Source organism: Phocoena sinus, chromosome 3 (genome assembly GCF_008692025.1).
Source record: "Phocoena sinus isolate mPhoSin1 chromosome 3, mPhoSin1.pri, whole genome shotgun sequence".
Lineage (NCBI taxonomy): Eukaryota > Metazoa > Chordata > Mammalia > Artiodactyla > Phocoenidae > Phocoena > Phocoena sinus.
In genome coordinates, this window is record NC_045765.1 from 134,761,279 (window position 1) to 134,833,367 (window position 72,089).

The 72,089-nt window shown below is 37.0% G+C and overlaps 1 non-coding gene across 1 annotated transcript; it reads left to right on the forward strand.

Moving 5' to 3' along the window:
* Positions 1 to 32,908: 32,908 nt before the first annotated feature.
* LOC116752386 lies at positions 32,909 to 33,015 on the forward strand. Its single transcript, XR_004349468.1, has one exon. It is a non-coding gene; the product is annotated as a U6 spliceosomal RNA (small nuclear RNA).
* The last annotated feature ends 39,074 nt before the right edge of the window (positions 33,016 to 72,089 follow it).

Genomic DNA, 72,089 nt, shown 5'->3' on the forward strand with positions numbered 1-72,089 from the left:
ATTCTGTATGGTTCTGTCAGGAAAGAGGAAGTTCCGGAGGGAGTACAGGATTCTCAGAGGAACCCAGAGACCTGACACCTGGTCTGGAAGCAGCTGGTCCTGTAATAACTACAAGAAGTGAAGTAGGAAGTAGATAATGAATGCATATGTGTACGTGTGTATGCACTTATACATGTGTTGGGGACCAGGAGGCTTGGGAATTGGGTTGAGGTACATGACTATAGGCAAAGTGAAGAGAGAGATGGTATGGAGCTTTAGGAAAAGGTAAACAAGTTTGGTTTGGTTCAAGCTAAGAGTCTGAATTAGCAACTAAAAAGAGAAGAGATTAAAGAAGTAGAAAGAATGCCTATACAGTTTAAGAATTAGAGTTCATCTTCCAGGAGATGGGAAGATATTTAAGGGTTTCAATGGGAAAATAATTGGCTGAGATCTGGTTGAAGAAGACTACCCTGACTGCAAATGTTTTTCTTTCTGTATATTATTTTAGGAAAATAAAGGGTTTTCCTTCTAAATATGTAATTATGTTAAATTTTTTATGTTTTTCAAGTTAATCCTGCCTCATATTCTAATACTCTTCCCTGAGAGCTGGGTTTACTCTCTTAAAGTAGAGCTTGGAATTACTGATTTTTTTTTTTTTTGGCAAGTAATTTGAAATACCATTTATTATATGTTAAATTCACATGCAGTGTAGTCTAGTTTTAATACATGTAAAAAAAATTCAACTTATCCATTTGTTTTCCTCTTACTCTCCCAAACCTTAACTTTATGTTGTAGAATCTGATAGTTCTAATAATCTCATTTCTTTAATTATGAATAAAATCATTTTATGTTTACTATGCTGACACCAATTCTCAGATACCGACTACCCAGAGTTAGTGCAGACCCCACAAGTCCTTCATAAGAATGTCCCCATTTCAGATGTCAGCAGCAAATTTGGGGTTTCCTCAAGCCTCTGACCTGCCTGACCATTTACAAATTGAGGGCTTCCAATACTTTTTTTTTTTTCTTTTAACATCTTTATTGGAGTATAATTGCTTTACAATGTTGTGTCAGTTTCTGCTGTAAAACAGAGTGAATCAGCTATATGTATACATATATCCCCATATCCCCTCCCTCTTGCATCTCCTTCTCACCCTCCCTATCCCACCCCTCTAGGTGGCCACAAAGCACCAAGCTGATCTCTCTATGCTATGCAGCTGCTTCCCACTAGCTATCTATTTTACCTTTGGTAATGTATAGATGTCAATGCTACTCTCTCACTTCGTCCCAGCTTACCCTTCCCCCTCCCCGTGTCATCAAGTCCATTCTCTATGTCTGCGTCTTTATTCCCGTCCTGCCCCTAGGTTCATCAGGACCATCCCTTTCTTTTAGATTCCATATATATGTGTTAGCATATGGTATTTGTTTTTCTCCTTCTGACTTACTTCACTCTATATGACAGACTCTAGGTCCATCCATCTCACTACAAATAACTGAGTTTTGTCTCCTTTCATGGCTGAGTAATATTCCATTGTATATATGTGCCACATCTTCTTTATCCATTCATCTGTCGATGGACACTTAGGTTGCTTCCATGTCCTGGCTATTGTAAATAGTGCTGCAATGAACATTGTGGTACATGTCTCTTTTTGAATTATGGTTTTCTCAGGGTATATGCCCAGTAGTGGGATTACTGGGTCATATGGTAGTTCTATTTTTAAGAATTACTGATCTCAAGTGAGAAAAACTAGAGAAACCTCAAATATTATGCCTAGGCATAGGGATCAGGGTCTGCATTTCTGAATTGATGCATTTCAGCATCTCTGAGCCAGTTGAAAACACTTTCATTTTAAAGAAGAGTTAGAGAAATCTTTTATTCTTGAATAACACAAGAGTGATATAAAGGACTGTTCTCCACACACACACCCTTCCTTTTCCATCTCCCTCCCTTTCTTCCTCTCTCTTTTCCATTTTTCTTTCTTTTTTTCCTTTTTCCCTTCTTGTTTCCCTCCATCCCTTCTTTCCTCCTTTACTTCTTTTAATATTACTAAGTTTATCACTAGAAGAGATTTTTATGATATGGAATTTATAATCTGAGTATTTAACTGGGAAGATAAAAAGATAAATGGAAAAAATTTAATTAAGAAAAAAAGTGAGGCAATACAACATTAAGTACCAAAATGAGTGATATAAATTTTAAGTTCTATAATTTTCTAAGAGGAAAAGATGTTTGTGAGTGACTTGGAATTGCTGGGAAAGGTTAGATTTGACTTGATTTGATTTGACTAGATTTGACTAGACTGGGACTATATTTGAACCTAGAAATTTTTTAATAGATTTGTAATATGAAAAAGCCTTCCCAAGTGAGAAGCAACCATTTACAAAGGCTGTTATTATTGTTAATAATTAGATTTTAATCTTGAAATTAAAAAGCTTGGAGACAGGAGCCACATAAACTTCTCAAATTTGTTACTAGCAATGATTAGAAGGAGAAGCTTTTCTTTTTGGAGTCTATTTTTTGCTAAATAGAAACTTTGAATGAGATTAGATGAGCATTTTGGTTTGAAAATGTTTTCATTAATTGGAAAATAAAATTGAAATTTTTTGTCTCATGCACAATTTTAACTTCAGTCATGTATTCAGTGGAGATACTTATTTCATTAACTTGTGATGTTTTATAATATTTTGCATGAGAAGGTTTACTAACTTTTTTCTTTAAACACTATTCATAATCTTAGCATCATTAAATAAGAAAAAGCTTTTCTTCTGGTACTTAATAATGTTTTTAGATACTCTATGGCCTTAGAAGTCCAAAATATTCAAATTCAAAAGTTGTGCATCTGGAACATTATGAATGAAATTATTGACTAGTCTGTGTTCTATTTTCAGGGCCTCTTAATATCTTGATGCTGTTTTAATGATGACACCCTTTGAGAGTGTTAACAGCTTTCTGCTCACTTTTCCAGTTTTCAGAGTACTTTTTTATCCTTAAGTGGATACTACCACTTTTTGCAATAACTGATCATCAAGCCTTGACATTTATTCATAGATACAATTCTCAACATTAATAAGTTCATTTGAAAACTTCAGATAAAATTATTTAAATGTACTCTACCTAGGGCAGGATTTCTCAACCCCAGCATTACTGACTTTGGGGGCTGGATAATTCTCTATTGTGTGGAGCTATATTGTGCACTGTAGAATATTTATCAGCTGAGCTCTATCCACTAGTAGTCAGTAGCATGCTCCTATTTTGAACAATCAACAGTGTCTCTGGACATTGGAAAATGTCCCCTTGGGGAGCAAAATCGCCCCCAGTTGAGAACCACTGATTTAGCGTTACCCTTGCAGAACCGTTGGAAACTCCAACTTGGCAATTTATGACAGCAGCTTTGATCTAACCTATTGGTTTCATGAGGCATGGTACCTATGGACATTAAAGCCTGATATTAAGTTTCTATTCTTTTGATGGCATGAGCAATAAAAATTCATGAACTTAGGTTTAGTCGGTTTTGCATTTCCTTTCTTTTGTATCATGATTGAACTTAAGAAAATACACGACAATCTAAGCTTTCTAAGTATGAACCTTGAGTGACCAGAGAGGTAAGAATACAGAGTTTTGCAAGCTTCCTTATATTATCCTTTCTATACTGTTATAATAACTTAGTTTTTACAAATATTTTAATTAAGTAACTCTTTATTCATTTAGTCTCAGTGCAAGGTAGAGCTGCTTGATCAGGAGTTTGTTACTCGGTTCTATTTTTTGCTTCCAATTAAAAAGACATTTTTATCCAGAGACTTTTAAAGCAAGTCTACCTAAAAGTTGTGTTTCATATGTTTAACGTAACATATTTAGAAAATATAACTGGGATGGTTCAAATACCACAAAAATAATTAAAGCTGAATGTATTGATATATCTCATAACTGTACTAGATATTTTAGGGAAGGTTCAATTTCACTGTTACAAAGCTTTAAATACTGTGCAGAAATAGCACTATGAAGCTTTTTAATTTTGAGATTCAGATAATATATGGTTCTTTATTTATATACACCAGAAGCAATTTATGTGCTAATATGCTCACTTCTGATCAGACATACTTCAGAATATGTTTAATTGTTTATATATCAGTGACATCTTTTTCTCCCTTAGGCAGAATTTCTCTTTATTCCAGAATTCACTACCACCAGGCAACCTACACATTGATATTTCTTAATGCAATGGGAATACTTTTTGTTTGAAAAAGAATTTTTATGTTCTTTTTGTTCTGTAAGAAATTTCTCTAAGCATATAGTTAAGAGGAAAAAGACATGCTTGCGTAGTTTCCTTTCTATGATGGATACACAGTTTATTCTAATTATGTTCTTCTTAAATGTTTATGTGCAGTTTCTTTCTAATGTAAGGAATTTCAGTATATCCAAATATTCAACACAATATATACATCTATATTTATATGTCAAACATAAACCAAGCTATCAAAAGATAATTAGGTGAGACATGCATGTTTTGTCATAATTAATATTCTGTCAATAGGCTAGATAAGAAAACTCCAAGGGTTAATGTTTTGCTGGGCTGCCAGATACTGTTGCCAGTGAATTTTTCTAGCTCACTCCATTAATCCAGTCAGCACAATGGATCAGGCTAGAGATGTGTCTCCATAAATCACTCTGAAGTGCTGGGGGTAGGAGTATCTAATTAATCAACACTGTCATTATGTTTGACTTGTAGCTGCCTTACTGTGTTTGGGATGGAGATTCAGTGTGTTTAACCCACATGCTCTTAAACAGATCTCCAGTGGTGTGTAAATTTTAACCCATTTTCAGAAAAAAGTCAACCAGTGTGATTAAACCATATTTTTCAACAGCAATATATCTTTTAAAGATATGACCTCTCGTTACTTTCAGTTAGTTCTTCCTGTACTATAGTAGATCTGCATTTGCAGTTTTAAAAACAAGACATATTTGAACATTATTTTGTATGTTAATATCACGGTCAGGACAAAAATATATCTTAAAATATTTTCTTTTTTTTTTTTTTTTTTGTTGTACGCGGTCTCTCACTGTTGTGGCCTCTCCCGTTGTGGAGCACAGGCTCCGGACGCGCAGGCTCAGTAGCTGTGGCTCACGGGCCTAGCCGCTCCGCGGCACGTGGGATCTTCCCAGACCGGGACACGAACCCGTGTCCCCTGCATCGGCAGGCAGACTCTCAACCACTGCACCACCAGGGAAGCCCCACTCTGTTCCTTATAATTAAAGTTGGTGCTGCTACTCCTCATCATGAAAGGATTGATTTACTTTTCTGTTTTCAGTGGTCAGAAAAGACCTACTAATAATTCTCCATCCTACTATGATTAGAAGCACAGGTTTGCACGTTAAATGGGATGACAAGTTTATTTGTGATTCTATGACAGAGGAAGTCTGTCTGATGAATCGGGGGATATTAATCGAGTCCTACACTAACTGACTGCTCTAACTCTCTGGCCTTGCAGGAAGATGTTAGAAACTGAGAAGTAACTTAAAAAATATTCATCTAATAGTGTCACAGTGGCCAGAATAACAAATTCCATAAAATAATTTGCTCAAGTCATGGAAAGAAAGGCTCTATCCCCCGGTGTTCCTGTTTCCGCAAATGTAAGTTTTCTGGTGGCTTTCTACTAAATGATTTGTACTTCTCAGCCCAAATCTGCAAAATGAGCAAGCTTACTTTGGACTTTTAAGAATCATCAAAGGCCTTCCCTGGTGGCGCAGTGGTTGAGAGTCCGCCTGCCAATGCAAGGAACACGAGTTCGTGCCCCGGTTCGGGAGGATCCCACATTCCGCGGAGCGGCCCGTGAGCCATGGCCGCTGAGCCTGCACGTCCGGAGCCTGTGCTCCGCAACGGGAGAGGCCACAACAGTGACAGGTCTGCGTACCGCAAAAAAAAAAAAAAAAAAAGAATCATCAAAAATGTCACGGAAAACAACCTTAAATATATACACTTCATTATGGCTACTAATCTTTGGGTAAAAAGAGCTTTTGGAGATAAAAATTCTTGCAGAGTGTCACACACAGAAGCAAATGTGATATTTAAATTTTAAACTGTGTTATAACATTATGTTAGTGGTGGCTTTTAAAATATTGTTTTGTGGGGGGAAGCTGAATAACTCATCCATTGTGCACTTGGACAAGTTTCTGACTATAATTTGTCGGATCTCAGTCATTAATATTTCACTTTGTTTCCAGATACATGTTATTTTGAACGTACAATATATGCAGGGTACTCTGCTAGTCCCTGAGTAGATAAATGAATAAGACTCACCCAGGTTGCATTTTGTAATAATTTTCATATATATATATAAATGTAATTTTAAAATTTTCTTTGTTTTCAAATAACATGATTACTTATGAGAGACATGTGGGTGTTTCTCAAAGAAAAGGATAAGTTTTGATTAGGATTTAACTTCAGTTTTTACTCATTTTTACTGAGATTTCACATCTTGGCATCAAAGGAAATGTATTTTATATAAAATGTCTGCTTGATATGATCATTTTGATATGATATGATCTAATAGGCTAGGAAATGTTTGGTTCTATCAAGTAAAGTATTTATACAGTTAAAATAGTTTAACCTTTGTGTAGAGTTTCTTATTCTCTCAGTAAGTAGTTTGGAGACATTACCTGTGTGATGCACACAGTGGGGAAAGAGGAAACAGGCTCTGTTAGAGCCATGAGATTAGCTGGTAGGTAAAACATATGTAACCATAAACATGGTAATCATACAATATAATATAGCACAAGGGCTAAGTGATTACTAAAAAGCAGGACATCGGGGATGAGGAAATTAGAAAGGCTGACTGAGGCAGGTTCCTAGGTGGTTTGAAGTGAGAAGGTCATTTTGAGTATGAGAAATAGTGATAGCGTTCACAGAAATAATGAAGCAGGAATATTCAGAGCATTACAGGTAGAACAGTCCAGCTTGAGTGATGAGTGGGAGACAATGACAGAAAGTGAGGTTGAAGGGAAATTATCAAGAGCCCTCAATTCTGGCAAAGCAGTTCAGAATTACCTTATTAGCCATGGGTAGCCATGGGATACTTCTGATGACATTAGTAATAAAATGAACAATTTTTTTTTTTTAAGGGTATCTGAGTGTGGGAGGTATGAACGCAAGGAGATCATTTAGGAGGCTGCTGAAAGAGAATTTTAGAGGGCAAGTGATAAAGACCTGGAATAGAGTAGTGATAGTTGGAACTGGCAAGCATGCAAGGGCTTAAAAGCAGTCGTGTAGGACTTATGTATAGCTCTTCTAACTAATGGACTGTTACCAAGTCCTGTAGCAGTTACAAAGGAAGGAGGGTCCAAAATTAACTATAAGCATTTAGGTGATTGAAAATCTGACAGTGACAATATTGAATAAAATAAGGAATCATAAGAAGAAATTTAAAAAAAAACAGGTTTTATTTTAGGCATGGTGACTTAAAAGTGATATTGGGGAATACATGAATTTTTCTTTACCATAGTCATATGAATACATACACACACAGTGAATGAAGTGAATTTGGGAAAATTACCTCATTATTTTGATCAATGTGGAAATCTAACATGGATTTCAATTTTTAATTAAATTTTTGGAATTAAATGATTTAATTTGCTGTCTATAGCAGAAACCATATTTCTCAGTTATTTATCCACTGTGCTTTCCCATATAGAATCAATCTGTGTGTGTGTATGTAATTTTTGCCTTGAAAATAAAAGTTTAATAGTCATAAGCATATTTTCACTTTTTAAATATGTATTACAATTGAAAATAAACATAGTATATAGTAAATATCATAAAACACCACTTCTGATATATTACATTGTTTTTAACTTTACAGAACATTTATTGGCTCAAGGATTAAACAATTTTAAATTCATGTTTACCAGAAAGGATTATTATATAAGATGTATTATTAGAATATCAAATTTAGATTTATGACCCTAGAAAAATCCTTTCTTCCATGCAGAATAAGACAAACTGGCATTAACCAGTTGTATTGCTTTTTGCAGGAAGATGGCCATGATGGACCTTAATTGCACAAATAAGGGTATTCTAAAGACTTAAACACACACACACACACACACACACACACAGATATCATTAGGATCAAACATTGCTGATTATCTCTCAAAAGCATTATACTGAACTGACTTGTTCAGAAAGATTTTGAAATAATTTTCAAATGATTTACTTCATAACCATCTGAACTGCAGGACAGATGTCCCTTATATTTTATAGGTACTATATGCTTTAGGCAAACAATCCTCTAAAGTCACAGGCTGTTACCATTTGTGACAGGGAAAGCTCTTGGGTGGTCCTCAGGGGAAACCTTAGGCAAACAGTATTTCTGTAATCCAATCTGTATAGCAAATCATCATAGAACCAAGAAAAGAGAGAAATGGTGGAAATCTCCACCTAGGCCAAGATGTGGGAAAGAAATCAAATGCATTACTAGTAATACTCTGTTTAAAATAGAGGAACTGCTGTATAACTCTATTTCACTGTATCCACCTTATGAAAAAATGCCCTGTTTTCTTCCATATTTTGAGAGGATAAATACATTACAAAAACCCAATTCTTAAAAGATATTGCAGGGCTTCCCTGGTGGCGCAGTGGTTGAGAGTCCGCCTGCCGATGCAGGGGACACGGGTTCGTGCCCCGGTCTGGGAGGATCCCACATGCCGCGGAGCGGCTGGGCCCGTGAGCCATGGCCGCTGAGCCTGCGCGTCCGGAGCCTGTCCTCCGCAACGGGAGAGGCCACAACAGTGAGAGGCCCGCGTAACGCATAAAAAAAAAAAAAAAAAAAAAAAAAAAGATATTGCAACTGAAGTGGCATTCCCTAGGTACAATGAAAGAGTAAATTATCAGAATCCCTCCTGAAGATTAAGTTATCCCAGGAATTTTCCTTCTTTGTTCTCCAGTTCTCCAGTTCAAACAGCTTACCTAAAGTGAGTTTCCTCAAGGCTTGGATCTACTTAAAAGTTCAGAGGAGGTGGCAATATGCTATTCCAGGTAGAGGCAGCACAGTGAGCCCCTCAACAGCATTGAGAATTAACCGCATTCATGTCAGGCTGCCTGTTCAATGTTTATTTGAAGTACTAAAAATTTCCTAGTAATTCCAGTAATTTTATGTATTCATCCATCCACTCCTTTATTAATTTGCTCATATAATAATTCATTCAACCAATCTTCACAATGACCCAGATATTTTTTTTATTAGTCACTGTGGATAAAATGATAAGTAAAAAGGGGGACATGATCTCTTCTCTCATGGAGTTTACAGTAGCATAGAAGAAGACATTAGTTGATAAAATAATCTCAATAAGAACTCACAATTGTTAGCTGAAATTATGGAAGTTCAGATAGAGAAAATGTAGATATATCATGACCTGTTTCACAAACACAGTTGTCCTAATTGCTAATATATCTGGCGACGCCAAATATATTTATACCCCATGAGAAGTGAATGCTATTATTTATATCTAATTATTTGTTTACTAAGAGAGATATGTAACAATTACAGAGACAATATAATTTTCCTCAAGTAATGTTTGTGTATATATGTTTACGGATGAACTTTAATCCAAATTTGACCCTTAGGAAGAAATATTAAATATGAATTTATGGGAAAAGAAATGATTTTTTTCTCATTGAGAGAACATTATTAATAAAAATTGTTATTACAAATAGCCACTTGAGAGTAGTTTCTTTCCAAATCCTTATAGATAACTTGTAAATATGAATATGTTTCCATAAATTTTATAAATTGCAAGAACAATGTAGAATATTTAAATATCAAGGAAATCAGTGAGATGAGAGAGGCATTTTCATCTATTTTCTCAAGCATCACAATAACACAGACATATGAATATGCTTAGTGAAAATTCTGGGTTAGGTTCAATAATGTACAAAGCTATCAAGAATAAGAAAGATACTATTTCTTTTACACATCAAGTTTTCTCACATACTGTTGAGTTCATTCCCACCAACCTGAAGCTCTTTCATGAAAATGGCAGCAGAAATGTCATCTCTTCCCTGACATCTGGACACACACACACATCAGTGGCAGGCGCACCAACCATAAGGGCATAAAACTAGCCTAGAGGTCTGGGCGCATCATCTGGTACCTGTTATAAGTCAACATAGATCCTTTGCTAAGTGGTTCCACAGATTGCACCAAGCAAGGAGCAAGCCCCAGGAGAAAAGCCAAAGGCAATATTGCTCTGAAGGGCTGTAAAATTGTGGCAGTAGTCTCAGTTAGTGACATTGATGATACTGATGACAATTAGGAGAGAGGGTTTAGAATGTGAATGGGGAGAATTCAGCTGCTACAATATCCATCAGCAGACTGTTGCCTAAGGCAAAAGGACCCTGTTGTCCTTTGTTTCTCTGTTCTTACTGGAAGACTGAGGGGAGGTGGGGGTAGGAAATGGGAATTTATGAAATTTATAATAAAAATTTTATGCAAAAATTCTTGTCAAACAGTTTAAAATGAGCACTTTAAAAAAATGGAATTGGTTGCTGCTTCTAGCTTTAATAAATGTGAGCTATCCCACTCATAGTTCTTAATTTTAAAAGAATATTGGAAGAAAAAAGGTTCATAGCTGTTCAGAGGAAGTCATCAGATTAATACTGCTAAATGTTCAACTATTTCCTCCTTGCCCTAACTTGCCTTCATAATAATCCCCAACAATGTGATGGTACCTATCCATTGTTTAGACCATTGTTACAATTTTGGTTGTCACTTGAACCACACTGAGCAAACTTCGTTTTAGGTCTGACATACAGCTTATTGTAGTTTAATGTAAATGAATGAGAAGTTCACAGCTCACCAATTTTTTGAAATTCAATGTTTATTTTGTATAGGCTAAGGAAGCTGGTGTCTTTTATTTTCATGGAGAATAATGATTTTATGGAAGGAGCCCTATGATTAGATTTGTTACATAAACAGAGATATATACCCTGAGGTGTATCAAAAAGCTGAAAAATTTCAAACTCTAGGATATATAAAATTCAGAGAGTAGCAAAAGGCAAGATTTCACTTACGTGTTATCTCTGAAAAGGAAAATACAGAATTCAAGTAGCAGGTTGCCTTTCGTCCTAGAAAAAGAAATATGTTTTGTCTTTATGTCCTAGGAAGAAGAAGTACTATGCAAGTCTAATAGTGATTTTTCATCATATACCACATATTTCTTATAATTGTATTCTATAGAAGTGCCATAAGAAATATAATTTCTCATGTTAATTGAGTAATTCTGCTTTGGGTCTCAGAACAAAAGCAAGAATTCCAAAATACATGGAGAATATCGATCAGTGCTAAGTGTTTTTAGAATCGTTTTCCTCGGGTTTCAACAGATATATAATTTTCAAAAACAAAAATTATTTGACATATTCTCTTTAACATATCATACAGATGTTCTGTTAGACTATTTGTAAAGCAAAGCTTAAGCAATTTATTTTAAAATGTTATCCTAGCTTTCATGCCAGATGGCAAGATCTGAATTAGAGGATGACAAGGTTTTCGATTTTGCAGAGAATACATTTTATTTCACACTATTGACTTTATTATATTTTAGTTCTTTATTGTCTGAGCTGATAACCTCATACATGAAGAGCTTAAATATAATGCAATAGAAATAAGATAACTGACCCAATTAAAAATTCTGTTAGATTTGTAATGATTTTTATTATTGTTACTCCATACTTATGGCTAATTATGTTTACAAGGGAAATAACAAAAACAACCTATCACCAAGAATTCTAAAATCATACAAACTTGCACCTGAGAAGAATTTTCAGTGGGGAAACAAAATCAGGCCAACCTCAATCATGCCTTATTAAATTACAGCTGGTCCAAAACTGTTTGGTATTCAAGCAGCTAATTAGCAATGGAGATGGCTAATTCAGACTCTGGGCTTTCATCTCTGGGTTCACCCAATATTTATTAGGTTTATTTAAAAAAGAATGGAGAGGAAAATCATCCTGAAAGCTGGAGGAGACAGTCTGAACAGTAGTTTACTTATAATTTACAGACTTGTGGTACTTAATATATAATGCAATAATCTTCCCTGTGCCATTTGTCATTTGGACGCGGCCACAGATTATAGCTTAGGGCACTGCATCTGTGCACAGATCTGGCAGGAAATGGTCTAAAATCTTGAACAGCTGAGCATGATGTTTCCATATAGTTGGAAAATTCAACCTCTGCTCCAGAGGTCACTGCATGCTTCTGTCCTGACAGCCCAAATTGTTAAGCATGTGACTAATATGCATACAGAACACAGGCTGCCTGACGTCTGCTACAAGCTTGATGGCTGGTTAGCGGCTAGTCTTAATTTTATGTGACAATCCTACGTAGGAAGTGCTGTGTGGGTGACTAAATGGGGCATATTGATGTCCCACTGGGTGTAGCCCCTGTTGTTTTGACAAATTCTCCGTAGCATTTATCAATCAGGCCTTCAATGGGGAGTGTGCTGAATATCTAATTCAGACATGCTAGTCAGGGCTAATAGAGCAAGATAGCATGTTATTCAATTTGTACTTGTTAGCGATGTCCCACTGTCACTGGGCAATTTACCTTCACACTTCACAAATGAAAAGAGAAATTTGCTGGGCTTCAAACACTTACATGAGTTACAAGCAAAATTTTAATTAGCATGTCATTACGGCAATAATTGATTGCTTCTTTGTAGTTTTCCTAGCATACAGATTGTGCTTTTCCTACTTTAGAAGGGATGTCCTCAAGGCTAATGAAGCAGGTAATAATAAGGACAGCTAACAAGCTTTACTCAAAGATGCATATTGATATTTTCTGTTTGTGAAGTTTTAAATAATTATTTATGCATGGAGATTAAATGGATCTTTACAATTTTTCTTTCTGTGATTCTCTCAGTGTTTTTACCAGTTCTGTTTTAATGTTGTGTTTGTTTATGTGAATAGGTTCTTCCATGCTTCGGTTTATTCCGAAATATCACACATGTGGGCAAACTAAAGGAGGCACACTTACCATTGTTAAAAGCACTTGATGTAAGTGAGGGGGACTTCTGGGGTTCTTCCAGTAGGAGCACTTGTGAATACACAAGGTAAACAAAGCAGCATCCATTGTTTTCTACCAACTGTTTATGGAGAGTTGTCTAGAAGCACAATCTTTAATCAGCTGGCAAATAAAACATGTTATGAAAGGAGGGTAAAGGGGAGAAGCTGGGACTGTTCTTCATGTGTGGCCTCAGTCTGGCATCCTTAGAATACAAAAGTGAAAGAGTGACCTATATTATCCAAGGCAGAGAGAAACAAAGGAGATAAGCTGAATATACAAAAATGGCATTTATAAATGGATTAAAATATAAGTGGAATCAAGACTTTGATCACAGTGTTGGTATATTTGGAAGGGTTATCATGGTCAAAACCTCCTTGCTTGAAAGGTGCAGTCAGACCTCTTAGACAATTAATAGTTCCTCAGAGTAGGAAGGTGAGTCAAGGAAAATAAACATAGTCGACTGTTATTTTGCATATATTATCCAATCTAAAAGAGCACGGCTTGATGAGTAAATTTCCCGATTTATTTCCAAATTTATAGAAATATAACTTTATGACTACTGAATTCTGTAATACCAGTTCTACAGAATATGGCTTTAGGACCGTCTTGCACCAAACTTACCGTCAAACAGAATGGGGTCTTGGGCTGCATTTCTTCTCTGCTTAAAATGGCAGGGTTGTGTCTTACCTTGATAGGCCATTGACTAACTAGCATGGGGCATAGCATCTAGCAAGAGCGTAAAAGATCGCTATTGAAAGAATGAACAAATCAGTGACCAAACAAATGAGCCAAAGGAAAGAATGTACGAATAAATTCATAGCTCCAACTTTTTCCTTTATCCAGAAGAATAGTTCAAAGTGTATTTGTAGCTGCAGGAAATCAGAACACTCTTTATGTAAATCTAATATTTTGGGAGGTGGAAAAAATATTTACACCAAAGACGTTTGCTGGCATTTTGAGCAGTGTCTGCATATTCATCTTACATTAATCTTTCCTAGTATGTATTTCAGACATAATCAGCTTTTTTTAAAAAAAAGTTGTTTTCTCGGGCCAAATATACACACAATCTGTAAAAGACTTTGTCGTAATATTGATAGTGAGACTAATCACATGATCACGGTATTTAATATTCTTTAAATATACATTGTATGTTTGGGGGGGAGGTTCTGGAATACTGTTAGCATTGCCCTTCTGATTTCAGATTGTTGCATGAGTGTGTGTGTGTTGTGTATGTGTGTCTTCCACTGGAAAAATCTTGCCCTGCTTAAAAAGAATACTTTTGAATAATGACAACAACATAGTCTTTATTAATACAATTCTTCACAGAGAGAATCTTGAAGTGTTAGAATGAAAACATGACACCTAACATGGATAATTAAATATCAGTAGTTAAGTAACTCTAGTATGTATTCCAGTTTTAGAGATGGAGGCTAAATAAGCATGTCATTTTTTATATATGAAGTAAATTTCATGCAACATGATATAGTAAGAATAATATACATTTTTAAATCAACTGATGACAGTGAATTTCCAGTATTTTTTTAGATTAATAAGTAGGTAGATAGGCTCATACATACATAACACATTCAAAATCACATATGCTCATACTGGAGCAGTATTCAAGACTATATCATCTTCTCTCGACACACTTTTCTACTCCAAATACCTTTGACATCACAAAATTAACATTTAAAAAAAATTTGTTTGGGGGTTCTTTTTCACTTCACTTTCCCTACTGTGTCTTAAAGAAGGCAAAATTGTAGTAGTGTGTTTTTAGAATTTGGGATGTTTTTAGAATTTGAGATGCAGTAGTGTGTTTTTAGAATTTGGGATTCATTGTTTAGAATTTGGCATGAGGGACTTCAGTGGTTCTAGGTTTTAACTAGGAATTCAATATATATTTTTAGATTACTGTAATCATAATACTGCCAGGTGCTACGGTGGTCAGAGACAAATATAACCATGAGATCAGACCTATAAATATATTACGATGCCAAATAAAAGTGTCTTAATGAGGAACTAAGCATGCATTAAGAGTCAGAGGAGAGGAATCTCACATCTAGTTGAGAATATCAGACACAGTTTCATGGAGAAAATGGCTTTTGAGATGGGCCTTTATGAAAAGGTAGAATTTCAAGAGATAGAGATGTGGGTATCAGAGAAGAATATATCAAGCAAAGGGATCAACAATAAAGGCCCACAAACAAAAAAGCAACCAGTAAACCCAAATGCAGGCAATGTAGTGCAAAGTTGTAGCGTAGGAGTCTAGTTTAACTGGTTGTAGAGTATGTAAATAGTGTAACTACAATGTGTAAGGCAGCAAAGATTCTGGGGCCAGGTCGTGAAGGATTTAATTCCTGCTTCTCATGAATGCTCCTAATTTAATATGCAGTAGAGAAACTTTAAAGAATTTTGAGCAGGGGAGTGCAATGACTGAAGATGAACTACAGGAGGTTGGAACCGGGCAGCAATGTGTAGGATGGATTTGGAAAGGAATTGCTAGAGACCTCAGAGCAGTTAGGACTCTATTGAAATATGCGGATGAGAATTTTGTTAAGAATCCAGTGTCAGGAAAGAGATAAGATAAAACTATTTTTGAATAACGAATTCATGAATTTCAGCTACTTCATTGTACTTCAATCCAATTCAATTTATAGTAAACAGTACAGATACAGTGGTTGCATCAGAAATAAGCATGCAGTATATTTGAAAGAAATGATCAGTATTTCTTGGTTGGCAACTCTTTTTTGCAGTCTATTTAAATAAATACATAAGCAATAAAAAATCTGGAAAGTACAGATCTCTGAATATATATACTCAGAGATAAAGATAAAAAGATAAAGGAGGAGGAGAGACAGAGAGACAAAGAGACAGAGAGAGGGAACACTGTACGATTGGGATCAAATTTGATGAAAATATTGAATTCTTTTTTGCCAGAGCAAAAAGCTCAATTTCCTTTTTGGGAAACTGAATTCATCAGCGTGTTCTCTTTGTTGTTTCTGGCCAAAAATTCAGGAATCAGATTTTTAAATTATACTTTCTTTTCTTTATTCAAATCTATTGTAGTTCAGGGGAAGTTTCTCTCAAATCGGAAGAAGTTATCTGTGTCTACAAAGTTTGTATCAAAATTGAGATGACATCCTCCAAGTTCTTGGCTACTGATCCATTACCTTTAAGTTCTTTTGAGTAATAACCAGATAGTATATAAACACAAAGCAAAATGCTGACCTTTTTTATTCTACAGGTATTAAAATCAAACTCTACTAGTGGTTTTTACAATTAAACAGTATTTTTATCTTTTATTCTTGAAATGCAAACTGGCTCTCCAGTTTTCAATGCTTCAGTATACTTTTGTCTACACATTGCCTGAATTTAGAATATGTAAATATTATTTTGTTTAAAAAGACTGAACTATCTAACATCTGAATAATTCCATGAAGAATTATTTTGTTTCTGTTTTTTTTAATAAATGTATGTATTTTATTTATTATTTTTGGCTGTGTTGGATCTTTGTTGCTGCACGCGGGCTTTCTCTAGTTGCAGAGAGCAGGGGCTACTCTTCGTTGCAGTGCATGGGCTTCTCATTGCGGTGGCTTCTCTTGCTGTGGAGCACAGGCTCTAGGCACGCAGGCTTCAGTAGTTGTGGCATGCCGGCTGAGAAGTTGTAGCTTGTGGGCTCTAGAGCGCAAACTCAGTAGTTGTGGCACACGGGCTTAATTGCTCCGTGGCATGTGGGATCTTCCTGGACCAGGGATCAAACCCGTGTCCCCTGCATTGGCAGGCGGATTCTTAACCACTGTGCCACCAGGGAAGTCCCTGTTTCTGTTTTAAATATTTACTGTTTTCTATATAATATTTCATTCTCTTTCTAAGGGACTCAATGTAAATATTGTAATTAGTGCATTCTAATGGAAATTCAGGCATACAACAATGAAATTGTTTTCCGAAAGTCTTAAAATATTAAAAACTGAAATAAAAATGAGTCCAATCTTTATACAAGCCTTTGTTTCAAACTAATTATGTTTTTAATTTTCCTTTTCATTTTGTAATAGACAGATCCTGCTTAAACCAAATTTCAATCAAACTGACAAGTTTTCCTTCCTTAAAAATTGCTAAATGGGGAATTGTAGACATGGTTCTAAAGCAGCTATTGTTGTTTTTAAAATGACCCATTTATTTTTGTAAATCAGTTGAATTGAGATCTTCTAAGGAGTTTGAAGCATCTTCCTTCATATTCTTAAAAAATGCCACTTCTTTTCCTAATAGGTTATGGATTTATTACTCTATCTTCACTCATAGGGAAACCGAGGTAGGTATTCACTAACATGCTGTAAACATAATTTTAATGGGAAGATTAGCAAAAATAAATGCAAAAAACAAGACAGTCATATTTCCAAAGAAAAAGAAGCATAACGATACCAAATTTATTTCACACAGAATCATTACAACATGATAAATAATTTCTTTATGGTGAAATAAATGTTTATCTTACTTCTGAACAGCTAGTTTGATCATGTTGTTGCATTAATATTCTTCACTCATATTTAGATATACGTAATGCTTTGAACTTAAATATTTTTCAAATAAGCAAGAAGTAAGAAAATAGATATAAAAAAATCATATGATAAAGAAACCAAATGGCGATGTAGATCAATTACCTACATCTTCCTAACCTTCATATCTAATCCATTAGGTCCTGTGGATTTTATCTTTTAACGATTTCTTAGTATATCCAAAATGCTCCGTGGCCATCTCTACCACCCAAATCCAAGGTGCTAAACCCCTCTCCTGGGTCACCATGGAATATACTCTTTCAAATTTTAAATATGTTTTCTACAATGTAGCCAGAGTAATCTTTATAAAGTGCATGTCTGGTTGTGTCACAACTCAGTTGAACACTGTTCAATTTCTTATTGCTTTTAGGATACTGACAAGAGAAACTCCTTAATACGATTCCATCTTACTGTTCTGACCCATCCCCACCTCTGTCTTCTGGGCCCCAAGGTTCTTTTTCAGTTTTTATCATTCACTGTGCTTACCCCAGGACATTTGCACATGAAATTTTATCCATTTGGAATGCCTTTTTCTCTCCTATGGTTTAGCCAATTTTTACTTATCCTTCTACAATTTTTATGTATCTTTCCTGAGCTCTCAGCATGGTCCAGTACTCCTTGACATACTCAGAGCACCTCATGTGTAATTTCACGTTTATTTTTGTGGTTATTTGATAAATTAGTCTCTGCCTTCTTGACCAAGTTATAATTTCTACAACAACAGAACTCTTTATATATATGTATATTTAAATTTATTTATTCTTGGCTGCATTGGGTCTTCCTTGCTATGTGCTGGCTTTCTCTAGTTGCGGCCAGCAGGGGCTACTCTTTGTTGCCGAGTGCAGGCTTCTCATTGTGGTGGCTTCTCGTTGCAGAGCACGGGCTCTAGGCACGCAGGCTTCAGTAGGTGTGGCTCGAGAGCTCTAGAGCACAGGCTCAGTAGTTGTGGTGCATGGGCTTAGTTGCTCCACGGCATATGGGATCTTCCTGGACCAGAGATTGAACCCATGTCCCCTGCATTGGCAGGCAGATTCTTAACCACTGTGCCAACAGGGAAGTCCCAAGGCTCTTGTCTGTTTTGTTTGTTTCTGTATAGCCTGGCATATTGCAAGCAGTAAATAAACATTTTCTGAATAAATAAATGAGAGTAAACATACTGTGAATCCAGCACAGAGCCATCTAAAGAGCTAACTATAAAAGTAGTATGAAGCCCTTTAGACCTCTCCTCTATGTGCCTCTCTGGTCTTGGTCATTCCTACCCTCACCCTGTACACTTTATCCCCTAGGAGGTACTTACAGTTCTCAGAAGGGTCTGCCCTTTCCTACTTGCAGGCTTTTGTACGGGTTGTTCACTTTTTCTTGAACATTTCCTTGTGCTCAGTATCCCTATACCTGCCTCCACCCCCATTTTTAATTTAAATCTCTGCTGAGGAAACACTACCTTCCCTGCCCCCCATGAGTGGATTTGGAACCACTTTATATTGTCCCAGTCTGCCCCTACATAAGACCACATACATCACAGAATGTACCTGTCTGTCTAGAGTATAGCATGAGCGGTGAGGGGTAAGGGCTTTTAAGAGTCCATAATCTCTATCAGCTCCTCCCCCAAATTCTGCTAAATAAGTTATATAAAAGCTAGATTCTAGTTATGACATAATCTCAAGACAGATCCACTAAAGCCCGTTCTTCCTCAGACTTCCTTTTCCAGCTCCATCTTCACCAATGGAGAAATGAAGAACTAGGAGAAATGCTCAGGAAAATTAAATGTGTATATACTGTAATTACCAGGATCTTAAAGTTGGATGTGGCCGTAATCATCAAAGGGGCGCTTATCGTTCTCCAAGGTGTTCCATCACACAGATATAAATATAATTTGGTTATGAAGTGTATCTACTGAGTATCTCTTGAATACCAACAAGGTATGAGCCATAACATTTATTACCAATATTTAAACATTGTTAAATTTTGAAAATGAGATATATTTAAGTCAAAATGCAAGCATACTTATAAAAACTATTCAAAGCAGAAGCAAGATGAGCCACTTTTAGAGTCCTGAAGGCGATCATGGTGCTCTTAGATCTGATTTTTATTGCTAAGAAAACAGTGATAAAGCCCTAAAGAAAGAGGTTGATGGTTTTATTCATGTATTTGGTCTTCCAGTCACCAAAATGAATATTTTTACATACAAAGCACTACTCTTGGTGTTCTGGATGATGCAGAGGTTAATAATATATGGTTATTGCCCTCTAGAATCTAATAAACACTTTGGAGAGAAGAGACCTACAGTATGTGAAAGAAGCAACCAGTAGAGTTTTCTGGCAGCAAGCAACACAAACTGACTCAGGCCAACTTAAGCTAAAAAATTCTTTTTGGAAGGAAATTGGAGTAACCTAGAAACCTGAAGGAAAAATCCTACAGCCAGGCCTCATAGTGGACAGAAACAGAGCAACTTCAAAATTCTAACAGCCACGTTATAATATGAATAGATAACACTTATTTAGCCCATTCTCTGTGCCTGACCTTGTCTAAGTGTTCTACACATATGAACACCTTTAATCCACACCGCAGTGCGATAAGGTAGGTACTAGTACTAGTAGTAGTACTAGTAGTAGTAGTAGTACTAGTAGTAGTAGTAGTACTAGTAGTAGTAGTACTAGTAGTAGTAGCATTGGGTTGGCCAAAAAGTTCGTTCGGGTTTTTCCGTAATCCCGAATGAACTTTTGGGCCAACAGATAATTTTTATTATTTTAGTAGATGAAGAAATTGAGGCACAGAGAAGTTAAGCAGCTTACCCAGTCTCACCACTATCTTCAGCGTGCCACTGAAATATTGGCACTGAGTTATGAAAGGTTTTCATTTTTGTGACATTTTCCTCAAGATTCAGATACAGAGCACCTAACTGGGGTCATGTCCTGGATTTTAGACAAGGGATGGATAGTTTCTTAAGGAGGTAATGTTACTAGAAGAAATTACACAGGCAAAAATAACAGATGTCCACTGAATTGTAGAGATAATAAAACTAGGCTACAGTGAGGGTGGACATTTTTACGTACCCGTTGAGTTACAAGCTTTGAAGTTTAAAGATACCACCTCCTGTTGCAACAAAAGGAGAGGCTAGAACTGAAATCCTCGGATGAGAAATTCAGTCTGGGAATGCTAACGGGTACTTAAAGATTTCTGGGAAGTACCTTCTTTGTTAGGGTCTTGGCAGGACTTCTTAAATATCAAGGTTAAAATGGTCCTAAATGGAGCACACATGGATCTACCTTTACCAATGTGGTAGAATTCCTTAATCCAATAGGATCCTTGATCCAATCGTATCTCATCTCCACCCTATCACCATGGTTCTCCCACTCACACCCTTCAATCCTGGCCTCCCTCCTGGAAGAAGAGAGCAGTCAACATCAACAAGCCATTTCTTCTTTTGTTCATTCAGCAAATATCTGTTAAATCCACTTTACGTGAACATGACACACCAAGCAGACAGTCCAGTGAGGAGATACAAAATTGTACAAAGGCCATTATGAAACAGTGTGTCACCTGCTCTCATGGGGGACATAGTGGGTGCTATGGGAGCACATAAGAGGGGCATCTAAGGGAACCCTGGGGGAATTAGAGAGGGCTTACTGAAGGAAGTGATTTTTTAAAAGGAGAGCCTAAAGAAGAAAAAATGGAGCTGGAGGGAAGAAGTGTACCAAGCAGAGGGAATATCTGTGGTGAAAGTCAAAGGATTTGTGACCTGTAGTGAGAGAAAGGGAGATGAGAAAGACACTACCTGATGCTTGGGACAGAAAATAAAACAGGTCCAGAAGTAATCAGAATATCAGCTGGATTAAGATAAGCGCCAGAGAGAATTCAAGGAGGGTGAGACTCAATCTCAGCAGTGAGAATCTCAGACTTTGGGAGAGGGAGGATTTCAGATGAGTCTTGGAGCATGAATAGTTTCAATCAGCAGAAGCAGAGGAAAGTGTACATGTGCAGGAGGAAAGCCTGAGGTAGGCCGGGGAGAACGCTCTTGGCCCTGTTTGCTTTGTGCAGTATTTTTCCTGCCTAGACTGTCTCCCAGCCTCACATTCCCTTGTTTCTCTCTTATTCATTCTTCGAAATTCATATGGTTACATTCTCCATGAAGATATCCAGACCAGCAGAGAAAGAAACAGGTGTTTTTCCTCCGTGCTGTTGCAGCTATTGTTCCATTCATTTTTGTACCCTCCAGGACTTAGCACAGTTCTGAGAACATTTAGTGGTCTTGATGAGTCACTTAGTTTATTAATGAGCAAACCTAGGGGGAGAGTCTGGTACAGTGGTTATGAATGTGGTTCTGGCATCAGACTATTTGGATTCAAATTCCAGTTGGGTTACTTTCCACATGTGTACTTGGATCCATGATTTCCACCTCAGCTGCTTTATTTGTAAGAGGAAGATAATAATAAAATCTCCTCTAGCCTTCTTGGGAGAAAAAAATGTGAGGTATTTAGCAGAGCGCCTGCACCCAGTGACCAAGCAACACGTGTTACATGCTGCTAGTGTTGATATTATAATATCATCTCTCTCACTCTTTGCACATGAATGGCAAAAATATGGGGAAAGTACACAAACATTAGAAATTGGATGAAAAAGCCTTCAGACAAAGGGCAGAATGTTTCTTAACTTAGTCAAGAAGGGATGACAATGAAGGTAGAGTAGTAGAGTCAGGCCTGTATGGCAGTCTGCTGTGTTTATTGACAGCTTGCTTAGACAAGTCTGCTCTTAGTACCAGAAGCTAATGTGCTTCCTGGATGTAGAGGACCACAGTTTTGTTATATACATATATATATAGTATTTGGCAAAGGTTTTATATATATATATTATATATATATATATATATATAAAATATATATATGGTATCTTGCAAAGGTTATGTATATATATAGTATTTTCCAAAGGTTATATATATATACATTATATATATATATTTTATATATATATATAGTGTTTGGCAAAGGTTACATATATATATAGCCTTCCAGAAGGTTAGTTAGAGAGGATGTCTGCAGGCACCTTCCGGCCCAGTCCCTACTGCGCCCCGCGCTTCCTGGGGGTTGTTGCCGCCGCTGCAGTTGAAAAGCGAATGGAGAAAGGAGGCTCCGGCGGCTCCTGGGGCAGCTGGCTGGTCCTGCTCTGCCCTCAGCCTGACCTGGAGAAGGAAGCGCCCCGGCGACGCCACACGCACCACGCCTCTCATTAAAAAGCCCCAAGGACAAGGTCGTCAGCATTTTCTAATACGGTCATGGGAAGAGTCAGAGAAACACACGCAAAGGTTTTATATATATATATATATATATATATATATATATATATATATATATATATATGTAGTATTTTGCAAAGGTTTATGTATATGTAGTATTTTGCAAAGGTTATATATATATAGTATTTTGCAAAGGTTATATATATATAGTATTTTGCAAATGTTCTCTAGCCTTGACTGAGCCAGAGAACCTTTGTGAAATAAAATCCATGCATATATATAAAATCTTTGGCATTCCCCTGTTTTCTTCTAAACTGTGATCTTCTGCAGCCTTCTGCCCCCCTCACTGTGTGTTCACATGTTCCTTCAGGCCATACTGAGTTCTCTATGCTGGCATTCCACTTGGACCACCTTTCCCCAGGTTTCTTACATCTGCTCCTTTCTCTGCTCCCTTCTCCAAAACATCTAATGTAACTCCATTCCCATAGGTGGGCTCATTCACCCCTAAGTAGTAAAGAACAATATAATTAAATGAAATATCTTGTTCATCCATTCAAATATTTATTCAAATATTTATGGAGACTTTATATTTGTTCCAGGCAAGGGAAATTGAGAGCCTTACTCTAACAGACATTTTTATTTCAAAAGATGTAGCCGATTAATCAACTTATATTAGGTAGCATTTCAGAGAGTGTGGGAGAGATGTTGGGAAGCCTCTGTAGCAATGGATAATCATCTACTCTTGCATCCAGGTGTGACCCCAGTGATAATTTCCAGATTTCATGACTACTTCTAATGAGGGTCAGAATAACAGGAAGGGAAAGAGAACTTGCAAATATATTAGTACTGTAGACATATCATACAGCTACTACCTATCATATGTTTAATTCTTGGCCTATAGTGGTTACCAGCACAGGCTCAGGACTCAGACATCTTTGGGTTCAAACCCCAGCTTTCATTCTTATTAGCAATGTGACCTTGGTAAATTACACCATTCTCTAGGTTCTGTTCCCTTATTTGTACAATGAAGCTGCGGGATTGTTAAAGATTAAATGACTTTGTTTAAATCGTTCTCAATATGCAGTGTTTGTTTTGGTAAAATAAGTAAATATGTCATTGAAATCTAGAATTACCCTATCGGTGCTAATTTCTCCTATATCATGTGGATGCATGTGTGTTTCTGACATACATGCCTACACTTAACATCCACACACACTCCCCAGAGTGCCAAAACCAAGAAATGAACCATCTCACAAAACCCTATTCCCCACTCGCATATTCATCTGTACTTACAGACATCTACATTTTATTCTTTTCCCTCTTTCTTAATGCAAAGAAACAACAGTCCATTCCATACTGACTGCCTTCCAGTGTAATCTCAGAACCAAGTGTTACTTGAGAAATTGTTACAGAGCTGAAAGTTGAAGTAATAGACATCTATAATCCATTTTAGGGGTGAATAGGAGGATACCCAGGAGCTTTCTTCCCCTGAAGATGAACATTTGTCATTGACCTACCGTATTTCTCTTTCCGATAGCTAGGGTCACCTGGGTGTCTGAGGTGGTGGAGACATAAGAATAAAAGATAATTATGAGATTATTTCATCAATCTTCTAGCTTTCATTCTAGTATTTTCATCTCCCTTTGGATTAGTGAGAATTTGCTTGTCTTCATTCTTCAGTTTAGCATGAAGCCATATTTTATCTCCTGTTTCTAGCTACCATACCAAACTAAGAAGTGTTGGCCATAGCAACAAAATGTTCATATAACTTTGTCAAACAATGTTTAAATGATGAATTCAAGGAAAAATTCACACCACCCATGATTTGGCATTCTGCACACAGAAAAAAACCAGTTGACTTGATTTTTCACTTTTCCTCTAGACTCATGACATCATGTGAAATTTCTTGATATTAACATTGACTATGGCAAAATGATATGCACAAAAATCTTCTCATGAATTTTCTAGACAAATTTTGGAAACTCAAGATTGATGAATAGTTTCATGCATGTTTAAGAACCAGAAAATCTGGTAAAGAAGTAGTTTATTTGAACTCAAACTACATAATTGGCTTAGAGACATTCACATATGTCCCATCCTGTGTTCATTAAATGCATTTGAAAATCCCATTGAAAGGGAAGGGAGGTCTGCAGGAGCAGGTCCTGGTTGTGAAGTGATAGTTTTCTCCAAAGCATATGTGAATCTCAGGAGGCACCATTGTGTTGGACAGAATCTGTACGCTGCAAAGCTAAAATTGTGTTCCACTGTAGTGTGAAGGTCATCAGTTTCCTTTTATCTGAGCTCTCCTTAAATGAGAGTTTGTAAATAATAAATAACGTTCCTAAAGTATTATAAATTTGATATTATGATCTGTTTTCAAATTTCAGCTTTGAATATTTTTTGAAAATATTAGCTGCTGAATAACAAATATTCAAAACTATTCATTAGTCCGTTGATTTAGTGAGCTATATTAAGTTTGAATTCTCAAATATTATACATATAATATTTATATAAATTTTATAAACTATATTTATATATTTATATAAATATATTTTGTATATAGATATTATATATGCATAAATAGGATAACAGTTATGGCTTTCGTTATTGTTTTGGGTTTTCTACATATTTTTATTTTTTTGTTCAACATTTCCTTAAATAAGTTATTTTCACGAGTTATGTGTATGATTTTTATTGGAAACCGAGAATACAAAATGAATATTGTAAAATTCTATCCTGTTGTATAAAGTGAGCTACCAAAAAAAGTATAACAGACAGTTAAATTTTAAGAGCTATTCCTTTGGTATATAATAATGAATTTATTACTGGGGTTATTACAGATTCCATTATTTCAAAGGCAATATGATATGTTTGAAATTTGGAAAAAAAATTTAGGTAGTAAAATGCTGATAAAAAGATAGTTTCTATAATGAAACTAACCTTCTATAATTCTTTTCTTTTAAAATGCCTTTAAAGCATACATAGTTGGGTTCTCACATTTCATATCAAGGATGCCTTTAGATATTCTAGAATTTCACAATGCCAATGTCCTTACAAAATGAAGTCTGAAATATTTTTGATATTAAAATGTAGAGGTACACAATGCAAGCAGGTTAAGTGAGTCACACAGAAGATTGTGAAACTGGCCGAATTTCATTGCCATTTTTTTTCTTCAGAATCCTATGAAAGGATTTAAAGGTGGCTACAGACATATTCATATACCTATGTAGAGCTTTCTTTTTTTTAATGTAACAAAGTTGGGCCATTTTTCTCATTGTTTGGGTGTAATTCTAGGCTTTTTGTTGTTGTTGTTGAAGTATAGTTGGTTGACAATATTTTGTTAGTTTCAGGTGTACAGCAAAGTGTTCAGTAATACACACACACACACACACACACACACATATATATATACACACACACACATATATTCTTTTTCAGATTCTTTTCCATTATAGGTTATTGCAAGATATTGTAAGATAGTTCCTTGTGCTATATAGTAGATCCTTGTTGTTTATCTATTTTATATATAGTGGTGTGTATCTGCTAATCTCAAGCCTAATGTATCCCTCCTCCTTCCCCTTTCCCCTTTTGTAATCATGTTTGTTTTGTATATCTGTGAGTCTGTTTCTGTTTTGTAATTAAGTTCATTTGTATCGCTTTATTAGATTCCACATATGTGACATCATATTTGTCTTTTCTTTCTCTGTCTGACAGACTTCACTTAGTGTGATAATCTCTAGGTCCATCCATGTTGCTGCAAATGGCAGTATTTCATTCTTTTTATGACTGAGTAATATTCCATTGTATATATGTGTGTGTGCATATGTGTGTGTATATATATATATATATACCACATTTTCTTTATCCAGTCACCTGTCGATGGACATTTAGCTTCCATGGCTTGGCTATTGTAAATAGTGCTGCTATAAACTTTGGTGTGTATGTATCTTTTCAAATTAGAGTTTTCATCTTTTCTGGAGATATGCCCAAGAGTGGGATTGCAGGATCATATGGTCACTCTATTTTTAGTGTTTTAAGGAACCTCCATACTGTTCTCCATAATGACTGCACCAATTTACATTCCCACCAACAGTGTAGGAGGGGTCCTTTTTCTCCACACCCTCTCAAGCATTTATTATTTGTAGACTTTTTGATGACAGCCATTCTGATTGGCATGAGGTAATACCTCATTGTAGTTTGATTTGCATTTCTCTAATAATTATCAATGTTGAGCATCTTTTCATGTGCCTGTTGGCCATCTATATGTCTTCTTTGGAGAAGTGTCTATTTAGGTCTTCTGCCCATTTTTTGATTGGGTTGTTTGTTTTTTTGATATTGAGCTGCATGAGCTGTCTGTATATTTTGGAAATTAATCCCTTGTTGGTCACATCATTTGCAAATATTTTCTCCTGTACCGTAGGTTGTCTTTTTGTTTTGTTTATGGTTTCCTTTGCTGTGCAAAAGCTTATAAGTTCGATTAGGTCCCATTTGTTTATTTTTGCTTTTGTCTAGACTTTTATAAGTTCAGTTGCTATTCACACTTCACAGAATATTGATAAGGTGCTCTAATACATATATGTATAGGGAATTGTGCAGATGGGTCAAAATTGTTAAGTTTATGAAATAATTATATAAAGGTTTTATGATGTAATAGGAAGAGCCCTCAATAAGAAATCACAAGAATTTTGACCTCTTAAGTGAGCTACTTAGTCTCTCTATTAACCCTTAGTTTTTCTTATTTATGAAATGGAAACCTAAAGGAAATGGAAATGGGCAAAGAATTGTTGAGAGAAACATATCCATTAAATTTACTTGTATACAGAAACCAGTTTTTGAAATCCTATTTATTTTGAAGATTATATGCAAATATCTTTATTTTTTTTCTTGCCAACTAGAATGTCTTGGTCTGTTTTGCATGTTTCATATTTGTGGTTTTGATTCAGTAATTTAAAGAGATAGGGCTTCCATACAAAAGACGTGTAAAAGTTGCTACAGTGAGAATTGATACACACAACTTGAGTAACACTGATAACTTAGCACTATTGTTCTTTCTTTGACTTGGGTGAGAAATTGATATGAAATAGCAAAGAAGATTCTTTTCTCCCTCCTTTGAAGTCCCTTCAGTCTCCCATGACAAGTCACTTAATGATTTGGGGGAATGTTGATTTGAAATTACCCATACCCTTCATATGGACACTGAACTCAGGGGGTAGGATTTAGACAGTTATAAGAATGTTAGGTCGAGCATGCTTTAAAGAGACAAACTTTCCTTTTAAGAAAAATTTGGTATGAAAGTAAACATGAGTCCCTGACTTTGAGAAATCTTATTTATGTTTTCATTTCCCATAAATTATTATAAAAATGCCAAGCATTTGACAATGATATGCATTGCTTTGATGCCAAGGAAATTTGGAAGCCCCAGAATACAAACAATATGAACAGATTTAATATATTTAATAATCTCATCTGAAACAAACTTTTCAATAACAGAGCTTCACTAAGCCTCATTCATATAAACTGATATATATTGGGTGTCAGAAACTTAAGGGAAACCAAAAATCCTAAATTTGACATTTGTTCATTCTAAGAAATGCATTTCTTTTAAAAAATGGTAGTACAAGGCTAATTGTCATTTTCATTTATCATTTATGTTTTTCCTTTTGAATTTTCAATTCTCAAGTTCAGAGACTGTTGATTTGGTGGAGAGTTGGAACAAACACCTAATTAAAAAAACATAAAAGTCAGCAACACCAGAAAAGCATTGTCACCAAACAATAAATAATGCTCCATCTAAAATATCGCTTAAAGATGAATCCATTTCGGGAGTGGCAGCGCACCTGCGGCACAAACCTTAAATGAAAAATAAAGACAAGTGGGTTGTAGGGTGCCTTTCCCTCTTCAAAATAAAATTCTTTACAACATACGAGACAAATGGCACAAAAGTGAAAGGGCAGTGATGCAGACTGGATAGGCTTACAGCGTAATTGAATTAAGGCTTGTGTGCCACATATGACCACAAAGCGGGCCTAAAGGCTCGGGCCTGCTGAATGGAGGTGGCTGGGCCGACAATAAAGACCCTTTAAACTGGTTAAATGCATCATAAGCGTGTGTGCAGAGAGCTTTCTAGCTAACAGGTGGCTGAGTAAACCTCAGCTGGTGCCACACAGGGCTGTCGCATTGACCTTCTTTAGGATAATTTCAGCCCCCTTTAAAAAAAAATTTGTTACTGTACTTGCTGTGGTGGAAACAATTTAGAGATGAATAATTTCTTTTGGTCTCCAGAGGCGCCGGTGGCTCTCTCTCTCTCCCCCCCGCCCTCCCTTTTTTTCTTGAACTCTCTCTCTCTCTCCCCCTCTTTTGCTCCGTCTTGAAACTGAATTAACATAAAGGAACAGTGACAACAGCAAGCTGAAAAGCATAGCTGGTGGGAGGATTAAGTATATCATTGAAAGGAATTATGTTGTAAATGACTGGGAGGGGTCGGGGCTTCTGTTCCTTGGTCCCATCTGGTCCTTAAAGAATACCTTGTTGTAATTACCCCCAGATGGTTTGTGCTCACTGGGGTCTGGACAGCCAGGTGCCACTGTGCCCTGCTGGGTGTGATATTCATTGCTACATGCAGTGACAAAAATGGACTTCATTGAAACCTAATTTCTTCCAGAGTATTACACAAATAAGAAATGAACCTAGCTCATTGAGAGAGAGCTTTGCTTATTTCCAAGCCGAAACAGTCTCACCTAAGATAAGGCTGCCTGGTTATTTTACAACTCTCCTAAAAAGAAGAAGCAAAAACAGTTCACAATGTGTGCTGGATTTAATTCAGTCTTTTAAAATAATGGAAGTGGTCAACATCAATGGCAGGTTTTTATTTCTTGGTGCTAGGTAGTTTTAAAAATAATAGCTAGGATATTCAAGACCATGTTTTGATCATTTTATTATTGAAACTAACAGTAAATAAAGTGAATTATAGTATATCCAAGTCTAAGCACATTTTGATATTAGTGAGCAAATATTTATATAACTCAAAACTTAATCACATATTACTCACTATAAAATATATCTCACCACTTAATTTAAGAAACACGTTTGAATATTTTTGTGTTGTACTATAGCATCAATATTATCACAGAAAAACAACAAGAAAACTAAATATTTTTAAAAGTTAGCTGTCTTGATACATACAAAGATGGAATTTTTTAAAATTATGCTTACTTTAACTTTCTATCAGGAAATTTCACTTTTAATTTTTAAATATATCTTTAAAGCAGAAATAACGTGAAAATGAAAGTTAAAGTCATAATTGTATAATTCAGTTATATTTATTTTATTCTAATTATATTGCAATAAGTCTAATAATCTTATTTGATAAATTATATAACAGAATATCTTTTAGGTCTGACTAATCTTAAAAACAAAATATTTATCTATTCCATGTCTTACTATAATTTTGCATGTATTAACATTGTAGCAAAGTAACTCAAATTCATTACTTTAAATCATGAATTTTTCAGTGTAGAATTTGGAAATTTTTAATATGAAAATCAAATGGGAATTAGAGTGAAGAGCAGAAAATGAATACACTTGATATTCCTTTTTTCTTTACAATCGTAAATTTTACACAGTATTAAGAAAATATAAACAGTTGATATAAAATGTTAATCTTGAGAATATTTTCCTTTACCATATATGAGCCACGTGCTTACTACGAAAGTGTTAGCAAAAAAGAAAACAAAATAAAATGCTTCTTGCTGCATATTTAAGAGGGGGAGTTAAATCCCATACAATCAAATAGAGGGAAATGATTTTAAAAATTGGCAACTTAACGTGCTAGGAGCAATTGCTCTGCAACACTGAACTTTGACAACTGAGAAGAATAGGTTTTCTGTACTTTGTAAATAAAATTTTAAGGTAAAAATACAGTCCCAGTGTTCTGTTCAAACTTTATTGGGGGGCAGCATAATTTTGTTAGTACCTACGATATACATACAATAGCTGGGAAGACCTTGACGTGAGGTGAAAGGACTCTGGAACAGGGTCCAGGAGACCTGAACTCTAGTTTCAGCCTGATGCTCATAGTTTTGTGATCCCATAAGCTATAGTTTCCTCCCTTGCAAAATGATTGTAAAACAGCTTGATTACAAGATCAGACTTGTGTTTTTAAAGATATGTGCATTTGATGATATAATCAGAGATACAAGAAAGAGCATGGGGACCACAGTTGTCCAAATGTTCGTGATTAAGGCTTGAAAGCTAACAGGTTAGATGGAATGGAGACGAGAGAGCAGGAAGACGTTTAAAATTGGGGAGAAAGAGGAGTGGGAACTGAGAGTTTTAATTATGAAATAAATGGAGATTTTAAGTATTCCATCAATTTTTTTCACTTTTGATACATTTGGTACATTTCTTTAGATGTTGGGCTTTTTCTAAAACAGAAGATTTCTCTTGCTCTTTTTTCCATTTTTCTCTATTTCATTCTCTTCATTGAGTGAATTATTTTCATGGAAAGTTGCTTCCTTGATACTTTAGTCATTTGGAAACTGGAATTTGAGAAGATTAGCATAGAAGCAAAAGAAATGCCTATGCTTCTATTTCTGACGTAACACTCAGGTTTCAGGATAAACTTGCTTAAATTTTGGACAATTACCTGTGCAAAATAATGGTTTGGGGCCTCTTTGTTAAAATATTAAAGGAGGAAGTTACTCTTTAGCAAGTTGATATAGTTCATTAATTGAGTGATATCAATGTACTGGGAGTATCAGCAGAAATTCTGTTAGAGTTTCAAAATCATCAGTTTCTAATAAGAGATAATCTGATATTATCCTTCTGTGGAATTCATAAATCTTGGAATTATTTAGGGTCTTTCAGTTCTTCAACTCAACTTTTTATCTCTTACAATGATTTCTTACATACATTATACTTGATCAGTGCTTATCTAGATTTTTTTTATACACTTTCAATGATAGAAAACTTTTCATATTTCCAAAGCAACCAATTTCAATGTAGAGAAGCTCTAATAAGTGGTCCTTATTTTAAGTTGAAATATGCCTTCTTGTAGTTCAGTTTCTTGCTATCTTAAGAACAATTCCGTATTACAATAGGAAGAAACACCATTGGTAACCAAGCCAAGATTAGACATCCTAGAATGCAAGTTTTTATTCCAGCCCTTTCCAGATTTCTTAGCATTTCTGTCTGACAGTCTTTTTTTTGGCGGTACGCGGGCCTCTCACGGCCGTGGCCTCTCCCGCCGCGGAGCACAGCCTCCGGACGCGCAGGCCCAGCTGCCATGGCCCACAGGCCCAGCCGCTCCGCGGCACGTGGGATCTTCCTGAACCAGGGCACGAACCTGCGTTCCCTGCATAGGCAGGCGGACTCTCAACCACTGCGCCACCAGGGAAGCCCTGTCTGACAGTCTTGATATGCCCTGACTGACAGTCTTGATATGCCCTCTATTAATCTTTTTCCCAGAATATCTTCTTCCTCTAAAACATGGGAAGAGGAAAAGGAGAGAGAGATCAGTGAGCAGAAACATGCTTTCCTTGATTAAAATATGAATTTAGACTTTGACTTTGGCTTGTCTGGATTCTTTGCTAAAATACAAAATTTTCTAAAATGTCAAAAGTTTTCCTCTAAGCATGGAGAGGAAGATTGGACACTAGATCCACAGTGCAGACACCTATTTCTTCATGAGCTACAATTCTGAATACCCACTCTAACACTCTAGTGATTTGCAAAAATAGAAAAGGAAAACTTTACCGACATAGTTGTCACTGCCTTCTAACTGGTCTTTCTGTTTCAAATTTTATCCTCTTCCAGGCCTCTCTTTTTTCCTGGAATTAATTTTTTTTTAATACGAAATTTACTTCCCTGTTCCGGTCTCACTGTATGTAAGTGCAGGCTCTTAAAAGGGGCTTACAAAGCCCTTTGGCATCTGGTTCCTTCCTGTCTCTTTAACCTCATCTCTTTCAGCCTCCCTCCACACCTCAGTCTTCAGCAGCACAGAAAACAATTTTAGACCACTCTGCCTTCATACGGGAGTTGTTACCCCCATTTTAAGTCTGATGAGTTCCTGTTCTCCCCTCAAAAACCAGCTACAGTGCTCACTTCAGCAGCACATAGACTAAAATCAGAACCACGCAGAGAAGATTAGCATGGCCCCCGGGCAGAGATGGCATGCAAATTTGTGAAGCGTTCCATGTTTTCAAACTGTATGATTCCACTTTCAGGAGGAACATGGAGTAGTCAGATTCATAGGGACAGAAAGTAGAATGGTGGTTAGGCTGGAGGGGGGATGGGTAGTTATTGTTTAATAGGTAGAGTATCAGTATTGCAAGATGAAGCAACCTGTGGAGGGATGGTGGTGATGGTAGCATCACAATGTGAATATACTTAATGCCACTAAACTGTACACTTTATATTGGTTAAGAAGGTAAATTTTATCTTATGTGTATTTTGCCACAATTTTTAAAAAACAGCTAAAATTCCAGGCTCCTTTTCTCTGCACCCATGTCATTCCCAGGGGGGAGTTAGGCATTTTCATTATTTAACCAGTAGACTGAAATAGCTGCACCTAAGTGATTGTCAAGAACACCAACCTTGAACTCACTGCTGCTTAATGCTCATCAAATACATGGTTGAACAACATAAACTTGCAAAGGATTGCCTTTGTGAAATACAGTCCACATATTTCTACAGACACAAAAAAATTCATCCTTGGAATAAACCACACAAGCCGGTCTCCACACATCTGGACCATACAGTCTATTCTCTTGTAAAACTGCTTTTATGAAACATAATTTGGCATTATGTCATCATTGGCCTATGTTTAGAGTCACTGTAGGAAACAGTCAGCCCATGAAATCCATTTAGTGTACAGGTGTGTTTAGGGTGGTATACTGTTCTTTTTCTTTTATTTTCTTTCTTTCTTTCTTTTTTTTATTATCTATGAGGAAAAACTCTTTAGTTTTGGCACCAGAAATAGGTTTTCTTTGTAGATAATACGAATAGAGTGATTGATTTTCTCATTTTTGTCTCCTTTCCAGAAAGCCTAGAGGCCAACCAGTGGCTTGTTCTAGCATTTTCTAGACCTTAACTATGCTATTCTGTGTAGTGATTTGCTGTAGACTTCAAATTATCCATTAAAATTTATTTTTTTCTCCGAATCCACTTCATTATTTGTGTTGCCTTTTATCTCATGTTGTTTTGAACTTTAAATCCATTCTTAAATAAATGAGGAATAAATGAACAATTAACTAATAAATTCACCCTCTCCTCTAATTCCTACTGGATATTGCATATATTTTTATTATTGCTTGCATATATTCTATTATTTATTTGTATTTCATGTCTGCCATTTACAGTGGACAGTACACTCTTTTAATGCATGATACATATCTTAATATTATTTCAACACAATTAGAATGTCTAGCTAATAATATGTGTATAAATAAGTCTACCAGACTGATCTGAAAAGAAATGAGAAATTCAATAACTTTGGAAAACAGAATGTAATTTATTAATCTTTTTAACACACAACATGTCCTTTTTTTGTAAGCAAATTATAGTTTGGGGGAGTGCTAATAGTAAAAGCTAAAAACTCAGATAAATGGCTGAAAGAATTCCCAGTCTTAAATGAATTCTTGTTTATTTCTTGTGACTATTAACATTCAGCCAAGTATTCAACTCAGTTCTTTCTCTTTTGTCTGTGTGTGTGTGTGTGTGTGTGTGTGTGTGTGTGTGTGTGTGGTGTAGCAGACTACAGGTATAGTAAGACTTAGAGTTGGGTAAACATCTCTCTCTATATATATATAGAGAGAGAGACATAACTAATAGCAATATATATTCATTATATGTGTATATACATATATATGTATATGTATTACATGCATGTGATACACAATAATAAATATATATACAATTTTGTTCTGTATAAATATATAGGCATATATACTAGTTTTATATATGCACATAATATAAAACCATAGGATATATACAAAACATATGTCTCTATATATACAAACATGCATAGGTGAATACAAAAACATATGATGGATATGTATATATATATATATATATATATATAAAGTCACAGTTATTTATGTAGATTCACAGGTATATTTAACCCCAAAACAGGTCTTACTAGTTCTATTTACTGAAATCAAATTCTCTACTCTTTTTCCACGACACAATGTTCTTTTGTTTTCTGACTTTTGTAGTCCTATTTGTTCCTAATAGTGCTCCTTTCTTTTTTTTTTTTTTTCGGTACGCGAGCCTCTCACTGTTGTGGACTCTCCCGTTGCGGACCACAGGCTCCGGACGCCCAGGCACAGCGGCCATGGCTCACGGGCCCGGCCGCTCCGCGGCATGTGGGATTTTCCCGTACCGCGGCACAAACCCGTGTCCCCTGCATCAGCAGGCGGACTCTCGACCACTTGCACCACCAGGGAAGCCCTCCTTTCTTGACCTCCATAGTAAATGTGTTCCTGTGATCACTTTTCTGCTTACTCCGCAGTCTACCTCTGATCAGTTGTATCCCTGTTGATGGTTTTATCTACAGAATTCCAGCATCAGGCACATATCCAACTCACCCTTGGACATGTCCACACAGGCAGCATGATTTCTCCACCTGAACTCACCATTTTCCACCCTCGGCATTCCACGGGATTGCCCCTCCTCTTAAGCCCCTGCTCTTCATGGTTGACATCTCCAGGTTCCTGTCACCCAAGCCTGACCACTGGAAGTGACTACTGTCTCATTCTCCTCTCTGACTGTTCTTCCCCACAACTAGCTTATCACCAGCTCCTTTTCATTTCACCTCCTAAAGATATCTCAAATCCTCTCTTCCAAGTCATTCCACCAACCTCATCTCCTGCAGAATTTTAGGTGAGAAACAGGATTACTTCAATAACCTCCGAAAATTCATCCTTTTTATTTTGACTGCTGAAATTTAAAAGGCAAATATTACCCTGCATTCTATCTGCTTAAATGTTTTCTTGGCTCTGTACTGCTCACAGATTCATGGTTTCTGTAGTTGCTGCCTGAGGGGTAAACCTCCAACTCTGTGTTAGCCATTTGCGTTTCTTTGCACACACTACAATGCTTCAAGTCTTCAAAACTTTGCTAGCGCCATTCTCTTTACCTGAGGGATCACTTCTTTCCTTCTTCAACCTTCCAGGTAATAGAAAGAATATAGATTTTAAGATCAAACAAATCCAGGTTTAGGTTTCAGCTCCACTACTGACATTCCTGAAACTTAAATGACAGAGAACAAGTCAAAACACTACTGATACTTCTTTGCATGAGAATCATTCCCAAGCCAACTTGTTTAATTAATTTGTAAAAAAATTTTTTTTTACTTCAGCAGGAATTTTAAACTCCACTAAGTACCTGCTTATGGTTTTGAACCTTCATCGACTAATCTTTTACAGACAGTAACAGATTTATATTCTGAATGAATTGAAGGACTTGCAAAGTTTGTTAACATCAGTTATTACAGAAAATTCCACATAAATTATAAAGGATTAGACTTTTCTTTCATATTTTTAATAAACATGATCAAAATAAGCATTCTATCTCAGGTATTAAGTAAGCAAATATTTTTACCCTTTGTCACATAGGTTAAAGTGCTGGCTCTCTGTGTGTGAGTGTGTGTATATTTAGTTGAGTCTGATGGCAGATTTCCAAATTTATATCTTGCTTGTAAATGTTTTCATTAGGGAATAGAAAAAACAGTTTTATTCTTATTGGCAGGTGTATTCCACATATATGTTTATTCTAGAATTTGCAAACTGTGATGCTGTCCTTTCAATCTGAAAATTGCAACCATATGTTTCAAAGGAATTCTGGCACTAGAGTGATCACTTCTAGTGAAATTTAGTAGGTAGAAAATCAGTGTAGATATCTATGGCAATAAAGGAATTGTTAGCACAGACAATGCTACACCGTTATGGAGGACCAGAAGAAGCAGTATAGCACAGTCCAAGAGATACTCATTACCCACCTGTTGCAGGAGCCCAGACTCTGAGAATTCTCCACCCATTTCAGTTGGAAAACTTGAACCTCATGAAGAGTAGCAGTTCTCTTGAAATCTACTTTTGAAATTCTTGTCTCCTCTCAGAACCAAGAAGAGAATGAGGTAGGCCCAGAAGGAGTTCTCATAGGTCAAAAGCAACCTTTGATAACACAAAGGTCATAGTCCACTAAAGTCTAGTGTTAACTCAAAGGGTTTGAACTGCGTGGGTTCACTTATATGCTAATTTTTTTCACTAATTATGTACTGCAGTACTACATAATCTGTAGTTGGTTGAATCCAGGGCTGTGGAACCACATATAATGAGGGCCGACTGTAAAACCTAACTCGGATTTCCGACTGTGCAGAGGGTGGGCACCCCTAACCCCCTTGTTCAGAGGTCAACAATATAGCAAAAGTCTCTACACAAAGTAAAAATATTTTCTGTCACTTTTGACTATGTATTGCTAGTGATTTTTACTTATTTATTTATTTGTTTTGGGGGGTAGATTTGATTTGTTTGTTTATCATTGAAGTATAACTGACCTACAAGACTATGTTAGTTCCAGATGCACAACAAAGGGATTCAATAGTTCTATACATTAAAAATGATCACTACAATAAGTGTAGCTGCCATCTGTCACCATACAAAGTCATTACAGTGTCATTGACTATATTCCCCACACTGTACATTTCATCCCCATGACTCTTTATTTGTAATTGGAAGTTTGAACCTCTTAATCTCCCTCACCTATTTCACTCATTCCCCCCCCCACCTACCTTCCCTCTATCTATGAGTCTCTTCCTGTTTTGTTATGTTTGTTCATTTTTTGTTTTTTAGATTCCACATATAAGTGAAATCACACAGTTTTTACCTTTTTCTGTGACTTATTTCACTTCACAAAATACCCTCTAGGTCCATCCATGTTGTCGGAATGGCAAGATTTCATTTTTTCATGGCTGAGTGATATTTTATTGTACGTATGTGTGTGTGTGTGTGTGTGTGTGTGTGTGTGTGTGTACCACATCTTCCTTGTGGACTCCATTCATCTATCAGCAGACACTTAGGTTGCTTCCATGTCTTCGTGGTTGTAAATAATGCTGTAATGAACATGAACAACCTTAGGGATGTATTCAGAAAAAAATGTGTATACCATTTCACATTTCAAAAAAGGAACATGTTATCCTTAGTATATTATATTACTAAAGTTGGAGCAATTACTCCACGTTTACTTGTAAACAATTTTTCTCAAATTCCCCAGAAACATTTTACATAGATATAAAATAGTATCTTCTAAGCCACAAAACTAAGTTGACTTCAAGTTACAAAGATTTGAGGTACACAGTAATTTTTGTTTTGGGGAAAGAAAGGGTAGTAAGAGCAAGTGGGGTGTTTTGGAAAGTACAAAATCAAAATATAAATTCCTTATATGACCTCTCACATCTTAACCTCCATGTTGTTTTGGTTTCTTTAAAGAAAAAAGGAAGGAGAGAATGGAGAGAGAGAGAGAGAAAGAGGCGGGCAGGAAGAAGAGGTGGATGAAGATGGAGAGGGAAAGAAAGAGAAAAAGAAGAGAGGAGAGAGAGAGAGAGAGAGAGAGAGAGAGACTGGACTAAAGCAAGAATTGTAGTGGCCTAGGGGCACCTCCAAATAGAAAAAATTCTTCTGTATGAAGCCTTTCAGGGTTTCGTAAGTTTTTGTTTTGCTCTGCTGACCTCCCCTGGCCACGTGAAAATACACTTTCAAATTCCACCTTATCCAGCCTCATTTCCCCCAGAACTTCTTGGCTGCAGCTATGCCTCTGTGTCCTCAAGCACTTCCTCCAAGAAAACACTTGAGACTCTTAGAGCAAGGTGTTGACTGGCAGCACTGCTGGAACCTGACACTGCGATTTGACTTCCCCTTAAGAGGGCAGGTAAATTACCATGTTTTTCTTTTTTTACATCTTTATTGGAGTATAATTGCTTTACAATGGTGTGTTAGTTTCTGCTTTATAACAAAGTGAATCAGTTATACATATACATATGTTCCCATATCTCTTCCCTCTTGCATCTCCCTCCCTCCCACCCTCCCTATCCCACCCCTGCTAGGTGGTGACAAAGCACTGAGCTGATCACCCTGTGCTATGCGGCTGCTTCCCACTAGCTATCTACCTTACGTTTGGTAGTGTATATATGTCCATGCCACTCTCTTGCTCTGTCACAGCTTACCCTTCTCCCTCCCTGTATCCTCAAGTCCATTCTCTAGTAGGTCTGTGTCTTTATTCCCGTCTTACCCCTAGGTTCTTCATGACCTTTTTTTCCCTTAGATTCCATATATATGTATCAGCATACGGTATTTGTCTTTCTCTTTCTGACTTACTTCACTCTGTATGACAGACTCTAGGTCCATCCACCTCACTACAAATAACTCAATTTCATTTCTGGCTGAGTAATATTCCATTGTATATATGTGCCACATCTTCTTTATCCATGCATCCGATGATGGACACTTAGGTTGCTTCCATCTCCTGGCTATTGTAAATAGAGCTGCAATGAACATCTTGGTACATGACTCTTTTTGAATTATGGTTTTCTCAGGGTATATGCCCAGTAGTGGGATTGCTGGGTCATATGGTAGTCCTATTTGTAGTTTTTTTAAGGAACCTCCATACTGTTCTCCATAGTGGCTGAACCAATTCACATTCCCACCAGCAGTGCAAGAGTGTTTCCTTTTCTCCACACCCTCTCCAGCATTTATTGTTTCTAGATTTTTTTGATGATTGCCATTCTGACCAGTGTGAGGTGATACCTCATTGTAGATTTGATTTGCATTTCTCTAATGATTAATGATGTTGATTTACCATTGCAACAAAAAGAATAAAATATCTAGGAATAAACCTACCTAAATTGCCATTTTTGATGCATAATGTTTTGCAGGTTGCTTCTTAGGATTCTTATACCTCTGGCCGTCCTTTGGCCCCAAATTATCAGAATTCAGCATTGGAGTCGCAGTTGGGTTTTTCTTTTTTTAACATTACAAAGTAGAAAAATGTAAAATTTGATGTAAAAACACTGTCACCCAATATTGCAAATGTTAATTTTTGTCACTTTAAACTCTGATTATAGAGACAGACACACACACACAGATGCATACACATGCACACATATATACACTGAATATTCTATTTTATATAAAACAATATAGTATAAATGAAGGTCCCCTTTGCTGCTTTCCTTAAATCCATTACTTACTCTTTCCCTCCCCTAACCAATGCCAAGATATTGATTAGATTTCTTGAGTCAATCTATGTTCTAATGTTTTTACAAACATATGTATCTCCACCATCAATATATTGTATTGTTTTGTGTGTTTTTTTTTGTTTGTTTTTTTTTTTGCGGTACGCGGGCCTTTCACTGTTGTGGCGTCTCCCGTTGTGGAGCACAGGCTCCGGACGCGCAGGCTCCGCGGCCATGGCTCACAGGCCCAGCTGCTCCGTGGCATGTGGGATCTTCCCGGACCGGGGCACGAACCCGTGTCCCCTGCATCAGCAGGCGGACTCTCAACCACTGCGCCACCAGGGAAGCCCTGTTTTGTGTGTTTTTAAGCTCTTTTTTTACATGAAAGTCTTTGTATAATTCAGCAAATTGCCTGATGGTATATACTTTTGTAACTCCCTTGATATATACAGATTAAGTTACCACTGCTGGGCATGATATGAATATATCACAATTTATTTAACCCATTTTCCTATTGACAGTCATTTATGTTGTCATTGTTCCTCCATTACAAACAATTTTGCACAGAATGTTCTGGTACACAGGATTAAGAGTATGTTTACTGGCTGGGCCATAGGATATGCACATACTCAGCTTCAATAGATAGTGTCAAGATATTTTCTAAAGTGGCTGTACCAATGTATAACCCATAGGCAGAGTATGCCTATTTCCATTGTTCCATACCCTTATCAGTGCTTGACTTTGTCAGGCTTTTCTTTTCACCAATATGATTGCTATGGAATGATATTGCAGTATAGTTTTACATTATTTATTTATTTATTTTTGGCTGTGTTGGGTCTTCACTGCTGAGCACGGGCTTTCTCTAGTTGCAGCGAGGGGGGCTACTCTTCATTGCAATGTGTGTGCTTCTCATTGTGGTGGCTTCTCTGGTTGTGGAGCATGGGCTCTAGGTGTGCAGGCTTCAGTAGTTGTGGCACGAGAGCTCAGTAGATGTGGCTTACAGACTCTAGAGCACAGGCTCAGTAGTTGTGGCACATGGGCTTAGTTGCTCTGCAGCATGTGGGATCTTCCCGGACCCGGGCTTGAACCTGCGTCTCCTGCACTGGCAAGCAGATTCTTAACCACTGCGCCACCAGAGAAGTCACATAGTTTTATTTATTTTTTTAATTATATTGAAGTATAGTTGATTTTCAATGTTGTGGTAATTTCTTCTGTACAGCAAAGTGACTCAGTCATATATATATACGTATTATTTTTCATATTCTGTTTAATTTTTAATTTGCAGTTCCCTGATTGTCATTAGTTAGATCCAGTGTCCTTCATTTCTTTTTTGCTCATTCAAATTTTTCTCCCTTAAATTAGAGGGCACTGTTCATGACCCTTGCTCATTTTTCTCTTAGGATGCTTTTTTTTTTTCATCCTTCCTCTCTCCCTACCCTCCCTCCCTTTTTCCTTCCTTTCTCATTTTCCTTCCTTTCCTCCCTCTCTCCATCCTTCTGCCCCTTTCTCCCACACCCTCCTCTCTTTCTTTCTTTTTAATCATCAGGGATTTGTCATAATAGCCCTTATAAATTCTTCTCTCAGTATGAGACCTGTTTTAAATTTTATTTATAGTTTTATTTGTCATATAGAAGTTCAAATTTTGATATGAGCAAATATAATAACCTACTTATTTAGGAGTCATCCTCCTGTGTATTTCTTAAGAAATCCTTTCTTATCCCAAGTTTCAGGACATGTTCTTCCAAATATTTATCTAATATATTTTTAAGATTCTTTTCACATTTTGAAATTTAGTCCATCTGGAATTTATTTTATTTTATAATTTTATGTAAGGATCATATTTACTTCTTCTCATGTAGAAAGCCAGTTTTTCCAGCATTATTTATTGAGTCCATCTTTTCCCCACAGAGTTGTGTTTCTATTGTACTTCTATGGTATAAAATTTTGTATATATGTTTGAGTCTGTCCCTCAACTCTTTATTTTTTATATAGATCTTCTTATCTACCCCAGCATAAAACTCACATTGTTTTAATTAAGTATTTATTTATAACAGGCCTTAATATCTATATGACAGATCCCCTGTCTTTATTCCTTTTTTTTAGACTTTTCTTGGTTATCTTAGCTGTTTACCCTTTAATAGGAATATTACACTCTGTTTGTTCAGTTTCAGTAAAAACCACATTGAAGTTTTGATTAAAATTGTATTGAACATTTGTAATAATGTTGGGAACTTCATCTATGAAAATGGTTTGTCTTTGTCTATTTATTCAGATCTATTTTATTTCCTTCAATAACATTTTGCCATTTTTTCAGTACAAGTCTTGGGCCTCTTTTGTTGTATTTATTCCAAGGGACAATACAGGTTTTGTTGCTATTCTGAATAGAAAGCCCTTTTTTATTGCATTTTTCTATTGGTTATCGCTTTATATAAGAACATTTTGGGTTCCCTTGATCTATGGTGATCTTGTTTTATTAGCTTATAGATTATTTTAGATGTTCTATGGTAGGAAATTATAATGCCAGCAAGTAATAACAGCTTTGTTTCTTCCTATCCAAATCTTACATATGTTATTTCTTTATCGTCTCTTCATCTTTGCTTAGAACCCTGTTTTAACAGTGAAGAGCAGCCATTTTGTAGCCATTCCCTTCTTGTTTCTGACTTAATGGAGATATTTCCAATATTTTGCCAAACTTGGAAGTCAGATGAAGAATTTTTGTTAAATACCTTTTATCTAGTTAAAGACGTACTTCTGTTACTAATTTGATAGTAGATTAGTAATATTCTACAAAATCAATGTTGGATTTTATTAATTGCTTTGTTGGTGTCTAGCAAGAAGGTTTTATGATTTTTCTCCAATTTCTTCTTATGAAAATTTTCAAAGATACAGAAAAGGTGAAAGAATCTGTAGCATCTTCTATCAGAGCCTGCCTGTTTCCCTTTACCAGGCTGGAGCAACTGTACTCAACTTTTGAAATTCTCATAGATCAAGCCCTCACCCAGAAACCTGGGAAAATTTCTCTACTGCTCAGGAGATTGGTATTAACTCCACAATATGAACAAGTACTGAGTAAAATGGTAGTGGGTTTTTATTTTTCTTGTAAAATGGATCTAATACCTATTCACGAGTGTGTTGAGAGGATTAAATAAGACAATGCATATAAAGTTGGTACCATGCCTCTAGCATGAAGTAAAGTTTCAACAGGTAGCAGCCATTTTTTGCTATTACTGTATTAATGTCCTTCAGAAGCTGCTGCCCCACCCTCAAGGTCACCTCACGACTAGATACTGGTTTGGAAAGCAAGCGTGAAACTTAAAATTTAAAATGTACATAGCAAGATTTTATATTTACAAACAAGAAAATTATAAGAAGTAGTCAACAAATACAATTCAACTAGGAATGTTCCCCAATGATAAAAGACAAGCATTATTAATGACCCTTTATATACTACCATCAGGCAGATGGAATGTTTAATATAAATGAATTTTCCAAATACCAAAATCCTACTGCTTAAATAACCATTTTGATGGATATATTTCTCAAATATATTTCAGTTTCCCTCCTACCTAATCAGTATACCATATCTAAATCCTTTTTACTTGAATGATACCAAATTATTGGTAATTAGATTAACCATTGTCCTCGATTTGTAGGTTTGTCCATAGGACTATATAGGGTTTGGGAGCTATTTCCATTCACAAGATGACTTCTTGTTTTTTAAGACAATCTGTTAAAACTGTTTTGGGAAGTGGGGTGACAATAGAAATGAAATGTGTTGGAAAAATGTTCACTAGAGACAGCATAATCACATTGCTTAAGATTGAGTATAATTAAATCTGACAAGTGTTCCATCTTGAAAACTGGACAACTCCTGGAATTTCCCAGTATTTCTTTCTTCTGGGTGCAATAACTAGGTCCCATTCCCAGAGATTTAGTATCAGTAGCTGCATCTGTAACAAGAAACCTAGGTGACTGATGTAGATGGTGTGACATTCTAAGCAGCACTCTCTATGCTTTCTGGAAGAGTCACTGAAATGATCCAAGGCTGGCATCCTTCCTGTGATGCCATATTTAGGGAGGACCTTGTATCTATGGAGTGTGGCAGAACCAAGGGAGAAAGTGAGGCACTGTGGGAAGAACAATAGGTAGGGAAACATGTTCTAATCCTGGTTCAGCTGGTAACTGATTGGATGACCTTAGGTATATTATTTCACAACTGGGACTTAACGTCTTCATCTGTAACATAAAGGAATTAAAGAAACTGCTAGAGAGTCCTTAAAACCTCTTTCATCAAAATTCTAAACAGGCTACCAATGAATTGAGCTTTTATGCATCTTGTAACTAGTAGTAATTCGTAATATGATCAAATTACATTATTTATTCTTCACACAGTATCCGGAAGTTTTTTGTAACATAGAAATCAGATCCTATTTCTGATTAACCCACAATGACTAACCATCAGTCTAAACTTCTCACCGTGGTCTGCAAGCCACCTGCCTAAGTTCCAGACTCACCTTGTTCCATTCTCCCTGGCCTTCGCTTGCTATCCTGATCTTCAGCTACAACGGACCTTCCTTTCATGTTCTACTTTTCCACTTTAAGAAGGTGGAATTTGCTGAACTCTTAGAATACCATACTCTCAGACTTCCCCATGGCTCTGTTTCGTGCCAGTCAAGTCTCATCTCAAACGTCAAGCTGTCAAGAGGGTCTTCCTGACCCAGCTGACTACAGTAATGCAACCTGCCCCTTGGCACTCTACCACATTTGTTAGCATTGCTTTTCTTAAGGCACTTGTTACTTATCACAATATGACGCTGTGCAGTTACTTATTTACTTCTGTCCCATCAGACTCCCTTGTTCAGAAGTAAACTCCATGACAAATCACTTTGCTGTACACCTGAAACTAACACAGTATTGTAAATCAACTACACTCCAATATTAAAAAAAATTAAAAATAAAAAAAGGAGTAAACTCCATGAGAGCAGTAGCTTTGTCCCCTTGGCCCAAAAGACAAGCTGAGTGAAGGGAGACAAAAAGGCACCAAAACAGTGTTTTGTTTGAAGTGTGACACTTTCTAGGACTGCTTTACCTCAAATCTTTATTTATTTTTAAATAAATAAAATTATTTAGCCCTTGATTTCTCAAACTTCTCTTGAGCAAAAACAATAACAATGATTCTGAGGTGGATATGAAATATGACTACCAAGTATTTCTGTGCTTAATTCTGACCAATGATCAAAAATGCAAAAATGATGTAGCAGCTAACTGCTAGTAACTGGAAACATCAGCATCGATTCCTTCAAATGTCCTTCAATAATCAACATTGCCTCATGGTATGTTTTAATAGAATTATCTCTTTTCCTGAGGAGAAATGCAGGTCTTAAAAATATCGGTCATACTCATTTTAATCTGAACTTCCTGAAGTCTAAAGGAAAGTTATCCTTCTAGTGATGAAGTTTGGGTACTAAGTCTAACACTCACTCTGGCCTCTGGACCTTTCCAACCTCCCACTTGAGGTATGTTTCTCTTTCATCCCACACTCTTCCTTGCCACCAATTTCTTTGCTGTCTTTTAACTTGAAAAACTTTCACTTGACTCTGCTGCCCCCTCTAGATATTATGTATTTCTCTCTTATCTTTCTTTGTCAAAGTGAGTGGTCCGCTTTTATAGCCTACAGTTACTTTTTAAGTCCTTGCAATCTGGCTTTGACCTTCACACCCTTATAGTGCCACGCTCTAGAAGAGCTGCTGTGACTGATCCTCTTCTGGCCACTCATTATTTTTTCTCAATCCTGATTCTCCACCAAACTCTCTAGCATTCAACATTATCAAACTATAAAATGATATGTTATACAGTTGTCATTTCTTATAATCCTCACAATAACCTTTTTTTTTCATAGTAACCTTTTAAAGTTTGTGTTATTAATCCCATTTATTCACTTCTAAAAAGTGTAGTTCAGAGGAATTAAATGACAGCCCAAAAGAAGCAGAGCCACATTTGAATTCAGCTTTTTCTACTAGGTCACATTAATTTTCAAAAGCAAAGAAGCATAGCTTCTTTACAAAAGCAAAGAGTAGGGGGGATTTAGTGTGTATATTACATTCTGATTATTTTATTTTTATAAAGGTAGAAGTCAACCTAAACACACACTGGTTATAAGTACTGATGATAATCTTTGTTAACATGTATTAGACATTAAATTATCTATGCCTAGAAAACGATTGAAAAAATACATACTAATAAATTTTTGAGTGGATAGATTTGGAGAAGGTAGGTCTATGGGTAGCCTTCTTTCAGACTTTCTACGTTTTCTAATTTTTATATCATATTATTTTTAATAAGCACTTTATACTAATAAGGAAATGAGAAAATAAGACTCATTCTTTCATTCAAATATATTATTGAAATTTCACTTAAAAACTAGGTTCTAGACTCTGGGGATACAATGATGAATAAGACACACCTAATCACAATCTTCATGGAGCTAGTGAAGGATCCAAAGTACTGTGGTACAGCAAGAGGAGAACCAAATCCAGCCTTCATTAATGCAGGAAGGCTTCCTGGAAGAAGTGCTATCTAAATTTAGACTTGACAACTTGGGGGAAGTTAACCAGGTGAAAGGAATACCTTAGGCATAGGAAACAAAAATAAGGCCAGGTCATATGGTGTTAAAAATTTTGTTAAGAACTTGACTATTATTTTGAAGATTGATTTAATTGGGCATAGGGTTAGGGATGATTAAGGGTCATGATCAGATTTGATTTTAGAAAGATCACTCAGGTGCACAGAATTGATACTAACCTCAGTTGTACAAAGACTTGTGGAAGTCTTATATACATCAGTATTGGGAGCTAAACTGATTCAACTCTCGAAACAAGGTCTGTGCATTTTGTGTGTGTTTATATACATACACACACACACACACACATATATATATATATGTAAATACTGGATTATTTTAGTATGCAGTCAGAATGGAGAAACACTTGATTAGAAAGAGCTCTGTGCTGGAATCAACTCATAAACTGAAGAGACTCAAAGATTAGTGTCACTTCTCAACTCAATATTCACTGGTATCACGGTGGTTGCTTAAAATTACTCGTGCTGTGACTATTTACCTCATGGAAATTGGCAAATACTGCAAATCAGGGATTTTATTCTTTCTTCAGAGAAGTGATTGCAAAACATTTACTTGCACACCACTGGTAGAAAATGGAGGAAAGACAAATGTAAAAAACCAGTTGGATCTGATGGTAAAAATTTAGACAAGAGATAGATTTGTGAAATATTTAGGTTGCAGAAACACAGAATTTGGTGATTGACGGGATATTGGATTAAGGGAATGGAAGAAGTTAAAAATTACTCTCACACTTCTGACTTGGATAACTGGATCCATGGTGTTATCATCATCACGATGGCAAACACATGAATGAAGTTTATTTAGCTGGAAATAGAGGGACTAGAAAGAGAAATTTTAGCATATTATGTCCAAGGTGCCTGTGAGGTATCTACTTGGAAATGTTCACTAGCCAGTTCAGGAAAGAGAGACTGGGGCTAGAGGTAATGATCTGAGCCTCATCTTCTTACAAATTATGCTTGATGTGATGGCAGTATAAGAAATCACCTAGGAAGAATGCACAGAGTAAGAGAAAAAGGTGGCCCAGAAAGCCTTGGAGAACCAGCATTAAGGGCGAATCATAGGAAAAGGAGGCAACAGAGACGATTAAGAGAGGTGGTTAGAAAGAGAGGAGGGAAGGCAGAATGGAGCAGTGTCACAAAAACTAGGGAAACAGTAATCCAAGAAGGAAGTGGGAGCTCTATAAATGCTGCTGCGATGCAAAGTAAGTTAAGGACTAGATGCTAGATTGCAGTGGGTTAGGAGTTGAAGGAATGATCAATTCTTTCAAGTCTAACTAAATGGAAATAGTACTGCATTGTAATTGGTTTATAATACTTTTCACACAACACATAAAAAACAAACACAAAAAATAAAGAAAACATTGTTAATCTTACAGTACAGTGCCTTGAAAAGTACAGCACAACAGCTGGCATCCAGGGGCTGGCATCGAGTGAACAGGCAAGAAGAGTTACTGACTGGAGGAGGGAGAGGAGGCGGGAGATGGTAGAGCTGAAGGATCGTCAGCAATAGGAGACAGAGGACAAGCTGCAATTTCACTCACATCTGATGTTGATGGCACAGGTTCTGGTTCCTTGTTGTATCACAATTCTGTAAAATTAGCCTCACCTCTTACCTAAATTTTAACCTTCCATTTTGATTCAGGGTGCCAGCCCCTCAGCTTGAATGCATTCTGGTGAGAGAAGAAAACCATGTTAGAAGAGTAACAAACTAGTCCTTGGGAGCAGATGAGACTAAAAAGTGGCACAAGACTTAATTAAAGCAAGGGGATATGAGGTAGTATAATTGGGGTTAGGGGCGAATGAAGGTATCATGAAGGTGCTGTCAGGAGAAAGACAATGCCAAAACTGGGAGAAAAAGATGAAATAGGTTTTAAGTTAACTTAATAGTAGATTGGGAATAAATGTATCAACTAACAGCATAACTGTGTTCAAATTCTATGATCTAATCTTGTCTGATTTTTAAAACATAATAATGTTTATTTTTTTCATCTTTGGATACCTGTTCCTTTCTTCTGCTACTGAAATATCTTAGAGATTATACACTGTGGCTCTGATATTACATTTGCAGTTTACCTTATCACTCTAGATGTAAGGGTTTCAGTTTGCTTTTCAGAAAGAATTTAAGGGGGATGATTGCAATATATCTGAGAATTAACAATAATTTTAAATGACTGGACATCCTCTTACTGCCTCATTATGTAGCTTACACTTGACTCCATTTGTTCCAAAATATCTGTTCTATATTCACATCAATACATCATGGACAGGATTGGCTGTAGCACCCTACCTACCTTGTGATTTGAATAAATGTTCCCCTGAGTGCCATCAACAAACAATGTCTATAAAATATAATAAATATAAAATACTTTGTAATTTGGTGAATTATATTGTGCCATGAAGAAAGAGATGCAGGCAAAGTAATGTTTCCAGGGACGAGGAATCCAGAAATGAAAGTGTTAGGGAGCAGAAACGGTACATGTGAAAAATGATCTCAGATCTTAGGTTGAGTCATTTAAATAGCAAAATCCTCATAGTAAAGAAAGGCAGCAGATCACTGTGGCTTTATAAAAATTGACATTGAGATGGCCCAACTTTCTTTGCCCTAATTCCAAATTCACAAGCATGGCCAGAAACTATGATGTAGATTGTGGCATACACTCCAGCACAAGGAGGGATGCTCATTTTCTGAAGATAAGATGACTTTGGCCCCACTTGTAAATTAATACATTGGCACTGTGGTTTTATACGTTAACCTTCTATTATATTGGCTAATATACACTGTTGGTAAGAGCTGGAGTTAAAAAAAGAAGCAGATGGTTCTAATGAAAAGACTTAAATGGAGAAAAGTGAGCAGAGATTGTGAGCAGAGATTAGGGAAGACAAGAAATAGCAAGGTGCCCCAACTAACAACTATGTGAAGCCCTCACCAGACCTAGTGTTGAGAGCTGAGTTCAGGACACTGGACCACCAGAGACCTCCTGGCCCCACGTAATATCAATCGGTGAGAGCTTTCCCAGAGATCTCTGTCTCAACAATAAGACCCAGTTCCACTCAATGACCAGCAAGCTCCAGTTTTGGACACCCTATGCCAAACAACTAGCAAGACAGTAATGTGACTCCACCTATTAGCAGAGAGGCTGCCTAAAACCATACTAAATTCACAGACACCCCAAAACACACCAATGGGTGTGGTCCTGCCCACCAGAAAGACAAGATTCAGCCTTATCCACCAGAACACAGGCACCAGTACCCTCCACCAGGAAGCCTACAAAAACAACTGAACCAAACTTACCCACTGGGTGCAGACACCAAAAACAACTGGAACTATGAACCTGCAGCCGGTGAACAGGAGACCCCAAACACGGTAAGTTAAGCAAAATGAGAAGACAGAGAAACACACAGCAGATGAAGGAGCAAGGCAAAAACCCACCAGACCAAATAAATGAAGAGGAAATATGCAGTCTACCTGAAACAGAATTCAGAGTACTGATAGTAAAGGTGATCCAAAATCTTGGAAACAGAATGTTAAACAGAAACGTTTAACAAGGACCTAGAAGAACTAAACAGCAAACAAACAATGATGAACAACACAATAAATGAAATTAAAAATTCTCTAGAAGGAATCAGTACAACAAAAACTGAGGCAAAAGAACGGATAAGTGACTGGGAAGATAAAATAGTGGAAAAAACTACTGCAGAGCAGAATAAAGAAAAAAGAATGAAAAGAATTGAGGACAGGCGCAGAGACTTCTGACACAACATTAAAGGCACCAACATTTGAATTATAGGGGTCCCAGAAGAAGAAAAGGAAAAGAAAGGGACTGAGAAAATATTTGAAGAGATTATAGTTGAAAAGTTCCCTAATATGGGAAAGAAAATAGTCAGTCAAGTCCAGGAAGTGCAGAGAATCCCATACAGGGTAAATCCAAGGAGAAACATGCCAAGACACATATGTTTGTTTTTTTTTTTTTTTTTAAATTTATTTATTCTTGGGTGCATTGGGTCTTCATTGCTACACGCAGGGGCTACTCTTAGTTGCAGTGAGCAGGCTTCTCATTGCAGTGGCCTCTCCTGCTGCGCAGCATGGGCTCTAGGCACGCAGGCCTCAGCAGTTGTAGCACGTGGGCTCAGCAGTTGTGGCACACAGGCTCAGCTGCTCCACAGCATGTGGGATCTTCCTGGACCAGGGCTTGAACCCATGTCTCCTGCATTGGCAGGTGGATTCCCAACCACTGTGCCACCAGGGAAGCCCCCAAGACACATATGAATCAAACTATCAAAACTTAAATACAAAGAAAAAATATTAAAAGCAGCAAGGGAAAAAAAACATACAAGGGAATCCCCATAAGATTAACAGCTGACCTTTCAGCAGAAACTGTGCAAGCCAGAAGGGAGAGGCAGGACATGTTTAAAGTGATGAAAGGGAAAAATCTACAATCAAGATTACTCTACACAGCATGGATCTCATTCAGATTTGACAGAGAAATTAAAACCTTTACAGACAAGCAAAAGCTAAGAGAATTCAGCACCACTAAACCAGCTTTACAACAAATGTTAAAGGAACTTCTCTAGGCAGGAAACACAAGAGAAGGAACAGTACAATAACAACAGTACAATAACAAACCCAAAACAATTAAGAAAATGGTAATAGGAACATACACATCGATAGTTACCGTAAATATAAATGGACTAAATGCTCCAACCAAAAGACATAGACTGGCTAAATGGATACAAAAACAAGACCCGTATATATGCTGTCTACAAGACACCCACTTCAACCTAGGGACACATACAGACTGAAAGTGAGGGGATGGAGAAAGATATTTCATGCAAATGGAAATCAAAAGAAAGCTGGAGTAGCAATTCTCATATCACAAAAAATAGACTTTAAAATAAAGACTGAGATTAGAGTGATGTGAGGTGAGAACTCCACCAACCCTAAAATGTCTCTCCCCTAGAATCTCCAGAAAGGAACACAGCCCCGCTAGTACCTTGGATTTAGCCCAGGAAAAGTCCAAGCTACAGAAAGTTATCAACTTGCAAGTCAAGTTCAAAGTAATTCTTGAGGACGGCTTGAAGATGGCAGAAGAGTAAGACGCGGAGATCGCCTTCCTCCCCACGGATACACCAGAAATACAACTACACATGGAACAACTCCTACAGAACACCTACTGAAGGCTGGCAGAAGATCTCAGACCTCCCAAAAGGCAAGAAACTCCCCACGTACCTGGGTAGGGCAAAAGAAAAAAAGAAAAAACAGAGACAAAAGAATAAGGACGGCACCTGCACCAGTGGGAGGGAGCTGTGAAGAAGGAAAAGTTTCCACACACTAGGAAGCCCCTTCGCGGGTGGAGACTGCAGGAGGCGGAGGCGGGAGCTTCGGACCACGGAGGAGTGCACAGCGACGGGTGTGGAGGGCAAAGCGGGGAGATTCCCACACAGAGGATTGGTGCCGACCGGCACTCACCAGCCCGAGAGGCTTGTCTGCTCACCCGCCGGGGCGGGCGGGGCTGCGAGCTGAGGCTCGGGTTTCGGTTTTGGACGGAGCGCAGGGAGAGGACTGGGGTTGGCGGCTTGAACATAGCCTGAAGGGATTAGTGCACCACGGCTAGCCAGGAGGAAGTCCGGGGAAAAGTCTGCACCCGCCGAAGAGGCAAGAGACTTTTTCTTCCCTCTTTGTTTCCTGGTGCGCGAGGAGAGGGGTTTAAGAGCGCTGCTTAAAGGAGCTCCAGAGACGGGCGCGAGCCGCGGCTAAAAGCGCGAACCCCAGAGATGTGCGCGAGCCGCAGCTAAAAGCGCGGACCCCAGAGACGGGCGGGAGACGCTAAGGCTGCTGCTGCCACCACCAAGGGGCCTGTGTGCGAGCACGGGTCACTCTCCACACCCCTCTTCCGCGGAGCCTGGGCAGCCCGCCACTGCCAGGTTCCCGGGATCCAGGGACAACTTCCCTGGGAGAACGCACGGCGGGCCTCAGGCTGGAGCAATGTCACGCCGGCCTCTGCCGCCGCAGGCCCGCCCCGCACGCAGTGCCCCTCCCTCCCCCCCCCCCCCCCCCCCCCGGCCTGAGTGAGCCGGAGCCCCCGAATCAGCGGCTCCTTTAACCCCGTCCTGTCTGAGCAAAAAACAGATGCCCTCCAGCGACCTACACGCAGAGGCAGGGCCAAATCCAAAGCTGAGCTCCTGTGAGCTGTGAGAACAAAGAAGAGAAAGGGAAATCTCTCCCAGCAGTCTCAGAAGCAGCGGATTAAAGCTCCACAATCAACTTGATGTACCCTGCATCTGTGGAATACCTGAATAGATAAGGAATGATCCCAAATTGAAGAGGTGGACTTTAGGAGCGAGATCTATGATTTTTTTTCCCTTTTCCTCTTTTTGTGAATGTGTTCGTGTATGCTTCTGTGTGAGATCTTGTCTCTATAGTCTTGCTTCCACCATTTGTCCTAGGGCTCTATCCGTCCACGGTTTTTAAAAAAATTTTTTTTTCTTAATAATTAATTTTAATTGTAATAACTTTATTATACTTTACCTTCGTTCTTTCTTTCTTTCCTTCCTTCCTTCCTTCCCTCCTTTAGACAACGAATCACCCCAAATTGAGGAGGTGGTCTCTGAGAGCAAGATTTATGATTTTTCCTCCTTTACCTCTTTTTGTGAGGGTGTATGTGTATGCTTCTGTGTAAGATTTTCTCTGTATAGCTTTGCTTCCAACATTTGTCCTAAGGTTCTATCCGTCCCCCCTTTTTTTTTCTAAATATTTTTTAATTCAATAACTATATAATACTTTATTTTATTTTTACTGTATCTTCTTTCTTTCTGTCTTTTTTCCTTCGTTCCCTCCTTCCTTCCTTCCTCCCTCCCTCCTTTATTTCCTTCTTTGCTTCTTTCTTCCTTCCTTCCTTTCCTCCTTTCCTTCTTTCTTTCCTCATACTTCTACTAATTCTCTCTACTTTTTCTCCCTTTTATTCTGAGCCGTGTGGATGAAAGGCTCTTGGTGCTCCAGCCAGGAGTCAGGGCTCTGCCTCTGAGGTAGGAGAGCCAACTTCAGGTCACTGGTCAACAAGAGACCTCCAAGCTCCACATAATATTAAACAGCGGAAATCTCCCAGAGACCTCCATCTTAACACCAGCACCCAGCTTCACTCAACGACCAGCAAGCCACAGTGCTGGATAACCTATGCCAAACAACTAGCAAAACAGGAACACAACCCCACCCATTAGCAGAGAGGCGGCCTAAAATCATAATAAGTCCACAGACACCCCAAAACACACCACCAGACGTGAACCTACCCACTAGAGAGACAAGATCCAGCCTCATCCACCACAACACAGGCACTAGTCCCCTCCACCAGGAAGCCTACACAACCCACTGAAACAACCTTAGCCACTGGAGACAGACATCAAAAACAACAGAAACTACAAACCTGCAGCCTGCAAAAAGGAGACCCCAAACACAGTAAGATAAGCAAAATGAGAAGACAGAAAAACACACAGCAGATGAAGGAGCAAGATAAAAACGCACCAGACCTAACAAATGAAGAGGAAATAGGCAGTCTACCTGAAAAAGAATTCAGAATAATGATAGTAAGGATAATCCAAAATCTTGGAAATAGAATGGACAAAATGCAAGAAACAGTTAACAAGGACCTAGAAGAAATAAAGATGAAACAAGCAACAATGAACAACGCAATAAATGAAATTAAAAATACTCTAGAAGAGATCAATAGCAGAATAACTGAGGCAGAAGAACGGATAAGTGACCTGGAAGATAAAGTAGTGGAAATAACTACTGCAGAGCAGAATAAAGAAAAAAGAATGAAAAGAACTGAGGACAGTCTCAGAGACCTCTGGGACAACATTAAACGCACCAACATTCGAATTATAGGAGTTCCAGAAGAAGAAGAGAAAAAGAAAGGGACTGAGAAAATATTTGAAGAGATTATAGTTGAAAACTTCCCTAATATGAGAAAGGAAATAGTTAATCAAGTCCAGGAAGCACAGAGAGTCCCATACAGGATAAATCCAAGGAGAAATACGCCAAGACACATATTAATCAAACTGTCAAAAATTAAATACAAAGAAAGCATATTAAAAGCAGCAAGGGAAAAACAACAAATAACACACAAGGGAATCCCCATAAGGTTAACAGCTGATCTCTCAGCAGAAACCCTACAAGCCAGAAGGGAGTGGCAGGACATACTGAAAGTGATGAAGGAGAAAAACCTGCAACCAAGACTACTCTACCCAGCAAGGATCTCATTCAGATTGGATGGAGAAATTAAAACCTTTACAGACAAGCAAAAGCTGAGAGAGTTCAGCACCACCAAACCAGCTTTACAACAAATGCTAAAGGAACTTCTCTAGACAAGAAACACAAGAGAAAGAAAAGACCTATAATAATGAACCCAAAACAATTTAGAAAATGGGAATAGGAACATACATATCAATAATTACCTTAAATGTAAATGGACTAAATGCTCCCACAAAAAGACACAGATTGGCTGAATGGATACAAAAACAAGACCCTTACATATGCTTTCTACAAGAGATCCACTTCAGACCTAGAGACACATACAGACTGAAAGTAAGGGGATGGAAAAAGATATTCCATGCAAATGGAAACCAAAAGAAAGCTGGAGTAGCAATTCTCATATCAGACAAAATAGACTTTAAAATAAGGACTATTAAAAGAGACAAAGAATGACACTACATAATGATCAAGGGATTGTCCAACAAGAAGATATAACAATTGTAAATATTTATGCACCCAACATAGGAGCACCTCAATACATAAGGAAAATACTAACAGCCGTAAAAGGGGAGATCGACAGTAACACATTCATAGTAGGGGACTTTAACACCCCATTTTCACCCATGGACAGATCATCCAAAATGAAAATAAATAAGGAAACACAAGCTTTAAATGATACATTAAACAAGATGGACTTAATTGATATTTATAGGACACTCCATCCAAAAACAAAAGAATACACCTTTTTCTCAAGTGCTTATGGAACATTCTCCAGGATAGATCATATCTTGGGTCACAAATCAAGCCTTGGTAAATTTAAGAAAATTGAAATTGTATCAAGTATCTTTTCTGACCACAACGCCATGAGACTAGATATCAATTACAGAAAAAGATCTGTAAAAAATACAAACACATGGAGGCTAAACAATACACTACTTAATAATGAAGTGATCACTGAAGAAATCAAAGAGGAAATTAAAAAATACCTAGAAACAAATGATAGTGGAGACACAATGACCCAAAACCTATGGGATGCAGCAAAAGCAGTTCTAAGGGGGAAGTTTATAGCAATACAAGCCCACCTTAAGAAGCAGGAAACATCTCGAATAAACAACCTAACCTTGCACCTCAAGCAATTAGAGAAAGAAGAACAAAAAAACCCCAAAGCTAGCAGAAGGAAAGAAATCATAAAAATCAGATCAGAAATAAATGAAAAAGAAATGAAGGAAACAATAGCAAAGATCAATAAAACTAAAAGCTGGTTCTTTGAGGAGATAAACAAAATAGATAAACCACTAGCCAGACTCATCAAGAAAAAAAAGGAGAAGACTCAAATCAATAGAATTAGAAATGAAAAAGGAGAAGTAACAACTGACACTGCAGAAATAAAAAAAATCATGAGAGATTACTACAAGCAACTCTATGCCAATAAAATGGACAATCTGGAAGAAATGGACAAATTCTTAGAAATGCACAACCTGCCAAGACTGAATCAGGAAGAAATAGAAAGTATGAACAGACCAATCACAAGCACTGAAATTGAAACTGTGATTAAAGATCTTCCAACAAACAAAAGCCCAGGACCAGATGGCTTCACAGGTGAATTCTATCAAACGTTTAGAGAAGAGCTAACACCTGTCCTTCTCAAACTCTTCCAAAATATAGCAGAGGGAGGAACACTCCCAAATTCCTTCTACGAGGCCACCATCACCCTGATACCAAAACCAGACAAGGATGTCACAAAGAAAGAAAACTGCAGGCCAATATCACTGATGAACACAGAGGCAAAAATCCTCAAAAAAATACTAGCAAACAGAATCCAACAGCACATTAAAAGGATCATACACCATGATCAAGTGGAGTTTATTCCAGGAATGCAAGGATTCTTCAATATACGCAAATCTATCAATGTGATAAACCATATTAACAAATTGAAGGAGAAAAACCATATGATCATCTCAATAGATGCAGAGAAAGCTTTTGACAAAATTCAACACCCATTTATGATAAAAACCCTGCAGAAAGTAGGCATAGAGGGAACTTTCCTCAACATAATAAAGGCCATATATGACAAGCCCACAGCAAACATCATCCTCAATGGTGAAAAACTGAAAGCACTTCCACTAAGATCAGGAACAAGACAAGGTTGCCCACTCTCACCACTCTTATTCAACATAGTTTTGGAAGTTTTAGCCACAGCAATCAGAGAAGAAAAGGAAATAAAAGGAATCCAAATCGGAAAAGAAGAAGTAAAGCTGTCACTGTTTTGCAGATGACATGATACTATACAGAGAGAATCCTAAAGATGCTACCAGAAAACTACTAGAGCTAATCAATGAATTTGGTAAAGTAGCAGGATACAAAATTAATGCACAGAAATCTCTAGCATTCCTATATACTAATGATGAAAAATCTGAAAGTGAAATCAAGAAAACACTCCCATTTACCATTGCAACAAAAAGAATAAAATATCTAGGAATAAACCTACCTAAGGAGACAAAAGACTGTATGCAGAAAATTATAAGACACTGATGAAAGAAATTAAAGATGATACAAATAGATGGAGAGATATACCATGTTCTTGGATGGGAAGAATCAACATTGTGAAAATGACTCTACTACCCAAAGCAATCTACAGATTCAATGCAATCCCTATCAAACTACCACCGGCATTTTTCACAGAACTAGAACAAAAAAATTTCACAATTTGTATGGAAACACAAAAGACCCCGAATAGCCAAAGCAATCTTGAGAACGAAAAACGGAGCTGGAGGAATCAGGCTCCGTGACTTCAGACTATACTACAGAGCTACAGTAATCAAGACAGTATGGTACTGGCACAAAAACAGAAATATAGATCAAGGGAACAGGATAGAAAGCCCAGAGATAAACCCACGCACATATGGACACCTTATCTTTGATAAAGGTGGCAGGAATGTACAGTGGAGAAAGGACAGCCTCTTCAATAAATGGTGCTAGGAAAACTGGACAGCTACATGTAAAAGTATGAGATTAGATCACTCCCTAACACCATACACAAAAATAAGCTCAAAATGGATTAAAGACCTAAATGTAAGGACAGAAACTATCAAACTGTTAGAGGAAAACAGAGGCAGAACACTCTATGACATAAATCACAGCAAGATCCTTTCTGACCCACCTCGTAGAGAAATGGAAATAAAAACAAAAATAAACAAATGGGACCTAATGAAACGTCAAAGCTTTTGCACAGCAAAGGAAACCATAAACAAGACCAAAAGACAACCCTCAGAATGGGAGAAAATATTTGCAAATGAAGCAACTGACAAAGGATTAAACTCCAAAATTTACAAGCAGCTCATGCAGCTCAATAACAAAAAAACAAACAACCCAATCCAAAAATGGGCAGAAGACCTAAATAGGCATTTCTTCAAAGAAGATATACAGACTGCCAACAAACACATGAAAGAATGCTCAACATCATTAATTATTAGAGAAATGCAAATCAAAACTACAATGAGATATCATCTCACACCAGTCAGAATGGCCATCATCAAAAAAATCTAGAAACAATAAATGCTGAAGAGGGTGTGGAGAAAAGGGAACACTCTTGCGCTGCTGGTGGGAATGTGAATTGGTACAGCCACTATGGAGAACAGTATGGAGGTTCCTTAAAAAACTACAAATAGAATTACCATATGACCCAGCAATCCCACTACTGGGCATATACCCTGAGAAAACCAAAATTCAAAAAGAGTCATGTACCAAAATGTTCATTGCAGCTCTATTTACAATAGCCCGGAGATGGAAACAACCTAAGAGCCCATCATCGGATGAATGGATACAGAAGATGTGGCACATATATACAATGGAATATTACTCAGCCTTAAAAAGAAATGAAATTGAGTTATTTGTAATGAGATGGATAGACCTAGAGTCTGTCATACAGAGTGAAGTAAGTCAGAAAGTAAAAGACAAATACCGTATGCTAACACATATATATGGAATTTAAGAAAAAAAAGGATGTCATGAAGAACCTAGGGTTGGGACGGGAATAGAGACGCAGACCTACTGGAGAACAGACTTGAGGATATCGGGAGGGGGAAGGGTGAGCTTTGACAGGGCGAGAGAGAGTCATGGACATACACACACTAACAAACGTAGTAAGGTAGATAGCTAGTGGGAAGCAGCCGCATGGCACAGGGATATTAGCTCGGTGCTTTGTGACAGCCTGGAGGGGTGGAATAGGGAGAGTGGGAGGGAGGGAGATGCAAGAGGGAGGACATATGGGAACATATGTATATATATAACTGATTCACTTTGTTATAGAGCAGAAACTAACACACCATTGTAAAGCAATTGTACCCCAATAAAGATGTTAAAAATAAATAAATAACAAAGTAATTCTTTCTCAAAAAAAAAAAAAGACTATTACAAGAGACAAAGAAGGACACTACATAATGATCAAGGGATCAATCCAAGAAGAAGATATAACAATTGTAAATATTTATGCATGCAAAAGAGGGGCACCTCAATACATAAGGCGAATGGTAACAGCCATAAAAAGGGAAATCAACAGTAAAACAATAATACTAGAGGACTTTAACACCCCACTTTCACCAATGAACAGGTCAACCAAAATGAAAATAAAAAAGAAAACACAAGCTTTAAATAATACTTTAAACAAGATGGACTTAATTGACATTTATAGAACCCCCCACCCCAAAACAACAGAATACACTTTCTTCGCAAGTGCTACATGGAACATTCCCTAGGGTAGATCATATCTTGGGTCACAAATCAAGCCTTGGTAAATTTAAGAAAACTGAAACCGTATCAAGTATCTTTTCTGACCATAATGCTATGAGACTAGATATCAATTACAGGAAAAAATCTGTAAAAATACAAACACATGGAGGCTAAACAATATGCTACTAAATAAGCAAGAGATCACTGAAGAAATCAAAGAGGAAAGCAAAAAATACCTAGAAACAAATGACAGTGAAAACATGACAGCCCAAAACGTATGGGATGCAGCAAAAGCAGTTCTAAGAGGGAAGTTTATAGCAATATCCTCCTACCTCAACAAACATCCCAAATAAATAACCTAACCTTACACCTAAAGCAATTAGAGAAAGAAGAGCAAAAAACCCCAAAAGTTAGCAGAAGGAAAGAAATCATAAAGATCAGAGCAGAAATAAATGAAAAAGAAACAAAGGAAACAATAGCAAAGATCAATAAAACTAAAAGTGGCTCTTTGAGAAGATAAACAAAATTGATAAACCATTAGCCAGACTCATCAAAAAAAAAGGGAGAAGACTCAAATCAACAGAATTAGAAATGAAAAAGAAGTAACAACTGACACTGCAGAAATACAAAGGATCATGAGAGATTACTACAAGCAATTATATGCCAGTAAAATGGACAACCAGGTAGAAATGGACAAATTCTTAGAAAAGCACAACCTTCTGAGACTGAACCAGGAAGAAATATAAACAGACCAATCACAAGCACTGAAACTGAAACTGAAAAAAATCTTCCAACACACAAAAGCCCAGGACCAGATGGCTTCACAGGCGAGTTCTATCAAACATTTAGAAAAGAGCTAACACCTATCCTTCTCAAACTCTTCCAAAATATAGCAGAAGGAGGAACACTCCCAAAATCATTCTACGAGGTCACCATCACGCTGATAAGAAAACTCGAGAAAGATGTTACAAAAAAAGAAAACTACAGGTCAATATCACTGATAAACATAGATGCAAAAATCCTCAACAAAATACTGGCAAACAGAATCCAACAGCATATTAAAAGGATCATTGGGCTTCCCTGGTGGCTCAGTGGTTGAGAGTCAGCCTGCCGATAAAGGGGACACGGGTTTGTGCCCCAGTCTGGGAAGATCCCACATGCTGCGGAGCAGCTTGGCCTGTGAGCCATGGCTGCTGAGCCTGCGCGTCCAGAGCCTGTGCTCTGCAATGGGAGAGGCCACAACAATGAACGGCCCACATACTGCAAAAAAAAAAAAAAAAAAAGGATCATACACCATGATCAAATGGGGTTTATACCAGGAATGCAAGGATTCTTCAATACATGCAAATCAATCAGTGTGATACACCATATTACTAAACTGAAGGATAAAAACCATATGATAATCTCCATAGATGCAGAAAAAACTTTCAACAAAATTCAACAACGATCTATGATAAAAATTCTCCATAAAGTAGGCATAGAGGGAAGTTACCTTAACATAATAAAGGCTGTATATGACAAACCCACAGCCAACGTCATTCTCAATGGTGAAAAACTGAAACCATTTCCACTAAGATCAGGAACAAGACAAAGTTGCCCACTCTCACCACTATTATTCAACATAGTTTTGGAAGTTTTAGCCACAGCAATCAGAGAAGAAAACGAAAAAAAAGGAATCCAAATTGGAAAAGAAGAAGTAAAACTGTCACTGTTTGCAGATGACATGATAGTATACATAGAGAATCCTAAATAAGCTACCAGAAAACTACTAGAGATAATCAATGAATCTGGTAAAGTAGCAGGATACAAAATTAATGCACAGAAATCTCTTGCATTCCTATACACTAATGATGAGAAATCTGAAAGAGAAATTAAGGAAACACTCCCATTTACCACTACAACAAAAAGAATAAAATACCTAGGAATAAACCTACCTAAGGAGAAAAAAGACGTGTATGCAGAAAACTATAAGACACTGGTGAAAGAAATTAAAGATGATAAAAGCAGATGGAGAGATATACCATGCTTTTAGATTGGAAGAATCAACATTGTGAAAATGACTATACTACCCAAAGCAATCTACAGATTCAATGCAATCCCTATCAAACAACCAATGGCATTTTTCACAGAACTAGAACAAAAAATTTTACAATTTGTATGGAAACACAAAGACCCCAAATAGCCAAAGCAATCTTGAGAAAGAAAAACAGAGCTGGAGGAATCAGGCTCCCTGACTTCAGACTATACTACAAAGCTACAGTAATCAAGATAGTATGGAACTGGCACAAAAACAGAAATATAGATCAATGGAACAGGATAGAAAGCCCAGAGATAAACCCATGTACATATGGTCACCTTATCTTTGATAAAGGAGGCAAGAATATACAATGGAGAAAGACAGCCTCTTCAATAAGTAGTGCTGGGAAAACTAGACAGCTACATGTTAAAGAATGAAATTAGAACCCTCCCTAACACCATACACAAAAATAAGCTAAAAATGGATTAAAAACTTAAATGTAAGGTCAGACACTATAAAACTCTTAGAGGAAAACATAGGCACAACACTGTATGCATAAATCACAGCAAGATCCTTTTTGACCCACCTCCTAGAGAAATGGAAATAAAAACTACAAAAAAATGGGACCTAATGAAACTTAAATGCTTTTGTACAGCAAAGGAAACCATAAGCAAGATGAAAAGAGAATCTTCAGAATGGGAGAAAATATTTGCAAATGAAGCAACTGACAACGGGTTAATCTCCAAAAAATACAAGCAGCTCATGCAGCTCAATATCAAAAAAACCAAACAATCCAATCCAAAAATGGGCAGAAGACCTAAATAGACATCTCTTCAAAGAAGATATACAGATGGCGAGGAAACACATGAAAGGATGCTCAATATCACTAATCATTAGAGAAATGCAAATCAGAACTAAAATGAGGTATCACCTCACACTGGTCAGAATGGCCATCATCAAAAATATCTACAAACAAGAAATGCTGGAGAGGGTGTGGAGAAAAGGAAACCCTCTTGCACTGGTGGTGGGAATGTAAGTTGTTACAGCCACTATGGAGAACAGTATGGACGTTCCTTAAAAATCTAAAAATAGAACTACCATTCAACCTAGCAATCCCACTACTGGGCATATACCCTGAGAAAACCATAATTCAAAGAGTCTTTTACCAAAATGTTTATTGCAGCTCTATTTACAATAGCCAGGAGATGGAAGCCACCTAAGTGTCCATTGACAGATGAATGGATAAAGAAGGTGTGGTACACATATACAATGGAATATTACTCAGCCATAAAAATAAACGAAATTGAGTTATTTGTAGTGAGGTGGATGGACGTAGAGTCTGTCTTACAGAGTGAAGTAAATCAGAAAGAGAAAAACGAATACCGTATGCTAACACATATATATGGAATCTAAAAAAAAAGAAAAAACTGTTCTGAAGAACCTAGCGACAGGACAGGAATAGAGACGCAGACATAGAGAGTGGACTTGAGGACACTGGGAAGGGGAAGGGTAAGCTGGGATGAAGTGAGAGAGTGGCATGGACATATATACACCACCAAATGTAAAATAGATAGCTAGTGGGAAGCAGCCACATAGCACAGGGAGATCAGCTTGGTGATGTCTGACCACCTAGAGTGGTGGGACAGGGAGGGTGGGAGGGAAATGCAAGAGGGAAGGGATATGGGGATATAAGGATACGTATAGCTGATTCACTTCGTTATACAGCAGCAACTAACACAACAATGTAAAGTAATTATACTCCAATAAAGATGTTAAAAGAAAAATGCAAAAATAAATGAAGCGAAATCCAGTCTTCTTTCCCCTATACCAGACTTCGTTTTTGAACATTTTTCTGGATGAAAGAATATTTTGATTATATAATTTACTCTAAAATTTTATTTTTAGAAGTTTATGGATTTAGCACACTAATTTATCAATCAACATACAACACAAAGCATTAGTAATCAAGTATTCTATTAAAAATTCTCTTACTTTAGAACAGCTAAAAATTATTGCTTCAAAATTAAAGTTCCAAAAGAGTAGTACCCATAATTATGAAAACTATTCCTTTAATAAATAACGTTGTACCTTGTAACTTAAGACATAATTTCAAACATAAAAAATAAAAACCTTCACTAATATTGCACAGTATTTTAAAATACTCTGCAATCTATTATGCACAGGGTCAAAAAAATGAAAAAGATTAATTTTTAATCTGGGAAAAATGAAAATTGAATCTGTTAATGAAAATAAAGCAATATATCATTCTTTGCTAAATATATTTATAGTGTTTTCTTGTGTTTCTATCCTCCTTTGTATAGTAGAATTCATTTTTTACGAGACCAGAAAAAGAGAAATAATATTTTCTAAAATTATGATATACTTAATGTCTTTTTCAATTTTAGTTATCTTTTAATATAAAGATATTTAATGGAAAAATGACTTTGAAAAAAAGTTTCTAAATAAATAGGGATACTTTTGCCCTTTCATAAATGTGACTAAACCAACACCAAAGTAATGATGACAGTTACATTACTCATGTCTTTTCTTTAGACATCGATTTTCGAAAATCTGTTTTGGACTTTAGCTATCAAATATGCTACTGAATTGCCAATTAAATATATTCCTAGTCAATATTGAAATTTAAATGAATGCTTTTCCAAGTGAAAATTAGCTACTTTGACAGTATCAAATTCATCTCCAATTTTTTACCTCCTCTTTTATTTTAACCCCACCCTCCTTTATATTGGTGGGAAGTTTTCTCAAATATAAATCTTTTCTCTATCTGAGTACCAAATCATATTTCTATACTTTTATTAATAAATGAGATATGGTAGAGCATGACTCACCTCCAACTTCTTACCAGTGTGACTGCATCATTGTCATTCTTGATGAAGTGCCAACCAGTGCTCCAAACCTGTGGGCATGGCAGTTGCCAGCCACACTTGTCCTAATACCCAGCCCTTTCTCGCAAATGTAACTGTGGTCTTGCCTTGTGTCACTCTTAGGAAGTGTGCCAGAAATGTCTGCTCTGTTTTGAGAAATTTGTTTTGAATTCCAAAATGGTCTTAATTTTCATTTGGATTCTTTAATCCTAAAGCTAACAATGTTTTTTTTTAAAGCCTCAAAAGTCGTGATTGTATTCATTTTGCAGTTATCGTTGCCTGTAGTATTTTCAGGAAACATTGCTACAGCCTTATTCACATCAATATTTGATTTTTCTAGGGACTTCCCTGATTGTCCAGTGGCTAATGCTCTGCGTTTCCAAGGCAGGGGGCCTGGGAACTAGATCCTGCATGCTGCAACTGAAAGATCCCACATGCCGCAGCTAAAAGATCCTGCATGCCGCAAAAAAGATCCCTACATGTGGCAACAAAGATTCCACATGCCACAACTAAGACTTGGTGCAGCCAGACAAATAAATAAATAAATACTTTAAAATATATATTTGGTTGTTCTACCAATCAAATTTCTTGAGTCTGTGAATTTTCTTCTCCTCTAATGTATCTCAACTAAGTGTCAGTTTATCTATTCTAGATTTGTGATAGCTCACAGTTGTGAATCAGAGTATCCAAGGTCTCTTTTTTGTTCTCTTTGTTTGCTAAGAAACTTTCCCCGTCTAATTATATCAGTTTAGTGTCCTGATATGTATTATTCTGAACTAAGAATGCTTCACTGAAAGCAAGAAAAAATATAATGAATGTAGGCAAGTCCTGAATTCTTAATCTTGCTCCAGTTTTTCCCCTCCATTTCTGTGAGAAAGTTCCTCATGCATATCTTCATGATAGTGCACCTATTTGATTCACACTTCAGCTGTCTAAACCCACAAATCATTTCTTCTTTCTTATTTCTTCTATTCTTATCAATAGCCCCCAAACTCCCAGTCCTTTGGGCTCACTATGTAGAATGAGATTTGACTGCAGTCTTTTTTTTTTGCCCTCAGAGTCAGCAGATGTTTCTAAATCTTCTGAGTCCAAAATTCTCTGAAATTCAGCTGATTCACCATTTCCTCAACTACTGCTCTAATCCAAGAGTGTGTCCTTGTGTATCTGCAACAAGAGCTGCTAAGCCACTCTTCTTTTTCTTATTTTGCCTCAGTTATAAACACAACTTGAAATAGATTTGACTTTGTTAGTCTCAGCACTAGCTATGAAACCTTCTCTCATAAAACTGCAGGAGTTCAGCCAGTTTCTTATATTTTCCAACACAGCGCACTCATTCTCATCCAATGGTCATGTAATTCTTCTATGGTTTATTTCTATTGTCTCTTTTCTCTACGCTGTTAGTCATCAATTTCAATCCCAACTCATCTTTTCCTAAGTGTTACCATGACATGATGATCTTGATTTATCTTTAATTTCCTCATTATTCTATAGAATTGGGGCTATATCATTATGTACTCATTTTCTTCTCAACCTATCTATCAGGGACTAAAATTTAATTTATTTCCTTTATTAGAGTCTTCCTTAGAGGAGAAATATGGGCTGAGGATGAATTATAGGAGTCATTAGGATGAAGATACATTTAAATTCATGAAAATGGGTAAAATCTTCAAGAAAAATATGTAGAAAAAAATAATAAGAAAGCTCAATAGTGAGCACTAAGGAATTCAAGCATTTAGAAGAAAAAAGAAAAAGAAGAGAAAGAAAGAGGGAAAAGGGGAGTAGCTTCTGAGTTGAGGAAAACCAGGAAAGCATTGTCATGAAAGTTCAAAGAGGGCAGTATTTCAAGAAGGAGGGAGTGGTTGACTCTGGTGAAGATTGTTGAAAGTTTAAGTAATATAAATCAGAAAGTGGTTTATTAAAGTAGGTCATTGTGATCTTGATAAGGACAGTTTCAGTGGAATTATAGGGTGAAAAATCACTCTGTAGTGGGTTGAGGTATGGGAGGTGAAGACATGTAAACAACTAATGTATACAACTTTTATAAAAGTTTAACTTTGAAGGGGTACAGAGAAATGGGATGATAGGTGAGGAAAAAGGATGCATTTTTATTTATGATGGGAGATTCTAGACTATGTTTATATGCTGATGGGAATGATCTAGTAGAAGGGATGAAAAGAGATAACTAAAAAAGCAAGAGTCATGAGTACTATGAGAAGAGGGACTGGGGTCCAGAAGAGGAGTGTGAGAGTTTGCATTTGATGCTGGGGGGAGGGGAGGGAGATCTTCCTCCACTGAAATAAGAGGGAAACAAAAGAAGATAGATTTCAGTATAGTTGGGATTTTAGATCTGGTGGAGAAAACATGAGATATTACCTATCACATGCTTTCTGTTTTCTCAATAAAATATGAAATGAAGTCATAAGCTTATCATGAGTAGAATAGGGATGAGGAATGTTTGAAGAGAGGGCAGAATGTATAAAGTAGTCTTTCAGGATGTAGGTAAAGTATGCCTTTTGTAGAAACATGATAAGATGGCTGGACATTATTAAATGTCAATTTGATCTTTGAGTTTTAATGTGAAACCAGCCAGCTTCAATGGGGTGGTTTCCTCCAGCAATATATAGCTACTCCTGTAAGGCACAGAGAAGGGTGATGGTAAGCGTTTTTCAAAATTGAGGTTTTGTGAGACAAGCACAATCATGGGAGAGAAATCAAGGAAGTAGAGGTATTTGCGAGGTTGTGTTAAAATGATAAATCTTAGACTTTGTGCTAAATAAAGGTGAACCTGGAGCTGGGAGAAGAAGAGGCTGATAAGAAAGTGGTGAGAAAGCACTGGAAACCTCATGAGGTAGAAGAATGGTAGTGGTGACAGTGCTTGAGCAAATGGCCTAGAAATTGAGTGTTTGAAACATAGATTTGGGGAGTTAAGTATCTGTTGATGACAAAGTACAGGATACAAATCTGGGAAAAGAATTGCTTAGGCAGAATGAAGCAACAGGTAAATAGAGTAGAGGAAGCTAAGGAAAGTGTTGGTGTATTCATCTCTGTGGATTTTCAAGTCATCAAGAACAATAGCAGGCTTTTGGGAATAGTATTAGACAGTGAGATGAGACAGAAAATATTTGATGGTTAATGAAGTGTGTGCAAGATTATAGTAGGGAAGAAGGTGCTACAGACATATATAGGGTAGTTGTCTCAAGTATCCAAGCAGAAATAGTAATGGTAGTAACAGTCTGTAAGTCATTACAAAAGCAAAGAGACCAACAACTCAAATATTTTGTCTTGAACTACATGTGGAATGAGAGAAAAATATTGGTTCTCCCTTAAGAAAACAGCAAGGAAAGTTGTGCCTCTTCAGGAAAGCCAAATTTCAGTTAAGGTTGTTGTCCAACATTCAGATTATTTGTCCTTTCTAAAATGAGAAAGAAAAAGACTCATAATGTAATTGTAATGGAAGTCTTTGAAGATGTGTGTTCAAAGTCTACCTGCACTTATTCTGATGAAATGGAGGTTGTCAACTGAGTTAAGGAAGATTGTATTAGTTGTCTGCTGCTGCGTAACAAATTATCACAACTTCAATGCCTTAAAGTAATATCCATGTATTGGCTCACAATTTTATAGATCAGGATGTGGCATGGGATAATTGGGTTTTCCACAGGGGTTGAGTTTTCATGTAGAGGTTCTGATAAAGAACCTACTTACAAGCCAATCCTTGTTATTGGCCAAATTCAGTTCTTTATTGTTGTGGGACTAAACTTTCTGTTTCTTTGCTGTCTGTCAGCCAGAGATTACTTTCAAATGGTAGAAGCCAACTGCCCTCTTTGGCGCATGGCCCTATCCATTTTCAGGCCAGAAACGGGGTGTCAAATCCTTCTTATGCGTAATCTCTCTGACTTCCTCTCCTGCTCCCAACCAGAGAAAACTCTACTTTTAAAGTATTCATGTGGATTTTCCTGGTGGCGCAGTGGTTAAGAATCTGCCTGCAAATGCAGGAGACAGAGGTTCGAGCCCTGGTCTGGGAAGATCCCACATACCGCGGAGCAACTAAGCCCGTGTGCCACAACTACTGAAGCCCTCACCTAGAACCCATGCTCCACAACAAGAGAAACCACCACAATAAGAAGCCCGCACACCTCAACAAAGAGTAGCCACTGTTCACCACAACTAGAGAAAGCCCTTGTGCAGCAACAAAGATCCAACACATCCAAAAAATAAATTAATTAAATGAATAATTTTTTTTTAAAAGAAGGAAAAAGAAAGGCTTTAAAAAATAAATAAATAAGTAAAGTGTTCATGTAATCAGGTTAGGCCCATCTGAATAATCTCTCTATCTTAATGTTAACTGTGCCATGTAACATAACTTAATCATGGGAGAAACAATTCCCAAGGAATAGGGCAGGAAATCTTGTGAATCTTAGAATTCTTGTTAAGCAGTAAGAAAGTGCAATATGAAGGGCATCTATCCCAGAATACTTCCACTTCCTGCATTATGTCATGTGCTCAGAACAGTTAGCAAAAGAACACATTTTAAAAGGCACCATTGAATTCCTTAAGACCAATTTCTTAGTGATTTTTATTCAGACATGCAAATATATTCTGAAAGGACTCACCTCTTTTTTTTTTCAATTAAATGATTAAGTTTTGGTTGGGCTTTGTGGAGTGGCTTGAAAGCGCTGATGGCTTCAAACATTATGGTCTTACGTGACTTGGTACTTCCAGCATGGAGCTTGCTAGTAAAATGGAAGCTCTGGTATCTTAGAGAGGAAGTATGATGAAATAAAGTAGTTACTCTAGGTTATGGAGCCTGATAAAATGACTCTGAATCCCAGCTTTACACTAAGTGTATGATCATGGACAAGACAGGAAACTCTGCTTCAGTTTCGTCATCTGCAAGTAGTGGTAAATGATCACCCCACTGATGGTTGTGGAATTGAAGATAATGTCTTTAAAGTGTCTGGAACATTGTAGGTTCTCAATAATGTAAATAATAAATGTGTGAATGGGAAAATAATGCTGTTAATCTAGTATTTCCAGTGTGTATCCTCAGCTTCTGTTTGTGTAAAATGAAGAGATTGAGCTGAAGAATCTATAATGCTTCTTTAATCTTTATTATCTAAATGCTATATCAGACTTCCCTGGTGGCACAGTGTTCAAGAATCTGCCTGCCAATGCAGGGGACACAGGTTCGAGCCCTGGTCCGGGAAGATCCCACATGCTGCGGAGCAACTAAGCCCATGTGCCACAGCTACTGAGCCTGCGATCTAGAGTCTGTGAGCCACAACTACTGAAGCCCGCATGCCTAGAGCCCGTGCTCTCCAACAAGAGAAGCCACTCCAATGAGAAGCCTGCTCACTGCAACGAAGAGTAGCCCCCGCTCACCACAACTAGAGAAAGCTCGTGCACAGTAACAAAGACCCAATGCAGCAAAAAACCTTAAAAAATTAAATTAAAAAAAATGTTATAGCGTTTAGCACTTGTTAGTCACTATAGAATGCTTAAAACTTTGGAGGCCACAATACCTGCCTACAGAACCCTAAAATGTAAAGAGTATAAGATTCAATCTCATAAAAATGAATTACAAGATATTATGCACATCAGAAAATGCATAGTATTAATAGAATAAGAATAATAAGAATAAATGTATAAGAATCTTAGTGTCATTACGTAAGTGCTAGAACAAAGAAGTGTAGAGTTATACATAAACACACACAAAGAATAAGAGTTTGTAAAGACACCAACAAATAAACTTACTTCTGGAAGCAGGGATAATGAGAGAAATAGTACACATATCAAGAAGGATGAAATAATAACACTTTGGTATAGAAAAACATTTGAGCAAAGTGAACCTTTACCTTAGCTTGGTGGTAGAAATTTAAAAAGTGCACATAAAAGACTGTGGCATCTTCATTTCTTTCAAATATATAAGGAGATTCTTCAAAGTGTAACCGGAGGAGAATGTCAGGAAGTTGATTATTTCCAGAGTCAAACTCAAAAATTTGGCAAGATGGTAAATTTGTGTTAGACCATAAATAGAATGTGTCACTTAAAGAGGTACCAAGATCGACTTGATGAAATTGAATGCCATCTGCAGGGAAATGGAACATAAAACTAGGAAATGATTTAGATCACAAAGAGGTAGAAGCTGTGACTATTCATTATTCAATATGGAGTAGTAGTTCAGGAAGAAAAGAGCCAATTATTTTGAAGTTAGAAAAGTGTATTGGCTTTTTTTCATTCATTTTATTGAATGTTTTAATATATTATGAACAAATATTTGGAGAGGCTGCATAGTGGCTGAATGAGTGGGCTCTGGAGACTTTAACCTCTTGGAACCTCAGTTTCCATATCTGTAAAATTAAAGTAGAAATAATGCGTATTTCATAGGGTTGTGAGAAAATTCAAGGAGATGAAACAGGAAACACTTAGTAGAATACTTGGTGTTCAAGAGCATTGCTACCTTTCTCTTTGTATTATTAGCCATGCGGTCATGATGTAGCTTGCAAGCAGAATGGAATTTTAGGGGCATCCTGAGAGTTTTCACATTTATTTCAGAATCCCTTCTTTACCCAAAGCTCTTAGGAATGAGTGAAATGAGTTTTAGAGAAACCGAGTCCCATATCTACCGTCACAGAGCAGTGCAGAGGGAGTCAGGGCTCCTGTGAGTACAGCTGGTGTCTGATAGTGAGACCTAAAGAGTTAAAGATGAGCAGGGAATCACAGGGCAGAAACCTAACAGATTAATAAGTGAAAAAAAAATTAGCTAATCAGATCAAGGACTAAACAGAAAGAAGAGAATGTCAATCAGCATTATTCCTCAAAAAAGTGTTGCTGCATCTGAAAACAGTAATGAAATGCTCATTGAAAGAAAAAGCAGAAGTACATAAACAAAAACTCAGAATTTGCTTCCTTCTTCAAGTTTTATTTTCATCTTTGTATTTGATCTCAACAAATTCATTATGTAGGTTTGCAAGTAGGTTTGAAAATATGACTCTTCTCTCAAAAGATTTATTTAGTGCAAAATTTCAGCAACATTTCATGCCAGGTTCCTCCTGCAAACACAGATTACCAAGAAAATAGTAAAGAAAATAAGAAACAAAGCACCACACAGAATTTAGACTTGCTACTGTTTTAACTTAGACCACATTCCAAGTTTTTACAAACTAGCTGAAGTTCTGGGTATGTGGAAAATATACATTTCTCATTTGCATACATCTCAAGTCTTACTAATTTACTCATCCTATAACATAGTTCTATTGAAGTTCAATCAGATTGGCTGTTATTTTTCTTGGAAATAATAATAGGTCATGGAAAATATATGAATTATCACTACAATCACTAATCAAATGTTTCCCTGGACCTAATTAATAACAAACCAGGCAAGGAGCATCCATATATAATTGGCTTGGTGTCAGCATAACTTAGTGAAGGATCACATGAAGAGCTGACTCTTCTAAATAACCGTTGAAATAACATATTGATTCTTTTTTAAAGGAACTTGGCAAAGAAAAGGAAATTGTGCGTGATTGTCTCTAGTTG